Below are 72,089 nucleotides of genomic sequence, written 5' to 3' on the forward strand. Positions count from 1 at the left end.
CTGACAACAGGAGCAGTGTGTCTCTCCTCTGCCACCACCAGAGAGCAGGGTCAGCTGATACAGGCCTCTCTAGATCTAGACTTCCTGTTCAATTCTGTCGTGATGGACGGGGTGGTCTGTTGTTTGTGTGTTGCAGCTTGCAGTCCTCCACTGCAAACAGTTCCTCCAAGACTGTCTTGTATTGCTTTATGGGTGGGGTCTGACATTAAATGGACCAATGTGCCACAATCAAAAGGATTGTCAGTCAAATACCTCGTCTGCCACTGTGGTATTCACTGCTACTGCTGCTGCGCTCAACCTGTCCCAGATGGTATCAACCATAGATCTCGGGTCCGTGTGCGTGTGTGTGTGTGTGCGTGTGTGCGTGAGAGTGTGTAGGATATTTACGTAGGTAGTTGGTTGAAATAGATCACGAGCAAAGCTTCTGAGTTACAGACTATTTATTTAAGCAAAGTTACATACAGCAAACTAAAAGGCACTTAATGAGCGACATCTTCTTGGTTGTTGCTTCTTCAGGGACAGAGGTTACCAGCACGTGACCCCTGTTGGAGAACAGCCTTTACCGCTGTCTCAATTAGACTTAAACTTTTTAGCACAATCACATAACAAGCTAAAAGGCACTTAAATACCGACGTCTTCTTGGTTGTTGCTTCTTCAGGGACAGAGGTTACCAGCACGTGACCCCCGTTGGAGAACAGCCTTTACCGCTGTCTCAATTAGACTTAAACTTATTAGCACAATCACATAGCTAGTTAAAAGGCACTTAATGAGCGAGGTCTTCTTGGTTGTTGCTTCTTCAGGGACAGAGGTTACCAGCACGTGACCCCTGTTGGAGAACAGCCTTTACCGCTGTCTCAATTAGACATCAACTTTTTAGCACAATCACATAGCAAGCTAAAAGGCACTTAATGAGCGACGTCTTCTTGGTTGTTGCTTCTTCAGGGACAGAGGTTACCAGCACGTGACCTCCGTTGGAGAACAGCCTTTACCGCTGTCTCAATTACATAGAGGGTATAGAGCTAAAAGGCACGTAATGACCGACGTCTTTTTGGTTGTTGCTTCTTCAGGGACAGAGGTTACCAGCACGTGACCCCCGTTGGAGAACAGCCTTTACCGCGGTCTCAATTAGACTTAAACTTTTTAGCACAATCACATAGCACCTAAAGGACCGGCGTCTTCTTGGTTGTTGCTTCTTCAGGGACAGAGGTTACCAGCACGTGACCCCCGTTGGAGAACAGCCTTTACCGCGGTCTCAATTAGACTTAAACTTTTTAGCACAATCACATAACAAGCTAAAAGGCACTTAAATACCGACGTCGTCTTGGTTGTTGCTTCTTCAGGGACAGAGGTTACCAGCACGTGACCCCCGTTGGAGAACAGCCTTTACCGCTGTCTCAATTAGACTTAAACTTTTTAGCACAATCACATAGCACCTAAAGGACCCTTAATGAGCGATGTCTTCTTGGTTGTTGCTTCTTCAGGGACAGAGGTTACCAGCACGTGACCCCTGTTGGAGAACAGCCTTTACCGCTGTCTCAGTTAGATAGAGGGTATAGAGGTGAGAGATTAATGTAAACTTAAACTTTTTAGCACAATCACATAACAAGCTAAAGGGCACTTAATGAGCGACATCTTCTTGGTTGTTGCTTCTTCAGGGACAGAGGTTACCAGCACGTGACCTCCGTTGGAGAACAGCCTTTACCGCTGTCTCAATTACATAGAGGGTATGGAGCTAAAAGGCACGTAATGACCGACGTCTTCTTGGTTGTTGCTTCTTCAGGGACAGAGGTTACCAGCACGTGACCCCCGTTGGAGAACAGCCTTTACCGCTGTCTCAATTAGACTTAAACTTTTTAGCACATCCACATAGCACCTAAAGGACCCTTAATGACCGACGTCTTCTTGGTTGTTGCTTCTTCAGGGACAGAGGTTACCAGCACGTGACCCCCGTTGGAGAACAGCCTTTACCGCTGTCTCAATTAGACTTAAACTTATTAGCACAATCACATAGCTAGTTAAAAGGCACTTAATGAGCGAGGTCTTCTTGGTTGTTGCTTCTTCAGGGACAGAGGTTACCAGCACGTGACCCCCGTTGGAGAACAGCCTTTACCGCTGTCTCAATTAGACTTAAACTTATTAGCACAATCACATAGCTAGTTAAAAGGCACTTAATGAGCGAGGTCTTCTTGGTTGTTGCTTCTTCAGGGACAGAGGTTACCAGCACGTGACCCCCGTTGGAGAACAGCCTTTACCGCTGTCTCAATTAGACTTAAACTTTTTAGCACTATCACATAGCACCTAAAGGACCCTTAATGACCGACGTCTTCTTGGTTGTTGCTTCTTCAGGGACAAAGGTTACCAGCACGTGACCCCCGTTGGAGAACAGCCTTTACCGCTGTCTCAATTAGACTTAAACTTATTAGCACAATCACATAGCTAGTTAAAAGGCACTTAATGAGCGAGGTCTTCTTGGTTGTTGCTTCTTCAGGGACAGAGGTTACCAGCACGTGACCCCTGTTGGAGAACAGCCTTTACCGCTGGCTCAGTTAGATAGAGGGTATAGAGGTGAGAGATTAATGTAAACTTAAACTTTTTAGCACAATCACATAACAAGCTAAAAGGCACTTAATGACCGACGTCTTCTTGGTTGTTGCTTCTTCAGGGACAGAGGTTACCAGCACGTGACCCCCTGTTGGAGAACAGCCTTTACCGCTGTCTCAATTAGACATAAACTTTTTAGCACAATCACATAGCAAGCTAAAAGGCACTTAATGAGCGACGTCTTCTTGGTTGTTGCTTCTTCAGGGACAGAGGTTACCAGCACGTGACCCCCGTTGGAGAACAGCCTTTACCGCTGTCTCAATTACATAGAGGGTATAGAGTTAAAAGGCACGTAATGACCGACGTCTTCTTGGTTGTTGCTTCTTCAGGGACAGAGGTTACCAGCACGTGACCCCCGTTGGAGAACAGCCTTTACCGCTGTCTCAATTAGACTTAAACTTATTAGCACAATCACATAGCTAGTTAAAAGGCACTTAATGAGCGAGGTCTTCTTGGTTGTTGCTTCTTCAGGGACAGAGGTTACCAGCACGTGACCTCCGTTGGAGAACAGCCTTTACCGCTGTCTCAATTACATAGAGGGTATAGAGCTAAAAGGCACGTAATGACCGACGTCTTTTTGGTTGTTGCTTCTTCAGGGACAGAGGTTACCAGCACGTGACCCCCGTTGGAGAACAGCCTTTACCGCGGTCTCAATTAGACTTAAACTTTTTAGCACAATCACATAGCACCTAAAGGACCCTTAATGACCGGCGTCTTCTTGGTTGTTGCTTCTTCAGGGACAGAGGTTACCAGCACGTGACCCCCGTTGGAGAACAGCCTTTACCGCGGTCTCAATTAGACTTAAACTTTTTAGCACAATCACATAACAAGCTAAAAGGCACTTAAATACCGACGTCGTCTTGGTTGTTGCTTCTTCAGGGACAGAGGTTACCAGCACGTGACCCCCGTTGGAGAACAGCCTTTACCGCTGTCTCAATTAGACTTAAACTTTTTAGCACAATCACATAGCACCTAAAGGACCCTTAATGAGCGATGTCTTCTTGGTTGTTGCTTCTTCAGGGACAGAGGTTACCAGCACGTGACCCCTGTTGGAGAACAGCCTTTACCGCTGTCTCAGTTAGATAGAGGGTATAGAGGTGAGAGATTAATGTAAACTTAAACTTTTTAGCACAATCACATAACAAGCTAAAGGGCACTTAATGAGCGACATCTTCTTGGTTGTTGCTTCTTCAGGGACAGAGGTTACCAGCACGTGACCTCCGTTGGAGAACAGCCTTTACCGCTGTCTCAATTACATAGAGGGTATGGAGCTAAAAGGCACGTAATGACCGACGTCTTCTTGGTTGTTGCTTCTTCAGGGACAGAGGTTACCAGCACGTGACCCCCGTTGGAGAACAGCCTTTACCGCTGTCTCAATTAGACTTAAACTTTTTAGCACATCCACATAGCACCTAAAGGACCCTTAATGACCGACGTCTTCTTGGTTGTTGCTTCTTCAGGGACAGAGGTTACCAGCACGTGACCCCCGTTGGAGAACAGCCTTTACCGCTGTCTCAATTAGACTTAAACTTATTAGCACAATCACATAGCTAGTTAAAAGGCACTTAATGAGCGAGGTCTTCTTGGTTGTTGCTTCTTCAGGGACAGAGGTTACCAGCACGTGACCCCCGTTGGAGAACAGCCTTTACCGCTGTCTCAATTAGACTTAAACTTATTAGCACAATCACATAGCTAGTTAAAAGGCACTTAATGAGCGAGGTCTTCTTGGTTGTTGCTTCTTCAGGGACAGAGGTTACCAGCACGTGACCCCCGTTGGAGAACAGCCTTTACCGCTGTCTCAATTAGACTTAAACTTTTTAGCACTATCACATAGCACCTAAAGGACCCTTAATGACCGACGTCTTCTTGGTTGTTGCTTCTTCAGGGACAAAGGTTACCAGCACGTGACCCCCGTTGGAGAACAGCCTTTACCGCTGTCTCAATTAGACTTAAACTTATTAGCACAATCACATAGCTAGTTAAAAGGCACTTAATGAGCGAGGTCTTCTTGGTTGTTGCTTCTTCAGGGACAGAGGTTACCAGCACGTGACCCCTGTTGGAGAACAGCCTTTACCGCTGGCTCAGTTAGATAGAGGGTATAGAGGTGAGAGATTAATGTAAACTTAAACTTTTTAGCACAATCACATAACAAGCTAAAAGGCACTTAATGACCGACGTCTTCTTGGTTGTTGCTTCTTCAGGGACAGAGGTTACCAGCACGTGACCCCCTGTTGGAGAACAGCCTTTACCGCTGTCTCAATTAGACATAAACTTTTTAGCACAATCACATAGCAAGCTAAAAGGCACTTAATGAGCGACGTCTTCTTGGTTGTTGCTTCTTCAGGGACAGAGGTTACCAGCACGTGACCCCCGTTGGAGAACAGCCTTTACCGCTGTCTCAATTACATAGAGGGTATAGAGTTAAAAGGCACGTAATGACCGACGTCTTCTTGGTTGTTGCTTCTTCAGGGACAGAGGTTACCAGCACGTGACCCCCGTTGGAGAACAGCCTTTACCGCTGTCTCAATTAGACTTAAACTTTTTAGCACTATCACATAGCACCTAAAGGACCCTTAATGACCGACGTCTTCTTGGTTGTTGCTTCTTCAGGGACAAAGGTTACCAGCACGTGACCCCCGTTGGAGAACAGCCTTTACCGCTGTCTCAATTAGACTTAAACTTATTAGCACAATCACATAGCTAGTTAAAAGGCACTTAATGAGCGAGGTCTTCTTGGTTGTTGCTTCTTCAGGGACAGAGGTTACCAGCACGTGACCCCTGTTGGAGAACAGCCTTTACCGCTGGCTCAGTTAGATAGAGGGTATAGAGGTGAGAGATTAATGTAAACTTAAACTTTTTAGCACAATCACATAACAAGCTAAAAGGCACTTAATGACCGACGTCTTCTTGGTTGTTGCTTCTTCAGGGACAGAGGTTACCAGCACGTGACCCCCTGTTGGAGAACAGCCTTTACCGCTGTCTCAATTAGACATAAACTTTTTAGCACAATCACATAGCAAGCTAAAAGGCACTTAATGAGCGACGTCTTCTTGGTTGTTGCTTCTTCAGGGACAGAGGTTACCAGCACGTGACCCCCGTTGGAGAACAGCCTTTACCGCTGTCTCAATTACATAGAGGGTATAGAGTTAAAAGGCACGTAATGACCGACGTCTTCTTGGTTGTTGCTTCTTCAGGGACAGAGGTTACCAGCACGTGACCCCCGTTGGAGAACAGCCTTTACCGCTGTCTCAATTAGACTTAAACTTTTTAGCACTATCACATAGCACCTAAAGGACCCTTAATGACCGACGTCTTCTTGGTTGTTGCTTCTTCAGGGACAAAGGTTACCAGCACGTGACCCCCGTTGGAGAACAGCCTTTACCGCTGTCTCAATTAGACTTAAACTTATTAGCACAATCACATAGCTAGTTAAAAGGCACTTAATGAGCGAGGTCTTCTTGGTTGTTGCTTCTTCAGGGACAGAGGTTACCAGCACGTGACCCCTGTTGGAGAACAGCCTTTACCGCTGGCTCAGTTAGATAGAGGGTATAGAGGTGAGAGATTAATGTAAACTTAAACTTTTTAGCACAATCACATAACAAGCTAAAAGGCACTTAATGACCGACGTCTTCTTGGTTGTTGCTTCTTCAGGGACAGAGGTTACCAGCACGTGACCCCCTGTTGGAGAACAGCCTTTACCGCTGTCTCAATTAGACATAAACTTTTTAGCACAATCACATAGCAAGCTAAAAGGCACTTAATGAGCGACGTCTTCTTGGTTGTTGCTTCTTCAGGGACAGAGGTTACCAGCACGTGACCCCCGTTGGAGAACAGCCTTTACCGCTGTCTCAATTACATAGAGGGTATAGAGTTAAAAGGCACGTAATGACCGACGTCTTCTTGGTTGTTGCTTCTTCAGGGACAGAGGTTACCAGCACGTGACCCCCGTTGGAGAACAGCCTTTACCGCTGTCTCAATTAGACTTAAACTTATTAGCACAATCACATAGCTAGTTAAAAGGCACTTAATGAGCGAGGTCTTCTTGGTTGTTGCTTCTTCAGGGACAGAGGTTACCAGCACGTGACCCCCATTGGAGAACAGCCTTTACCGCTGTCTCAATTAGACATCAACTTTTTAGCACAATCACATAGCACCTAAAGGACCCTTAATGACCGGCGTCTTCTTGGTTGTTGCTTCTTCAGGGACAGAGGTTACCAGCACGTGACCCCTGTTGGAGAACAGCCTTTACCGCTGTCTCAATTAGACTTAAACTTTTTAGCACAATCACATAACAAGCTAAAAGGCACTTAAATACCGACGACTTCTTGGTTGTTGCTTCTTCAGGGACAGAGGTTACCAGCACGTGACCCCCGTTGGAGAACAGCCTTTACCGCTGTCTCAATTAGACATCAACTTTTTAGCACAATCACATAACAAGCTAAAAGGCACTTAAATACCGACGTCTTCTTGGTTGTTGCTTCTTCAGGGACAGAGGTTACCAGCACGTGACCCCCGTTGGAGAACAGCCTTTACCGCTGTCTCAATTAGACATCAACTTTTTAGCACAATCACATAGCACCTAAAGGACCCTTAATGACCGACTTCTTCTTGGTTGTTGCTTCTTCAGGGACAGAGGTTACCAGCACGTGACCCCCGTTGGAGAACAGCCTTTACCGCTGTCTCAATTAGACATCAACTTTTTAGCACAATCACATAGCAAGCTAAAAGGCACTTAATGAGCGACGTCTTCTTGGTTGTTGCTTCTTCAGGGACAGAGGTTACCAGCACGTGACCCCCGTTGGAGAACAGCCTTTACCGCTGTCTCAATTAGATAGAGGGTATCGAGGTGAGAGATAGACAGAGATGAGAGAATGTCAGTGGAGTGGGGAATGGTGTGTGTATGGGCCAAGGGGTGGTGTATACGGACATATACAGCTACATGGGACATTGACAGAGAGCTACATGGGACACTGATAGACAGACAGCTACATGGGACATTGACAGATAGACAGCTACATGGGACACTGACAGACAGCTATATGGGACATTGACAGACAGACAGCTACATGGGACATTGACAGACAGACAGCTACATGGTACATTGACAGACAGACAGCTACATGGGACACTGATAGACAGGCATCTACATGGGACATTGACAGACAGCTACATGGGACATTGACAGACAGCTACATGGGACATTGACAGGCAGCTACATGGGACATTGACAGACAGACAGCTACATGGGACACTGACAGACAGCTACATGGGACATTGACAGACAGACAGCTACAAGAGACACTGACAGACAGACAGCTACATGGGGCATTGACAGACAGACAGCTACATGGGGCATTGACAGACAGCTACATGGGACATTGACAGACAGCTACATGGGACACTGACAGACAGACAGCTACATGGGACACAGACAGACAGCTACATGGGACATTGACAGACAGCTACATGGGACATTGACAGATAGACAGCTACATGGGACATTGACAGACAGCTACATGGAACACTGACAGACAGCTACATGGGACACTGACAGACAGCTACATGGGACACTGACAGACAGATAGCTACATGGGACATTGACAGACAGCTACATGGGACACTGACAGACAGACAGCTACATGGGGCCGACAGACAGCTACATGGGACACTGACAGACAGCTGCGTGATGGGACACTGACAGACAGACAATTACATGGAACACTGACAGATAGACAGCTACATGTGATACTGACAGACAGACAGCTACAAGGAACACTGACAGACAGACAGCTACATGGGACACTGACAGACAGACAGCAACATGGGACACAGCCAGACAGACAGCTACATGGGACATTGACAGACAGCTACATGAGACACAGACAGACAGATAGCTACATGGGACGTGGACAGGCAGCTACATGGGACATTGACAGACAGACAGCTACATGGGACAGACAGACAGCTACATGGGACTCTGACAGACAGCTACATGGGACAGACAGACAACTACATGGGACAGACAGACAGATACATGGGACACTGACAGACAGCTACATGGGACAGACATACAGCTACATGGGACACTGACAGACAGCTACATGGAACACTGACAGACAGCTACATGGGACACTGACAGACAGACAGACAGCTACATGGGACATTGACAGACAGCTACATGGGACACTGACAGAGAGCTACATGGGACACTGACAGACAGACAGCTACATGGGACACTGACAGACAGCTACATGGGACACTGACAGACAGACAGCTATGTGGGATACTGACAGACAGCTACATGGAACACTGACAGACAGACAGCAACATGGGACACTGACAGACAGACAGCTACATGGGACACTGACAGACAGACAGCTACATGGGACATTGACAGACAGACAGCTACATGGGACACTGACAGACAGACAGCTACATGGGACACAGACAGACAGACAGCTACATGGGACATTGACAGACAGCTACATGAGACACAGACAGACAGATAGCCACATGGGACGTTGACAGGCAGCTACATGGGACATTGACAGACAGACAGCTACATGGGACAGACAGATCTCTTAGCAAATACACACATTTTCGTTTTTTACATTTTTTTTTTTTTTTTTAAATGCAACAAATCTGACCAGAGAAATACATGCTGCTTAGCAATACTTTTTTTGTTAATGTTAATTCACACCAAGACACAACTTGAATATCTGCTGTGCACAATACTGTACAAATTAGCAGGACATTACATTGCTTTTTTGATAACAATCATTGCTTTTTCAATGGAACATTTGGAACATGGTACAGAGGACTTACCAATGCGTAGTCTTCCTCCAACTGCCTGACTCCCAGAATGTTCACATCCCAAGACTCTATCCCTATGTATGGCATCATTGTGACATCACATCACTGTGACATCACATCACACTGCACTTGAGCCTGTGAAGATGCAGTTTGGACATTTTCTCTCTAGATACTGCAACTGTATTATTTGACAGACAGCTACATGGGACATTGACAGACAGCTACATGGGACAGACAGAGAGCTACATGGGACACTGACAGACAGCTACATGGGACACTGACAGACAGACAGCTACATGGGACACTGACAGACAGCTACATGGGACATTGACAGGCAGCTACATGGGACAGACAGACAGCTACATGGGACAGACAGACAGCTACATGGGACTCTGACAGACAGCTACATTGGACAGACAGACAACTACATGGGACAGACAGACAGATACATGGGACACTGACAGACAGCTACATGGGACAGACAGACAGCTACATGGGACACTGACAGACAGCTACATGGAACACTGACAGACAGCTACATGGGACACTGACAGACAGACAGACAGCTACATGGGACATTGACAGACAGCTACATGGGACACTGACAGAGAGCTACATGGGACACTGACAGACAGACAGCTACATGGGACACTGACAGACAGCTACATGGGACACTGACAGACAGACAGCTATGTGGGATACTGACAGACAGCTACATGGAACACTGACAGACAGACAGCAACATGGGACACTGACAGACAGACAGCTACATGGGACACTGACAGACAGACAGCTACATGGGACATTGACAGACAGACAGCTACATGGGACACTGACAGACAGACAGCTACATGGGACACAGACAGACAGACAGCTACATGGGACATTGACAGACAGCTACATGAGACACAGACAGACAGATAGCTACATGGGACGTTGACAGGCAGCTACATGGGACATTGACAGACAGACAGCTACATGGGACAGACAGATCTCTTAGCAAATACACACATTTTCGTTTTTTACATTTCGATTTTTTTTTTAAATGCAACAAATCTGACCAGAGAAATACATGCTGCTTAGCAATACTTTTTTTGTTAATGTTAATTCACACCAAGACAAAACTTGAATATCTGCTGTGCACAATACTGTACAAATTAGCAGGACATTACATTGCTTTTTTGATAACAATCATTGCTTTTTCAATGGAACATTTGGAACATGGTACAGAGGACTTACCAATGCGTAGTCTTCCTCCAACTGCCTGACTCCCAGAATGTTCACATCCCAAGACTCTATCCCTATGTATGGCATCATTGTGACATCACATCACTGTGACATCACATCACACTTGAGCCTGTGAAGATGCAGTTTGGACATTTTCTCTCTAGTTACTGCAACTGTATTAATTGACAGACAGCTACATGGGACACTGACAGATAGCTACATGGGACACTGACAGATAGCTACATGGGACACTGACAGACAGACAGCTACATGGGACACTGACAGGCAGCTACATGGGACATTGACAGGCAGCTACATGGGACAGACAGACAGCTACATGGGACAGACAGACAGCTACATGGGACTCTGACAGACAGCTACATGGAACAGACAGACAACTACATGGGACAGACAGACAGATACATGGGACACTGACAGACAGCTACATGGGACAGACAGACAGCTACATGGGACACTGACAGACAGCTACATGGAACACTGACAGACAGCTACATGGGACACTGACAGACAGACAGACAGCTACATGGGACATTGACAGACAGCTACATGGGACACTGACAGAGAGCTACATGGGACACTGACAGACAGACAGCTACATGGGACACTGACAGACAGCTACATGGAACATTGACAGACAGACAGCTATGTGGGATACTGACAGACAGCTACATGGAACACTGACAGACAGACAGCAACATGGGACACTGACAGACAGACAGCTACATGGGACACTGACAGACAGACAGCTACATGGGACATTGACAGACAGACAGCTACATGGGACACTGACAGACAGACAGCTACATGGGACATTGACAGACAGCTACATGGGACATTGACAGACAGACAAGGAACACTGACAGACAGCTACATGGGACATTGACAGACAGACAGCTACATGAGACACTGACAGACAGACAGCTACATGGGACATTGACAGACAGACTGCTACAAGGGACACTGACAGACAGCTATATGGGACATTGACAGACAGCTACATGGGACACTGACAGACAGACAGCTACATGGGACACTGACAGACAGACAGCTACATGGGACACTGACAGACAGCTACATGTGACACTGACAGACAGACAGCTACATGGGACACTGACAGACAGACAGCTACATGGGAAACTGACAGACAGCTACATGGTACACTGACAGACAGAGAACTACATGGGACACTGACAGACAGACAAGTACATGGGACACTGACAGACAGACAGCTACATGGGACACTGACAGGCTGGGCCTGCATAGTGCTAAAACCACCTACAATGCCCACCTACACAGCCCCCAAAAATATAAAAAATAAATAAATATATACGTATATATATACCGTGGTCTGATGTTTGAAGGGACTGTTTGCATGTAAGGATGACAGGTTAATTGGAATGCATGTGTGTTCGATACCATGCCTCATTCCATTTCATGCATTACAATGAGGCCTGATGGACAAGGGCGTTTGAACAACGTTATTCAGAAAAGACTCTCACCTCTATCTTAGAATTTGCCATTTAGCCCATGCTTTTAAAGTGATTTACAATTACATATTACAGGGACATTCCCCCTGGAGTAACTGAGTGCTAAGTGCCTTACTCAAGGGCACACTAGTGGTGGTGTTTCAGGCAGTGTTTTTTGAACTCACAACCTTCCGATTACAAGTCCAACTCACTATCCACTAGGCCACCACTACCACCCTAGACCACCACTACCACCCGTTATTCAGAAAAGACCCTCACCTCTATTTTTGGGTTTGGGCTTGGGGATAGCAATAAAAGAGATTGGAGTCAGAAGGAGAGGTTTTTGGAGAACATTGGGCACAGGGTTGAGTAGAAAGATGTGTATACGCTGTGTGTGAATTCTTGTGGAAACAATGTGGTTATGCTGATCATCAGGGAAGGCTGGTGGAGGTAGAAATCTGAGGATGGGCTCATTGTAAAGTATGGAACCAAATAAGGAATGGTATCAAACACGTACCTCTACCAGCCTTCCCTATACCACACATGTTTGAAATATTGTCTAAAAGCTTATAAGGCTATGTATTCTCATTGCTCTCACTTCTGGTTCCATTTCATCTCATATCATGAAACTAATGCATTGCTTCATTTGGATGAATTAAAGCATGTACTAATCCAATGTATCAGATATCCCTGCTAGTCGAGAGTTCCACATTCTTTCTTACTGATCAAACCTTTGTCCCCTTAGGTTTCGACGCAGACCAATGTTGGACGTCTGTGTTGGCCAAGAGAAGTTCAGTATCTGTACCAGAAGGGGGCGCTCTCTCTCTGTCGTGTGTAGTTCAGCATTGTGGAGATGACCATTGGACAGGAGGATGGGGGTTATTCACTGGGGGACAGTTCCTCCTTTTGGAGCCCACATTAAGACACCATCTCTCCAACTTAACTGTATCAACCAATCGAACACGCCTGTTCGTCGATATCCACAACGTTAACCAATCAGATTCGGGCAGGTACCAATGCCAGGTCGCATGGATGCACGGGGGCACCAGCATTGGTCACATGACATATGTGAATGTCACTGCAGGTGAATAAGAATCGGCTATCATCTTGTTATTGTTGAATTGTTTCACCAGACAACAATAGCTCATTTCAATACAAAATGTAATTTAACATTTTTATAGTCAATTAGCAGAAACTTTGGACAATCTTTTCGGCAGCAAGCCGCCTTCTTCAGGGATTCGCAAAGGTTCTTCACACAAAACCCAGAACAATGACCATTCTTGTGTCAATCACAAGACATCAAATGACTGATTGTATCTGAACATGTTACCATCAAATCTGGGGAGGCTGGTGGAGGTTGAAATCGGAGGACGGGCATGGAAGGGAATGACACGTGTTTGATAACATTCCTCATTTCCCTCCATGCATTACAATGAGCCTGTCCTCCAATCTTACCTCCACCAACCTCCACTGCATCAAATATGAGGCTAGAGATTGCAGGACTAATGCCCCATGGATTGTACATTGTCTTTCTACAGCCATCTCAGATCCGTTAAGAAGGAGTCTGTATCCCAGGGTTCTGGTGTGTGTGAGTGCTTGTCTGTGTGTCCTGCTCGTCCTGCTCGTCCTGGCTCTGGTTAGCTGCCTGAGTACGAAGGCCCCATCCCAAACCTGGCCCCGACCCTCTCCTCTTGCCTCTCCTCTTCCCCCTCCTCAGCCACCTCCACGTGGCATCCCTCGTAAGGACAACTATTACATGACTTTTTAGGAAGTGGATCTCTGTTGTAATCAATACTAATACTTACACCAGGGGAGGCTGGTGGAGGTAGACATCGGAGGATGAGCTCATTGTAACACATGGAATGGAATGAGGAATGGTTTCAAACACAATCAATACAATACAATTACAATAAGTAATTGGAGTCTTCTCCAATTTCTACCTCAACCAGCCTCTAATGACAATAAAGACCATTCATTCATTCATTCACTCTATTGGGCTACATTGTATTTCTCTTGTTGTAATTGATATTTCTATTACAGGGCATTACTTTTTATTTTATTATTACTATTATTCAGTCACACATGTACAGCAAGGAAGGCCGGTGACGATAGAAATCGGAGGACAGGCTCATTGTCATGTGTGTTCGATACCATTCCTTATTCGGTTCCATGCAACAATGAGCCCATCCTCCGATTTCTACCCCCACCGGCCTCCCTGATGATCAGCATAACCACATTGTTTCCACAAGAATTGACACACAGCGTATCGTATACACATCTTTCTACTCAATCCTGTGCCCAATGTTCTCCAAAAACCTCTCCTTCTGACTCCTTCAATCTCTGTTTTTTCACAGCTATCCCCAAGCCCAAACCCAAGATCGAGGTGAGAGTCTTTTCTGAATAACATTGTTCTCTCCTTTGTCGGCGACGTTTCCTCTGGAGCTAACTTGAGCCTGTGTGGTTGTGTTGCAGCTGGTGTACGCAGCCCTGTCACAGGCCAGCCTCGGACAGCAGAAGGCTGATGTCCATCCAGAGTCTGCACAGCCTACCATCTATTCCTCCCTCCGCTTCTCATGACCCCAGAGAGCCTGGTCAGAGAGCCTGGTCAGATAGAGAGCCTGGTCAGACAGACAGCCTGATCAGAGAGCCTGGTCAGACAGCCTGGTCAGATAGAAAGCCTGGTCAGAGAGGGGGTCAGACAGTGGGTCACACAGTACAGGACAGGCTACAGAGGAGGATGGTGGTCTCACACACACACACACACACACACACACACACACACACACACACACACTTCATTCCTAGCCTGCCGGCTTGTGTTCATGTCACACTCTTGCAGTAGGACAGTAGTCAGATCCAGCATCGGGGAGGCTGGAGACACTGTGGCGAATGTTATGCTGCCTGCAACATCATCCAGCATGACCGGTTTGGCTTTCGTTCATCGAGATCTGCGATGTGTGATTTAAGTGTTCCCTTAATTTCTTTGAGCAGTGTATAATATAACAGAGTAGAAATATTGCAGTGTAAGCATAAATTATCAAATGGTGTATGCATCAGCAAAATCTCCACTAGGGACAGGGGGGACATTCCCCCCCCACTTTTCAAAATGTAGATTCTGTGCCCCCCCCACTTTTTAAACGAAGAAAATTGTGCATAAAAGAATCATGCTTAATATGCTATTGTTTGGCCAGCCAACATATTCTGGCTGAGAATGTGAATTGAGTTGCTGATTTTTTAAGACCCTGATATGTTATACTCTGCAAAGGATTGCCACGGACGAGTAGCGACAGCTTCTATCATCCCTGGTTCTATGCTATGCCTATGGCATCTTTGGACACAGGCATCAGGCACGCCCACTTGAAAAAAATTACCCACATGTGTGCATTATGATACTGTACCATCAAAGAGAGGGCCACCAACAAAAACTTAAACAATGGAGCAAATGCAACATAGTACAGTAACCTGCCTCTCTTATTTGACAATACCCTGGTTCTGACATGTTTTTTTCTGTCTTACAGAGCATAATAGCATTTGAGCAGCATGCATTTCAACATCCACTGGAGCACTAAGGACATCACTACAATTTACTTTCTTGACAATATATTTTTAATAACAATTGCTCATACTCTGATGCAAAATGTATAAATTACATTATAAACGTGTTGAATAATCATCTGAGTGGTCTTAAATTAGAGAACTTAAAAACGGTTTCAGTCTGAGTGATCCATTTCAGAGAATAGAGTCTCTCTTATATTCTCCGTCTGGGCTTAGCTGTGGTGGTCTTCTTCTTCTTCTCTGCTGGTTTGACCTCAGGGATGGATGCAGCCTATAAGCATAATACAATTAATTAGATATCCATATATACCACTTATACTGTTCATTTTATACGATGGAGAAGAAGCCATTTCTAAACTAACCTTTGTCATTTTATGTCTGATCAGGTTGGCTGTTGTGTTCATTGACTTGTCTTCCATGTCCATCTTAGGCTGTTCTGGTAGTTGTGGTCCGATAAGGGGTTCACTTTTGCCCATGATGCCAAACAGTGGGTCATTACTAGTTTCTAGCATTTTATGTTTCCTGTTCTCCAAGTGTGTGGTCCTAGGTAGGAATCTGATTACAGGGGTTAGATTCTTGCTAAGTCTGCTCACTGTCCCTTTGTCTCCATTAGAAGAGGATGGACCAGAGCTTGAACTGAGTGGATGCTGCTGTTTCGTGTCAACAGAATAATGCAATGACCCCATCTTGTCCTCTGTTGGTCCAGAGCTTGAACTGAGTGGATGCTGCTGTTTCGTGTCAACAGAATAATGCAATGACCCCATCTTGTCCTCTGTTGGTCTCATCCTGCTTTGATTTGCCTGATTCTCAAACGGCTGATTGTAAGATGGGACATGTCTGTAGTGAGAATGTTCTTGTGGGGGTAAAGGCAATAAAGGAAATCCTAAGGAATAGCTTGTGGTTGAGCTCCCTTGATTATCGCTGGTCTCACTCTGTCTTTGATCATTTCTTGATGAAGTCGTCACTGATGTGGCAACTGCGTTGGAAGGCGTAGACTTTCTGCTCTCTTCATCCACCTGCTCCTGTTCTTTTGCTTCACAACAGAAAGGAAGGAATACAAACAGAAAAAAATACAAAAATATCAAATGCATTTACTGATCATGGTTAATGCTTGTGTTTTAAAAGATATCCCAGAAGCACAGCTTTCGTTGGTAACGTACCTTTATTTTGAGTTATCCTCCTGACCACACATCGCCTGTATTGCAGCTTCTGTCTGGTGTCCTCCACCGTCTCATATTCAGGGGCGTAGCAAACATGTAGTATACCACCGAAGAAACTCTTCTCATCCATTCGCCGTTTGGCCGCTCTGAAACAGAAATATCACAGTATACTTGGCTGAGTGAGGTTTATCCGCTTGCAGAATTGAGAGCATTGGCCATACTATTCTATTACGGCCTCCACACTATTCTATGACGGCCTCCACACTGACCTTGCACTGCTGAGTTTATTGAATTTGATGAGGTAGACTTCTGTGAATTCTTCTGCAGGATACTCGTCCAGTGGCCTGTACTCCTCCACCACCCCATACAGAGCACAGAGCTGGACAAGTTCTGTCATCACGCCAATAGCTGGGACTCCTTGCACCATCAGGAAACGAGACTCCAAGTTGATGGTGTACACCTGGGGAAATAAATAAACACTAGTGTACATTAAAGCGGAATTTGACAGCAACCCACCATTGACATGGTGGCAAAATATCAGTATTTTGCACAATGGAGCCTCATAGATACAAAAGTACATACATCAACTGCAGTGCTAAGATGGTAAACTAACTCCTCAAGTTGAAATATTCCTCATCTGTGCCATCGAATTGCAAGCTTGTCTGTGTAGTTGACACAAAACGCATCACTAGAACTGCACAACACAGTTAGCCAAAGGGATTCAGTGTCGTTTCACTTTATTCCTCATAATGTTTTGGGAGAAATATGTATACTATGCCTTACCTTAACTGCTTTGGGTCTTCTCCCTTCCCTGTACTTCGGTCTCGAGGCACACACTCTTCCCTGCTCGTGATGTTTGTAAACCTCAGGAGTGCTCCAACATGAACTGTTGTTGGGCGCCGCCATGTTTGCTGATGGCAACAAAACCCATACAGGAAGTTGTGGATCAGGCAAAAGTAATCGGATTGTAAACTCATCAGTCGCAACATTGCGATTAAAAAAATAATAATAATCGACAAATATAGATTCGAGTTTTTGTTCATATATGTAGTAATAATAATATGATAATTATATATTTTTTTATAATTTTGAAATGTACAACCGGTGATTTAAACGCGACAACGCGGCTCTCATCCCAGGACCAGAGGGTACGATCAGCAGCAACTACTTTGGTCTTTCTGAATTCGCTTTGGAATAGGCTTCCTTCGATCAAAAGGGGCATGCTCATGTGTTTAGGTGGTGGATGTTCTGATCGGTCACTTCTAGCTGCTACTACTACCTCGAAAGGGCAGTTTTAGTCCTAAAGCTTAACCTAGCAAGTTAGCTAGTGATGTTGGGTAATCACGGCATTCAACCTGTCACCCTGGTTTTTAACAACACGAAAAACTGCTTTCTTCACCTTCCCTCAAACTTGGTATCACAGCTTTCTCTCCAGGAGGTAAACGTCAGCTCGTTGTTGTTGTTGTTGTTGTTGTTGTTGTTGTTGTTGTTGTTGTTGTCTTGATTCGCTCACACATTTATTGTCACCTAAACTAGATGTCAATACCAACAACTCCCAACTGTCAGTTAGCTAACTACTTGCTTTGCAGCCTGTTCTGATTGATATGATCTACAGTAATACATGTGATCGCAAATCCAGAATCAGGCTTTGGAGCTGTCCTGGGGCCACGGTGCCCCTGTGTTCCTCAGCTGGACAAGATGCAGAAACTCTGCAAACCTGGAAGACCATACAGTGGAGCTGAATAGGCAACTGGGAGTGAAGCTTGGACTGAAAGATGGGGAGCAGGTACAACTCTGTCTGTTCAGTAGAGTTGCCTATTTGATATGAGAAATCACCATCAGATAACTTTATTTTACTTTGGAGTCCACTAAAACATACTCCTTATTATAACGTCTTCCCTTACTAACCAAGTGATGTCCACATGTCATGTTGGATGGGTTTCAGGGCTTTGTGCGACCTTGTCAGCAGGTCCTATCTGTACAGCAAGTGTTTGTGGAGCCGCTATCTTCTGATGACTGGGAGATCCTGGTGAGTTATTATGTAGTCTTGTAATCATGCTATAACATTGGCAACTTGAAGTTGCTGACCATTTGTTTAATCTGAATTGGCATTGGCACGAATCAGAAATGAATTAATAATGATGATGATGATACCTATGGTATCGATAACCCCTCAACAAGTCTTGTCATGTCATGCCAGATAGTTGCAAAAACAGACTGCTAAAGCTGCTGTTGCAGCACATATTCAAACCTGTTTTTCTGTTCCTGTCCTCAGGAGCTCCACAGTGCTGCTCTTGAACAGCACCTCCTGGACCAGATCAGAGTGGTCTTCCACGATGCAGTGTTTCCGGTGTGGGTGGACCAACGGACAGTCATATACATACGAATCGGTCCGCAGCACTTATCTTCTCCCTTTCACTTGAATTACCTTGCGATGAACTCCACAGCTCTCATGCTGAGTTGAAGATGCAGTAGTAGAATAACCTCCGCTCTCTCTCTGTCCTCTGCAGCGTCTCTCTCGCCAACTGTACCATATGGTCGATTGGAGCAATTCACAGAGCTGGTTGTCTCTCCTAAAATCCGTGCCGGATGTGAGGATCTCACCGGCCTTCCCCTCAGAACAGCTGTACCCAATGAGAATCACAGGCAGTCCAACTTTGAGACGAACTCAGGAGACGACGTGTCCTCTGCAGAGTGCCCCAGTGCGGGCCGCCAGTGGGGCGGGATCGCTGACCTTAAGAGCCTGGTGAGGTACATGCTAACAGGAAACCTGGAACCGGTCAGAGAGGTCCCCCCTATCCCCACCGTGCCTGCCCTGCTCAGTGACTCAGTCTTCAGAGTGTGCAGAGCACCGCCTGCGTCCTCTGGCCCTCTCAGTGCCACCCCCGGCGCTATCCACCTCCTGCCCTGGGCCCAGCATACAGAGGGCAACATGAACAGAGGCCGGCCCGCCATGACTTACGGCCTGCTGTCCAAAGTTCACTCTCCCAAGGAGATGAGAGAGCGATCCAAGCAGGCCATGGAGAAGAAGAGGAGGAGTAAAGGGGCTTCACAGCCCACTGGTGGTGCAGGGGACAGGGAGAAAGAAGAGGAGGAGGAGAAGGAGGAGGAGGCCACTGTGGTCAGGGTGTTGTGTCACCATTTAGATAGTCTGGAAGACAAGCAGAGATCTTCCAGGGGAGGAGAGCTCCACTGTGGAAGGGTGTGGGTGAGTATTGTCAAGGCATGGTCTAAGATCAGGTTATGCCCAAACAGTCAGTTTAGTTTACTACTAAATTCTCACTGCACTATACTTCTGTACACTACACATATTTGGTTGTTGTTTCCTAACCAGTGGAAGATTCCAATACACCAGCCAGCCAGTTTTGCTTGCTGGCATTTCTTTTAAAAATCATTCACAGAGCTGTTTGGGAAGGTAACACCTGATATCGCTAGGAGACATTCTCAATAAAATGTCTTTGTAATAAAAGGTTTGTTTGACAGACATTTAAGTCCTGCCTATTCACGCCTCCCACTGTCATTCTTGTATATGTCAGATCCCACAACTCTTGGTTACCAGGCTCAATATCAACCCACACTCGACAGTGAGAATCAAGCCTGTAACGTCAACCCCTAAAGTAGCCTCCCGTATCCACCTGCAGCCTTTAAAGACACTGGTAAGTGATTTTCCTTGATTCCATTAAATTATCTTTGGACCTCTCTGCCCATACTGGACAATTCTATTGAACTTCAGTAACTAACAGTAAATTCGTATTCATCATATGCTTTCCATGTCAGAAGACTGATATAGTGCCTGACCTGTGTTTGCGTAAAGTGAAAGCCTTTGGCGGCTGGTTTTTGAAAGAAGCATTGTTGCTGTTTGACCTGTGATGTCATCCTAGCCTTCAGCTGAGAGCGAGGAGGAGGTTCAGACCGCCTTCCTGGGCTGGCTGCACACCCAGAGCCATGAACCACTAGCCTGTCTAACCGGACGCTCCGGTGTCATCCTCCTACCTGCTACTGAAGGTATACTTGAACTTTACCCCTCTGAGGTAGTAAAAAACACTTTTATCTTCCCCCAAAAAGAATTCCAAGGACACCGTCATACATTATTCTCTCTTCTCAGGAAAGTTGGAGTTTGCTTTGACTGTGTTGAAGCCAGAGCCTGGGAGAGAGCTACCGGACCAACTGTTTATGCTGGCTCCAAGTATGATACAGAAGAAAGACATAGAGGTACTGGTCATAAGCTTTGTTGCATTTTTGATGCATCTCATGCCCTTTGAGTGCCTTTTAATGTGCAGTTCTGACCCTTTTATTGTGATTTTCAGGTTGTTAGGGAGCCTGTAACCATGCCAACTGTGAAAGTTAGGAGTGAGACCCCTAATCTAGATCTTCCCTCTCTCACTGGTCTTGGGTAAGCCTCCATTACTTATTTACAAACAGCTGCAACACCTTTGTCAGCACAGGCATTTGAAGTGGACTTGGCTTACTTCCGAAGAATTATAGCGCTCATTTGTAGACACTTCATTCTTGTTTAATGGTCACTATCTCTGTTGGAGCCTGACCGCATGACTTTGTCTGGCACCAGCACTCCATGAAAAGAGATGATTTTCACAAAGTGTTGTATGTGCGATTGTATGTCTGCCAGGATATGACATATACTGCCCTCTCGCTTTCCCCAGTGGTGTGGAGGACCTCAGCAGGACTGCCTTCGAGTTCATCTCCCACAGCCTGCAGGGGGGAGCCCTCTCCCGGGAGCTGGTGTCCATGGGACTGGGCCTCAGGGGTGGAGCTCTGCTCATCACAGGGGCCAAGGTAACCACCTGACCTCACGATTTCGATCAGTCAAACCTTGGGGGGGCCTTAGATCAGTAGGACTAAAACTAAAGATCTACATCTAAGTTCATGTGGACCGAAAGAGCCAGAGTGTGTTGGTTAGGACCGATGTGGCTGGAGTGTTTTCACTGAGGGCTGTGCACCATAGGTGACTGCTTTGTGAGGGTTGTGTATGCATTTCCTCACAGGGAAGTGGAAAGACTGCCCTGGCCAGAGCTTTGTGCCGAAAAGCCAGGGAAGACTTGGATGCCCACGTGGAGGTAGTGGACTGCAAAAAGCTGAAAGGTGGGAACGAGAACGCCACGTGTCGTGTCTTGTGTGGTGGTGTTGTTTCATTCTTGACCGTGATGCATGTATTCTGTTCTCCAGGGAAGCGAGCAGAAACTGTGAGGCAGATGCTTGAGGAGGTTTTTGAGCAGGCGGTGTGGAGACAGCCCTCAGTGGTCCTACTAGACGACCTGGATCATGTGACGGGGGCGCCAACCTCGCCGGAACACGAACACGGCCCCGAGGCTCTCCTACGTCAGCACATAGCCCAGAGTATGACACACCATAACTATACAGCCTTTTTGCTCAACTATACCTGTAGTTCTGTCCTTTAGGTCTAAGGTTCATCTAGGGTCTTAGAGGCAGAGTGTGTGCCCGTGTGTGTGCCCGTGTGTGCATGTGCATGTGCTGTCTCATGGTGACTGTGTGTTATAGGTCATAGGTCTGTGTTAGGTCTGTGTGTTATAGGTCTGTGTGTTATAGGTCTGACTGTGTGTGTTTTAGGTCTGAGAGATGTGGTGGATGATGTGGTGGCACGCTCCAGCCTGGTGTCTCTGGTCATCACCAGTCAGAGTGACCACTCCCTCCATCCCTCCCTGAGAGAGGTGCAAGGCTCCCACTTTCTCCAGGGCTTCACACACATCCAGCCCCCCGACCAGGTGACTACTGACTTCTAATGATTATTGAACTTTTGACACGTTTACGTCAGGGCCTGTACCCATAGAAATTGAATTCGTGTCAAAGTGTTCACACTTGCAAAGTTCATATACATCGGTTCAACATATTGCTATCTTTTTGATTTCCTGTGCTTCTTTTCATTCTAATGAAATTCCCTTTTCGAGCTGGTGATGAAGCCAAACAATTATGTTAGATGGCCTCATCTGCAAATTAGCCTTACATCTAAGGCCAGGCCTTGGTTCTTAGGAACTATGTTGACCCTGTGTAATCCTGTAAGGTATTTGAGGCCTGAACTTTGTGAACGTGACCCTGTTGTCTCTCAGGCCCAGAGAGGAGAAATCCTCCGCTGTCTGATCTCCAGTAAGAGCACTGTGTCTGAGGAGAGTCTTCACATGCTCGACCTAGGGCATGTCGCCAAGAAGACGGAGGGCTACCTGCCCCGTGACCTTGCCCTGCTGCTGGAGAGGGCAATCCATGCCAACGCCCAACACAGGGGGCGCAGCGATCAGGGTAAGTACCCAATACGGTTCTACTTAAGCTTTCTCACCCTCTTAAACTGTGTACATTGTATTGTTATACTGCCTAGACTTTGACACATGGAAACAGTTCAACCATTCTAAAAATGTATACTTTATACTGGTCAATGACTGTAAAATGACTGTCCTATTGTCTCTCTCTCAGTGGTTTCTACATGTTCTTAACTGTGGATTTTCGGGTGGTTCTGTGGTCTCTCAGAGGTGTGTCTGGTGTGGAGGGACTTTGTGCAGGCTCTGAAGGGCTTCACGCCTCCCTCCCTGTGGGGGGCTCAGCTACAGACCCCCGGCGGGGCAGGCTTGGAGAGGGTGGGGGGGCTGCACACCGTACGCCAGGTGCTTATGGACACTATCCTACTGCCAGCTAAGGTGAGTGTCTGGCTCCCCAGCAGCCAATCAGAATGGCCAGACCGTGATGGGAAGGATGAAGATCGTTAGTTGTTTTTAAATACTCACTTGGCTTAGTAACAGATTGAATGATATACAGTCAGGTTGGAATCCTAATTTGCTCACTTAAGCACTGCCTTAATTCAGTCTCAGTAAGACAATGTAATGTCCTAACCATGAATAAGCAACCATGTGTCTCAGTTTATGGGAGGAATGAGTAAAACCTGTAGTTTGCCCCCATTCTTTAGATGGCCAACACAAATTATGTCACAGGATTTGCCCTCTATTTTTTGCCCTTTAATGCACACACACCTTTAATTAAGAGTACTAAAATGTAGTGTATCCAATGCCGTAATTGAAAAATAATAATTCCAGCTCTGTGTGAAGGCTTATAAGTTTGTGTAGGTAAATAGGCAAATAAGACCCAACTAGATTCTTGCATTCATTCCATTTGGTGATATAGTGGCCTCACAAATATTATTATTATATTTATTTATCCCAGCGAGTGAGGTGTTTACACAGTAGTGGAGGGTGTCTTGGACAGTCTCCTCATGTCACTGACTCTCTGTTTTAGTATCCGGTCCTCTTCGCCAGTCTTCCCATCCGGCACCGTTCTGGAATCCTGCTGTACGGCGCTCCGGGCACAGGGAAGACGCTGCTGGCTGGTGCTGTGGCCAAGGAGAGCGGCATGAACTTCATCAGCATCAAGGTCCGGTCATCCTGTGTGTCAATAAACAAGAGATTGGCGATCTACAAATTGTGTGCATGAGTACATAGTTTAGACTTGTTGTTGTTGTGGCCTGGGGTGGTCCAGTGGTCTAGCACCGCGGTCTACAGTGCACACATATGCCCATGTCGGCATGGGTTTGAATCCGGCCCATGCCCTGCTGACATGCTCTCTCTCCCTTCTTCTCCTTACTTTCCTGTCTGTCTTCACTATGCCTGTCCAATAAAATGAAAAATATGAGTGGGACTGCCCCACTCAGAAAAAGTAACGTAAAAAAAGACTTATTGTTGCCTGGTCCCATTAAATGGGGTGTGTTTTCAGGGTCCTGAACTGCTCAGCAAGTATATCGGTGCCAGTGAGCAGGCTGTACGAGATGTCTTCCAGAGGTCTGTGTAGAATTCTACTATTCAACACATTCCATTCCCATCACTCCATCCCCATGATTAGCACTGCTAGTACACACGCACTGTAACCAATACGAAGTAGAAGTGTGATGCATAGAGTCAAACGGTTCCTCCTTATTTTTGAATTGGTTCCCCTTCACTGTGTACAACAGTGTAGCCGTTCAACTGTTGCCTGGAGGTGTTGTGTCGACCTTTGTCCTGTTCCTCCACCCAGGGCCCAGGCCGCCAAGCCTTGCATCCTGTTCTTTGATGAGTTTGACTCCCTGGCCCCCAGGAGGGGCCACGACAACACTGGGGTCACCGACCGCGTGGTCAACCAGCTCCTCACTCAGCTGGATGGGGTGGAGGGCTTACAGGGTATGGAGGAGAGATCCCCCCCCCCCCCTACTGTGTTCTGGAATTGTGTATCAACAATATTTGACCTTGTTTTTCTTTTTAACCAGATCAGATTGTACTGAATTTGTGTGTGTGTGTGTGTGTGTGTGTGTGTGTGTGTGTGTGTCTGTGTGTCTGTGTGTCTGTGTGTGTGTGTGCGCGCGCGCGCGCCTGTGTGTCCCACTCTGTGTGCCCAGGTGTGTATGTCCTGGCCGCTACCAGTCGTCCTGACCTGATAGACCCTGCCCTTTTGAGGCCTGGCAGACTGGACAAGTCCCTCTACTGCCCCCCGCCTGACCAGGTCTGTTGAACAACAACAACTCATTAAACACACTGTGAGCCAGCATCCTCTGTGAAGACATGGCTCAGGAAAACGTCTAGTGCACTATAATACTAAATCAAATGTCATGTGAGACATTCTGACTAGTAGTGTATTAAGCCATGGTGTCCCGTGTGTCCCCCCCTCCCAGGAGGCGCGCTTGGAGATCCTACGGGCTCTGAGCCACTCCCTCCTCCTGGCTCCTGACACGGACCTGGAGCAGATAGCCGCGGCCACGGAGATGTTCACTGGAGCCGACCTGAAGGCCCTCCTGTACAACTCTCAGCTGGAGGCCATTCACTCCAGCCAGGGGCCCAGCCTACAGCACGTGAGTGTCCCAACATCACCACCGGGGGGTAGATGAGGTGTCTTGGTAGAGCTACTATATGAGGCACAAAGTAGAGTGGTGATTGTAGAGTGGTTTTCGTGAACTCCTTTTCGCTGACTCTCGGCCTCTCACCAGGACCTCGCCTCGGGCTCGGACAGCGACATGAGCCTGTCCTCCATGATCTTCCTGAACCACAGCAGCGGGTCGGACGACTCTGCGGGGGAGGGGGAGGCCGGCCTGGACCAGTCCATGGTGCTGTTGGACCCCAGCGAGCCGCCCCCCGAGGAGAGCGGAAGCAACATCTGGAGACTGTACTTTGGCAGCTCGTACGAGTCTGAGCTGGGCCAGCTGGACCTCACCTCAGGACTGGTGAGACAGAGCAGAGGGCAGGCTTTTGGACATGTTGTCATGTTTACCCACTAAACAAATATTTCTCTGTATATTTTTGATAGGAAATATCCACACACACACACACACACATTCTCAGTGGAGGTTTTATTGTTACGTCGCAATTACACAAGTGGAGAGTAAAGAGAGTAAAATTCTTAGGCTTCGGTTCCTTGACATTGTAGCACAAAGTCAAATAAGGCAATAAGGCAACAAGACGAGATAATAAGGCAAAGTTTGATCTAAGGGTTGGGATTTCACTGGTATGCTTGAAGTTACATTAAAGCCTCCTGTCTTGACATCTTACATTTTTCTATACAGTATGTTGATTGATTGGTATGAACCAGTGATTAAAGGACTCTCAGACAGAGCCTACAGTAAGTGGTTTGTGAGTGTGCTTGTCCCCTCCCCAACCTCCTCTCTGTCCCCTTGGCCTCAGAACTCCCAGTGTGTTTCGGGGCCCAACTCGATGACCCATGACCTGACGGGGACGTCAGTGAGGGACCCCGGCGGCTCCCAGCTCCCCGTCTACATGGCCTCTCTCCAGGACGGCTACGAGGAGCTCGGCCAGGAGCAGCTGGAGCGCCTGCGGCAGGACATCAGCACCATTAAGAGCAACTACAGAAGAACCACCGTAAGTAGATCATCCATCTAGGGCTGCAACTAACGATTATTTTTCCGATTAGTCGTGTGGCTTTTCGCTGCGCGTAAATGGCGACGCAGAAGCATAAATCCGGCTTAACTAGCTATCTAACCTAACGTTACGCCAAGCTACAGCTGCTCACAGAGCTAGTTGATTGGCTAGCTAGCATTGCTGGCTAGACTACAGACAGCTCACGTTAGTAGGCTACGCTTGGCAATGTTTATCTTACAGACAGCTCGCTGGTGGACTCAACATAATTGAAATAGCATTCACTTATCAAGCATCATTCATGATCATCCACCATGACTACCTGGTATTTTAATAGCGACCACCCCTCACTTCATTTCATCTCGCGTTCTCCTGGCTTCAACATGGAAAACCCCTGCTACGTAACGTTACATACAAGCGCCTCTGTCTGTCACACGCGTGCCACAGGGCAAATAAATTAATAGCACAAACGCTCATAGCATGTACAGCCCTGTCCATGAGACGTTGTTTTCCAACATGTAACAGTAAAGCTAACATAAACATTACGACCCTAACAATATAACGTTAGCCAGTTGGCTAACAACGTTAGCTAAAACTTACCCAGCTGATTCTTGCATGGCTCCCGTTTAAAAAAATAATAATAATAAAAATAAAAATAAACGCTTTTTTCTTTTAAAAAGAAAATACGATTAGTCGACACTAAAATTCCACGTCGACGAGTTTTTATGATCGACGTCGTCGATTATGTCGACTAATCGTTGCAGCCCTACATCCATCCTACATAGCTAGCTACTGATATAGGAACAGTGTAGTGACTTAATAGTGACAGTAACCAACTGGTTATCACAGAACAGTAAGCTTAAGGTACAGTAATGTCATTATAACAGCCTAGGCAGGTACTTGACAATTGTCACAAATTTGTGCGTGTGTGCGTGTGCGTGCGCGTGTGTGTGTGTGTGTGTGTGTGTGTGTGTGTGTGTGTGTGCGTGTGTGCGTGTGTGTGTGTGTGTGTGTGATGTACAGGAGGATTCAGGCCCAGTTCAGTCTGGGTCCAGTCAGCCTGGCCTGCTGGTGTGCCAGGCCCATCTCAGCTCGGCCCTGGCCAATACCAGAGCCTCCGTCAGCAAGGCAGACTGGAGGAGGTACACTGATCTGTAAGTACTTCACTATACTACTACTTAACTAGGGTTATTTAGAATGCCATATGTTGTTCTCATATTCATAGATTCGATTATTTTTGTCACTTATTTCTGTGTGTTATTTTTAGATATGCATGCCAAATACTTGTGTACAATGTTCCTTAAGGGATATTTTTGGAAAGTGTGGCTCTACCATCATCGATACTGTTGATTTTTCAAGGTGATTTTAGAGTAATGACTAATGACTAACTATTGAGTTCAGTTTTTTTATGGTTGTTTTAACACTTGTGTATTGTTTTTCTATTTACTTTATTATTCACGAAGAGATTTTAAAAGACAAAGATAAGAGAGCTAAGAAAAACTTACACCAAGGTTGAAAGAGAATAAATCAGTTGATGCCGTCTTCAAGAGCATGGTTTGATATTTCTTTCATGTTGTATGTCTTTTCAGCTATGAGTCTTTTGGAGCCTTAGGTGAAGGCAAACCTCAGAGTACAGCCACTTTCAAACCGGGCCAAAGAGTAACCCTGGCTTAGTGAAACTGAACTTGTCTGTTGTCTTAATTTGTTCTAACGTCATCTCTAACATGTTTGCTAATGTTTGTTAATTGTCTGTAATATAGCCATCGTTAATTTATATCTTTGTAATTGGCATTTTACACAATCTGAACTGCTGAAAGATGTTAATATGAACATATAATGTATAGTATAATATGGATGTACTATTTGTACAGTTAGATGAATAGTATTAATGATACTTAATGACACAATGATGGGAGAATGCAATGTAAATATGTACAATGTAACATAATGATTTAATATTGATATAAAATGTCTTTTTTATATAATAAAATGACATTATTGCGAAATATATTTCCTCTTGGACTTTCACTTATGATGTGTTTTCTATTCTGAATGTTAGAGAATGTAATACTGTGGTATAGGTGGCCCTGCTAGCAACCACTAGATGGCAACAATGTAATAATACTATAATAGATTGCCCTTTTCTAGACACTCAGACACTTTACAAACTGAAAAGATCGAGTAGTAATAATAAAAAGAAACAAAAAATAAATAAAATAAAGTATCGGGGCCTAATTAAGGTAGTGCTGGGGACACATGGGAAGGGGAGGGGGAGAGGGTTAACTGGTGATGGCAAGCTTGAAGAGGTGGAGGGAGACGAGGTCGGCAAGGTAGGAGTGGGCCAGATTGTTGATGGCTTTGTAAGTGGTGAGTAGGATTTTGAATGGGATCCTATTGAATTGAATTGGCATATATATTATGTAAAATGTCTTAAGTGAATGACAAAAAAATGCCGTAGCCCACAAACACCAGAAATTAATGAATGGAAAGAAAGTTTATGAGGTATACCAAATGGAATTAATAACAAGTGTAGTGACCCTTCTGTCTAAAGTTACATAATGGCCTAACAGAATAGAGAGAGTGCAGAATGTAGGTGCGTTGCAACACAAAATGCCAAGAACCAGAACTAAAATACAAGAATATTTATTACACGTGTATACTATACCTATTAGTACACTTCTGGCTCTTCTGTCTTCTCCCGGCGCACGGCAGCCTCCGTCATGACCGGTGTTCTTTCGAAGTCTCACTCCCCTACGCCGAGCATTCCGTGAGCAAGTGTGTACTGTATACCTATTTCAAGTATACAAGTGTACAAATGCGGCCCTTCTGAAGAAAAACAATACATGCTCAGCGTAGGGGAGTGAGACTTTGAAAGAACACCGGTCATCAGGCCCGGATTAACCCCCTAGGGTGACCAGACTTGATGTGTGCCTACCCCCCAACACACATACCCTCCTACTTTGCAAGTGAAAATGTGATATTTTCATGAGAGATTTACAAGAGCATAACTACAGTACAGGCTCATCACAGTTGGGCCTAATGCCGTAGTATAGCCTTTACACTGATGGGGACTTTTATTCTGAAATCATTTGGGGGGGTCTTTTATTCTGAAATAATTTTGGGGAGACTTTTACTCTGAAATAATTGTTTTCAGACTTTTATTCTGAAATAATTTGGGGGGACTTTTATTCTGAAATAATTTTGGGGGGACTTTTATTCTGAAATATTTTTTTAAGACTTTTATTCTGAAACATTTTCTTTCAGACTTTTATTAGGAAATAAAGAAAATTCTGACTTTTATTCAGAAATATTTTTGGGGGGACTTTTATTCTGAAATAAAACAAATTCAGACTTTTATTCTGAAACATTTTTCCTCGATCTGCGCAGTAAAGCCAGCATGTTGTGCCTATGGTTTGCACTCTTCTCGTGGTCCGAAATTCAGGATGTCTCCAGTCACAGAACCCAGACGTTAAAGCATTATGCTGTGACTCAGATAGCAGTTTACAGGCAAAGCAGTAAACCATACCTGCTGATGGTGAGTAAATTAACCACTCTAGGCTTTATCTCCTTGTTTGGGAGGCAACAATGCAAAAAATCATTGGTGAGTGATGTAAGGCGATCAACTTCTCCAGAATTGATTTAATTGAGTCGTCACTTACAAGCGAGTCCGTTTAATCTCAACGAGACGTCCTTGATATAACTTCTAAGATAAAATGATCCAATCAAATATTCGGCACCACTACTGAACTGTTCTTTAAGAGAATATTTATTCGAGCACATCGGCAAACAATAACATCAGCATACAATAGCATTTCATTCCATGGAAAGGGGTCCTATCTAGCTTCACCTCCGCAGACCAGGATCAGCTGGTTAACTGTAGAAGTTTCACCGGACAAGAGCCACGTTTCGCCTTGGTCCACAGTTTTTATATATTTTTCTTAACAGTTAGGGATGGGCTGTCCCTCTGGTAGGTTTTATGGTAAGCGTCTGTTTTATATCGGAATGTGGCTTTCGACTTCTTTCGGTGTCCGTGCGAGTGTGTTATCCTCTTCTTCTGACCCCCCGGTCGTTTGTCATGGTGAGAGTGTTCGGACACTCTGTCTGCAACGGTATCCTGAGCAGACTAGCGCGACGTTAGACACACACACATTCTAATGTTTTTTAAGGAACCAGTAAGCATATGCACACAGTTATGTTTTTAGGATGCATAGATATTTTGATAGTTATTTTGGGTGTATTCTACATACGTTCTAAAGCACTAATTGGCCAGTTATTTAATCTTCAAACACATTCCTTCCTGACCAGGTCTGTAAGTTCTATGTCCTTATCAGGATCGCTTGTGTAAACATCACTGTTGCCAGGCCCACAGACTCCCATGACTTGGGATTCGATTAACAAGTTAAAATACAATATTGAAGAATAGACTTATCATTAATCATTAGTTATGATAGTATAAAATGAGTATAGGAAAATAGAATATCATAACAGCAGGTACAAAATGGTTGTTAGTACATAGGTAAAAATAAGCAATCTACAGGCGGTTTGAACCACAACACTTTCTCCCAGTCAGGAGCCCCTTCCCCCCATGTCGCTCAAAAGCAGAACCTCTCTTTTATGGTTCTGTGAGACTTCAACTGATCTCAGTCACATATTATTTAAATGAACACACAGTATTTAATACAAATCCCTAACAAATCCCCCCTTGGTCATAAACAAAATTATGACCATCACAGAGAATTTGTAGCCGGACTTGGTGAGATGGGTCTAAGACAGACCGCAAATGCCTTTATTTACCACTTTGTTCCTTCAGACCTCCCCTCTTCCCAGGGCGCAGTCTCAGGCTGGAACCCTTTCCGATGGAGGTTTACTGCCCTCCAACCCCTTCTTGGGTCAGAGTCAGTCTACCTCCACCCCTTCCGCTTCCCAGACGTCTCCTTTTCAGAGCTCTGATCACGGAAAGCACTGCTCGCTTACTAACGCATTCGGTTTCAGCTTACAGTGGCCTGACTGTACATTGAGCTGAGCGCAGCCACCATTTTCCTATGGGTTAAGGCTTTTGCGACCCAACCGGCCGGTGACCCAGTCGATAGCGATCCCCAGTCAGTGTCTAAACACCAACCCTGTAGCGGTGATTGGCCGCCCAGTTGGGAACCGACGGTCTGATCCCTAGCCCACTTCGCTATGGGTCTAGAAACTTTGACCGTTTACACCAGCCTTGCCTGTTCACGGGTGTGACTTCCCCTCACATCCCGCTAGGTGTGGGCTGTCGCCCACGTACCACGCACTGCCCACACACCTAGATGCGACAGCTGCGCCGACTAGACGGTACCACGGTAGTATGTTCATTCATACTTCATCAGACACAGGGGCCTTCAGTCCTCTCCCCAGCACTATATGAAGTCTTTAACGTGCCCTCGGAACTTTGCAATTCCACCGCCGCCTGTTAATGGCTAGGTTCGGGGTGCCTAATCCCCTGCCTAACCATTCCATCACAAACCTCCATAATCACAACATCTCTTCAACCCCTACGTCACGATACACCTCTTGTAAACATCCTCATCACCATCTACCCAAATTTCTCATTATCAGCGCCCAAGTGTCTCGCACCGACCCATGAGTGGGACCATGTGCCTCAGCACCAATAACATTCATGCGCTCTCCACAACCCGTAGCCCTTTTCAGAGGACCAGCTTTGCGTCACCCCCCTTGTTACCCACACTGACCTTTCTTGGGGGGAGGCGGCCCCCTGTATGTCATCTATAGTCTGTACAGAGCATTTAGGTTTGTCTAGCTGGATTGAAACCAACTGATGTTCTCTGGGGACATATTAATGGACTGCACTTACATAGCGCCCTTATCCAAAGCGCTTTACAATGGCTTCTCATCCACCCATTTACACACCCATTCACACACCAATGGTGGCAAGCTGCCATACAAGGCGCCGGCCCTGGGAGCAATTCGGGGTTCAGTGTCTTGCCCAAGGACACTCTGACATGTGGCCTGCCGGGGCTCGAACCGCCGATCTGCCAACCTTGCGATCATTAGATGGCGGCTCTACCTCCTGCATCACAGCCACCCCCTCCTGATTTAGCGGCTGCATCTGCAGCATCATTTCCTTTATCTTCGTCTGTGTCGGCTTTCGAGTGTCCCTTCAGCGGTGCCTCCAATCTAAAGGCAGATATCTATACAACTGTGATCCCCCACCTTTCCAAAACATGTCTGCTACAGGTTGTGTCTGATTCCCTGTCCTCTGATGTCAGAGTCAAATACGCAGAATACTAAACATAACTGTCCCAGAGTGAGAAGGAACAGCACTTCTTCTCCTCCGAAGCCCTCTGCTTATCAGTAGTCGTAAAACCTTTGTTTATCACATGAGAGTATCCTGCTCTGCATTCTTGTCATTCACACAGTTTTCAGTAAACATTGTCACATTGTTGTTGTTTTAAAGACATATTTTTTTTTCCACACCTGAAAAGTCGGAATGCCGTAACCATTAAAAGTACAAGTAGTGCTGTTATCGCACTGGCACAGAGTCCTATATAGCGCGTAGCATTAAGACGTCACACGTCGCCCCCCTTGCCCGTCCTGTTAAGGCAGTCATAGCCTTTTTCTAAATGTGAGGGGTAAACATCTGACTTTTAGTTCTATTCATACCGGGACAGTTTTTCCTATAGAGAGAGTGGTTGACAGGTAGGCCCATCAACAAAATGCAGTCGTACATACAGTACATACCCTCACTACCACCATTAATTGAAAATACCCCAAAACCAGCTATTTGTTTCCCCCCTTGTTTGCAGACTAAACATGTCACCTTAGAGATGGTGTACATCTCCATTTATCTCGAACATTTCAACCACAAAAGTCAAAAACACACACATCTGCAACAACAAAAAACAACAAAAGCAAACCCCAAAAAATAAATACAAATACAAATAAAATACAAATAAAATAAGATATAAATTGAAATCAAATATATCTTCCTCGACATGGAAGCAACAGTCGGCAATGGCCCTGTTCGAGAAAAGACAGAAAGAAACAAAGCCCATCTGGTCCTGCCCCTTCCCCACAATATCATACCATTACGCAATAGATTATCTATCAATATCAATAATAATATGGCTATCCACTATAGCAAAAGACACCCAAATATCCACAAAAATACCAGTTAACGTCATTCTCAAGCCCCTCCAACCTATATCCCTCCAAACCTCCTTCTTACATATTCTCATAATACTAATTAGTTTGTTTTTGTATTTCTTTTAACCCCTGCCTCCTTTGTTTTATGCTTTATAAATACCCTGTATAGAGTATTATTTTTCTTGTATGCATTTTGAATGTCCTTGGACATCCACAGATTTTCAGAATATTCATTCTTATTGCTACATTGTTTTAGTGGGCAGCTTTTGTCATATAGAACTTTAAATGTTTCTAGGAATAACCCATACGCTTTGTCCACATCTGATTCTTCATATATACTCTTCTAATTCCATTTTAATAACTCATTTCTAAAAGCAGATATGGATTCCTCAGTTCTACTGTCTTGTATGTCATTTCCTTTAACTCCCTCTTCTTTCTATAATTACATTCATAAAATGAAAAGACAGGCAGGTGATCGCTAATATCATGGATTAATAGTCCACTTGTTGTGTTACTTTCCACATTATTTGAGCCTGAGGCTGTTGTGTCCTGGTTATACCGCCAGTGGGCGCTAGTATGCTAGTGATGTATGCAGTGACGGAAGTGATGTATGCACTTACGGATGTTAAGAAGAAGGAGAAGAAGAAGTTGAATAAACGTGCGAAGTGAACAGCAGCTGCGTGTCTCCCGGTCTCATTCTTTCCTAACTACTTTCTTACTACAGAATACCACATTTTTGGCGACGAGGATAGCTATTTCCGTACCCTTACCTACACCGTTCATGCCTGTGCCAGGCGAACCTGCTATTTCTTTTCCTACTTGGTTGAGAATGTTTGAAAATTACATGCTCGTAATTGATGCTACCGGAGAAAAATGGCCGGAGGAAAGAAAGCGCGCGGTTCTTCTCCATGCACTTGGGACCGAAGGACAAAGACTGTTCTACACTCTAAAGGATACGGGAGTTACCTACACTTCTGCCGTGGATGGACTGAAAAAGTACTTTGTTCCTAAGGCGAATGTGATTGCTGAACGTCACAAATTTCGACAGAGAGCTCAGGGTCCTGACGAGACGGTTAATCAGTTCCTTGCTTCATTACGCGAGCTAGCTGCAGCTTGTGAATTTGGTGCCATGGAGGAACAAATGATTCGTGATCAACTGATTGAGCGTGTTGCTAATACACGCATACGAGACAGACTTTTGCTTGAATCGGACTTGTCTCTGGACAAAGCTACTTCAATGGCCTTACAAATCGAGGCTGGACTACGGAACTCCAACGTTCTCTCTGGAGCTACAGCTTCGGTGAGAGCCATCGAGAAACAGCCGACGAGGAGGAGGTTCGACAAGGGCAAGAAGAAAGCTCCGACGACGACTGCACCTGCCACGGTCTACAGCCAGCCAGCTACAACTGGGAATCAGCGCGCCTGCTTCCGATGCGAATCCACAGGACACTTAGCTAACAAGCCTACATGCCCGGCGGTTAAGGTGACTTGCAATACATGCGGAAAAGTTGGACATTTTTCCAAGGTGTGTAGATCGGCTCAAAAAGAGGTGCGTGAGGTAGTGGTGAATGACGTTACTGTGCTTTACATGCAGGGGGCCGTCGTGAATGATAAAATTATGTGTACTGTACGAGTTGATGCAAATTATCATTCCCATGATGTTGAGCTGATAGTGGATACAGGCTCATCTGTTTCTATTATTCCAGAGAGTACTTACCAGACACTTTTCCATACATGTGTCCTTGCTGAGCCTACAGTGAATCTGCTTACTTACTCCAGAGAAAAAATTCCTGTTAAAGGTTGCATGCATGCTACAGTTGTTCATAATGGACATTCAGTTACAGGTTCATTGATAGTGGTTGAATCAGGAAATGCATTGCTGGGACTAGATTTATTTGTAGCATTGCAGATGTGCATTGAGGGTAACAAAATTATTACTGTTAGCTCTGCTAGCTCTCCTACCGTGCTCCGAGCACCTACTGTACAGAGTACCACTCCACAGACCGAACCAGAGGTTCTAGTACAGGAGTTAGGGTGTGCAAAAGGTTTTATGCACAAAATACAGGTTAAACCAGATGCTGTGCCAGTACAGCAGAAACTGAGGAGGCTTCCGTTCTCAGTGAGGCAGGCTGTGACCGATGAGCTCGCAGATCTACAGGAAAAAGGCGTTATAGAACGTATAGACGCATCTCCATGGGTTTCCCCTATAGTTGTGACCCAGAGAAAGGGGGGAGGAAAGCCTCGCCTGTGTGTTGACCTCAGAGAACCTAATAAGGCAATCATCAGTGACTGTCATCCCTTACCGCACATGGATGAACTGTTCGCTGAGCTCCGTGGAGCCACAGTCTTTTCTACCATAGACTTAGCCTCTGCTTATCACCAGTTGCCATTGCATCCAGATAGCCGTGATTTAACTGCGTTTATCACGCATGAGGGTCTCTTTCGTTTCTGCCGAGTGCCATTTGGCCTCGCTTCTGCTCCTTCAGCTTTTCAGAAAATGATGTCGACTGTACTGACAGGCCTGCCAGGCGTACAGGCCTACCTGGATGATGTGATTTGCTACGGCATCACACAGCAGGATCACGATGTCAGCCTACGGAGAGTGCTACATGCTCTAAATGAAGTGGGACTTAAACTGAACATGCACAAGTGTAAGTTCAACCAGAAAGCTCTGCGCTTCCTGGGCCACACTGTGTCCAAAGATGGTCTTCATCCTGACCAAGACGGGGTCAGTGCTGTGGCGAACGCGCCTGCCCCGCACGACACATCCTCCCTGCGGTCCTTCCTAGGACTTGCATCGTGGTATAGTAAATTCATACCTGACTTCTCTACTGTGGTGGAACCGCTACGTGCTACACTCAGGGAATCTACTGACACTAAGTTTGAATGGACAGCGGATGCAGAGTCCAGTTTTACTGAGGTTAAGAGACTGATTACTGAGAGTCCTACATTAGCATTATATGATCCTGAGTTACCTACTTATGTCACTACCGATGCTTCGAACTATGGATTGGGGGCTGTAATGAGCCAGATTCACCCAGACAATACAGAGAGAACCATAGCTTTTGCGTCCAGGACACTTTCTCCTGCAGAGAGAAAGTACTCTACCGTCGAGCGTGAGGCGCTGGCATGCGTTTGGGCGGTGGAAAGGTGGAGAACCTACCTGTGGGGACATCGTTTTGTCCTACGCACAGACCACCAAGCGTTGACAACCCTACTCACTTCCAGGGGTACGGGTCGCGCAGGTCTGAGAATAGCGAGATGGTCTGCACGTCTACTATGCTTTACTTATGATGTCACTTACCATCCAGGGAAACGTAATGTGACTGCTGACTGCTTGTCCAGACTCCCTCTGCCTTCGACAGGAGAGGTGGAGGAGGAGCCAGACATGGTGGCTACTGTGTTCACAGGTTCCTCACATGCCATATCTGTGACCGAGTTCACTGCTGCCTGTGAGGCCTGTCCTGAACTGACTCAACTGAGACAGCAGATACAGAAAGGTTGGCCAAAATGCAGTAAGAATGTGACAAAGGAACTTGCTCCATATTTTAGAGTGAGTGATGAACTGGCTGTGGATGAACTACTTGTCATGAGAGGCCCCGACCGTGTGGTGGTTCCTACTACACTACGGTCTAAAGTTGTAAATTTAGCTCATGAAGCGCATCAGGGAATAGTGCGTACTAAACAGAGACTACGAGAGCTATATTGGTGGCCACAAATGGACAGATGTGTCCAGACATTAGTAGGCTCATGTGTACCCTGTCAATACAATGACAAAACAGCCAAAACTGCGCCTGCACCACTTACCCCAGTGGAACTGCCAGGTGGACCATGGGAGAAGGTGGCCATTGACATTGTTGGTCCCTTTGACTGTGCGACATGGGACTGCCGTTACGCTATTACACTCACAGACTATTACAGTAAGTGGCCAGAGGTGGCGTTTGTCTCTACGGTAACTACAGAGGCGGTTATTAGCTTCTTGACTACAGTGTTTAGTCGTGAAGGTAACCCTTCCTTCCTGGTCTCTGACAACGGATGTCAGTTTACCTCCCATGCTTTTGCAAGCTTTCTGGGAGAGAGAGAGATAAAGCACCTGCGTTCCAGTGTTTATTATCCAAGAGCCAACGGGGCTATGGAGAGATTTAATCGAGTTCTCAAAGAGTGTATTCAGACGGCTGAGAGAATGCACAAGCCATGGAAACATGCAGTAACAGAGTTCTTACTGAACTATCGCGCTACGCCGCATGCTACTACAGGAGCTACTCCCTTTGAGTTGCTGAGGAACAGAAAGATGCGTACAAAACTAAATGTCCTCCCTGTCTCACACCAAATGAAGTCACATGAGAAAGTGCAGGAGACAGTGAGACGCAAGCAACAGGAGAGTAAGGAGTACACAGACAGAATGAGGGGAGCGAAAGTGCCCATGTTCCAAGTGAATGACACCGTACGTGTCCGCAGACCGGAGCATGTAAAAAAGGGATCATCAAGATTCACAGAACCGCTGACAGTAGTTAGTAAAGCAGGACAGAATACATACCTGCTCAGTGATGGTCGATAATGGAATGCATCCAAGCTTACACGCTTCTCCAAGGATGCTCTGTCTGGCACCAGTGGTGAAAAGGAGATTGAGCTAGAGGAGTTCATGGTGCCCGAGTCAGAGAATGTGTTTAATGAACCAGGTCCAAGAAGGAACCTTAGAGTCAGAAACCCACCTAGGTGGCTGGTAGACTTTGTGCCGTAGAGAACGTACTAAAAGGGTAGGATAGAACACGGTTCTAACTTAGTACAAAAAGGTCCTACAATGCAATGACAAAAGTGAATGTTCATTTCATGTTTCACTGTCATAAACTGTTTATTGTTGTTATTCATTCTGCTGATTCATTCATTTTCATTTCCTTAGTTTTCATTTTATTTCAATTGTACTGACCCCAGTCTACAGAATATTGCATTCTTTGAGTACTGTAATTCCTTTAAGAAAGGGGGAAATGTTGTGTCCTGGTTATACCGCCAGTGGGCGCTAGTATGCTAGTGATGTATGCAGTGACGGAAGTGATGTATGCACTTACGGATGTTAAGAAGAAGGAGAAGAAGAAGTTGAATAAACGTGCGAAGTGAACAGCAGCTGCGTGTCTCCCGGTCTCATTCTTTCCTAACTACTTTCTTACTACAGAATACCACAGAGGCTAAGTCATGAAATGCTTCTTGGAACCCAAACCCCCCCCTGGGACCCCAGTAAACGTCACCATTGAGGTGCATGCTGAGCCGCCAGGAATTTGAAAATGGTATACATGTGGTGGGTCTGCTTTGGTACAGTGTGACAGGAGAGGCCACTCTGCACCCGGTTTACCTTCGACTGTGACAGCGTGTGAGGTGGTCAATACCACCTCCCACGGTCTTGTCCACCACTCGCCTGGGTCTAAAATAGGAGTCTGTTTTGCGCCGTTGTCTGCTTTCTCCGCAGCATTCAGTTCCTGTGAAGAGAAAACTCGATTGAGATTAGTTAGAGTTTTGACATATATTCATTTTCATGGAGAGGAGGTCTAAGCCACCTCCCTCTGTCTCTGTATCATGTCGGCAAGCTTTCTTTTAATAGATTAGGGAAACTAAACCGTGGTATGAATTCCTTTAAGAGGCACTTTATTACAGATGCAGCATCCTCCCGTTTACACGGATATGCTTCAGGCCACCTTGAAAATCTATCAATCTCTCCCATGTCCGTGAAGTCAATACCTCTCTCGAAATTGACAGGGAGGCACTGGATATGTGCCCATTGGGCATTTTAGTACTGTTTTCGGGTTGTGCTTGTTGCACACATCTCAGTCTGAGATGCAATTCTTAACCATCTCCAAACCATAAGGGGTCCACCAATCTTATTATTGCCCCCAAAATACTACTATTACATACGGCGAGACACAAATCACTGTGCGTCAATAGAGACACTCCTTCTAGCGGAGCCACTTCTCCTTCTCTTGTCCGCGCTCAAATGGTGTGACACACTCGCTCCACAACACTTCTTTAAACACCTTGAACGAGGCATAACATATTTTACAACGTTTGCAAGTGATATTTGAGTCATACCAAGCCAGGGCGCACTCAGTCTAGACCAGGGGGGCACCCCATCAACGCCACCAAAGGAAAAGCCCGGCCCGCCTCCGACAACTCCCGCGAGACCCAGAATATGCCTGGATATTTTTAGGAACTCTCGCGAGACCCGTCAGACCAAACCCGGACTCTCCCCCAGCGACGCCGATGGAACACCCCCCAGTTGCTCCAGGGCGCCTCACTCAACTATCCCTTTTAATAGTCATAATTACAATAATAATAACAATTCCAACTATGATTTACATACAATATTACGTAATACCTTTGCATGAGTTTAGAATTATAAGGTTCTATCTCCGCTTAGGGTAGTTCAGAGATATTGAGCGTCAAAGTTTTTACATTCCACTATGTTCCGTGAGATGGAACCCTTGTATTTTATGAATTACCCACTCAAAATGTCAACATTTTAAAAATAACACCACACATTAATAAACACCTAATGGATCAGATTATGCAAAAACTCAATTTTGACTAAAATGATGATAGAACCTTATAATCCTAACGTCACAATTGTTTTAGCGCCCGCTGTGAGAGGAGGCACGCTAATATAGGACCTCTACCGGACTGCAGTCCTGCCGTAGACGCTACCCTATTCGCAATGTCCTACAATTCTCACTTGGTTGCAAGGCATTTCAACCTCCGGGGCCTGGGCCTGATTACCCCTGGGGCCTGGGCCTGCATGATTACCCCTGGTTACCCCTAGGGCCTGGGCCTGCATGGTTACCCCTGGTTACCCCTTAATATCCAGAACTATAGTGTCCTTACCTGGGGCCTGGGCCTGGCTACCCCTGGTTACCCCTTAATATCCAGGACTTAGCTACTGTCCCTTCTTTAGACCTCGGCGGGTCTATTACACGTTAATACAAGATGTGCTTATATCAGACAGTGGTGTTCAATAATGTATAGAATGTCAATTTAATTAATGATTATCCTTACTTTGACGGATCTTCATAGACACAGATCAGAATGGGTTTGACGATTCAGACCCAGCACTTCCACCTAAAGCACTATTGTCTACCTAAGCAGATTTAATTAAATGGCTCTGCTCACCTCCTTTGTCTTGGTACCGTGGAAGTGCTCAGTCCGAACCCAGCCTCGCCCACTCCTCCTTGCATCCCGTTGAAAATCACGCCGGGGTCACCAATTTTGTAAGGCGATCAACTTCTCCAGAATTGATTTAATTGAGTCGTCACTTACAAGCGAGTCCGTTTAATCTCAACGAGACGTCCTTGATATAACTTCTAAGATAAAATGATCCAATCAAATATTCGGCACCACTACTGAACTGTTCTTTAAGAGAATATTTATTCGAGCACATCGGCAAACAATAACATCAGCATACAATAGCATTTCATTCCATGGAAAGGGGTCCTATCTAGCTTCACCTCCGCAGACCAGGATCAGCTGGTTAACTGCAGAAGTTTCACCGGACAAGAGCCACGTTTCGCCTTGGTCCACAGTTTTTATATATTTTTCTTAACAGTTAGGGATGGGCTGTCCCTCTGGTAGGTTTTATGGTAAGCGTCTGTTTTATATCGGAATGTGGCTTTCGACTTCTTTCGGTGTCCGTGCGAGTGTGTTATCCTCTTCTTCTGACCCCCCGGTCGTTTGTCATGGTGAGAGTGTTCGGACTGCAACGGTATCCTGAGCAGCCTAGCGCGACGTTAGACACACACACATTCTAATGTTTTTTAAGGAACCAGTAAGCATATGCACACAGTTATATTTTTAGGATGCATAGATATTTTGATAGTTATTTTGGGTGTATTCTACATACGTTCTAAAGCACTAATTGGCCAGTTATTTAATCTTCAAACACATTCCTTCCTGACCAGGTCTGTAAGTTCTATGTCCTTATCAGGATCGCTTGTGTAAACATCACTGTTGCCAGGCCCACAGACTCCCATGACTTGGGATTCGATTAACAAGTTAAAATACAATATTGAAGAATAGACTTATCATTAATCATTAGTTATGATAGTATAAAATGAGTATAGGAAAATAGAATATCATAACAGCAGGTACAAAATGGTTGTTAGTACATAGGTAAAAATAAGCAATCTACAGGCGGTTTGAACCACAACACTTTCTCCCAGTCAGGAGCCCCTTCCCCCCACGTCGCTCAAAAGCAGAACCTCTCTTTTATGGTTCTGTGAGACTTCAACTGATCTCAGTCACATATTATTTAAATGAACACACAGTATTTAATACAAATCCCTAACAGTGACCGCGTTTGACCTCCAAGACCAATGTCCCGCACAGATGCTGGGTATTTGCGGGCCCTATTCTGAATACATTAGTCAAAAGTAAGTGAATCAACTATACATCAGTCATAACGTAAAAAGTAGTAAAACATTCCATAATAATAAGTGCCAAAAGCAGTCACAACGCTAGAATAAGGGAAGAGAGGTTCAGGTACTGTACAAGAGGATATGTAGGAGGAGAAGCCCAGGTGTAGTCTAAAGAGATGGGTCTTTAGTCTACGGCAGAAGATGGGCAGTGAAGCTCTGTCTACCAAGTCTCAGGGGGGTTCCCTGCCAAAAGCAGATGTGTGTAAACATTTCTGATTAGCTGTTACTTTCTCTGCCCCTCTAGCTCTTTAATTCTCTTGCTAGCTTCTGCAGTTCTTGCAGTGCCGTAGGCCCTTAAGCTTATCTGGGCTATGGCTGTGAGCTGACTATATAGTATTGCTGCGAGATGCTCATCATCGTCATCATCCTACACACTGGCACAGTACGCTCTGCAGTGTTAAATATAGACGGCTGCTCCCTGCCTCCAGCCTTGTGCCAGTGGACACGTGGGCTACAGTACAGTATCTCACAGGGCTGCTGCAGAAGAAGAGACTGCACTCTCAGCCCTGGGGGGAGACAAGCATGCCACTGCCGAGATATCCAGCTTTGTTCAGAAAATATATATTTCTGCGGGAAAAAGAATATGCTAAATAAAACATATTTGAGTGCCTGTGTGTGACACTGGAATGAATAAGCCACGGCTGTACTGTGAAAGTGGAGCATTGTGGGTCGAGTGGGAACAGAAAAATAGATCTAGTCAGAGGGTGTCAGAATCAATCTGTTCTTTTCGGGGGGGGGGGGGTGTTCATCAGAGTGTGTGTGTGGAGGGTGGGGGGTGTTCATCAGAGTGTGTGTGTGTGGAGGGTGGGGGTTGTTTATCAGAGTGACAGCTGTGAAAGAAAGAAGCTGTTCTGGAGGAACCTGAGGATCCTATACTTCTCTTAGATGGTAGAGGATCAAACAGACCGTGGTTGGGGTGTGAGGTATCCTTGATAATGCTTGCCGCTCTCTGCCAACACCGGTCTGCCTGGAGGGACTCGAAGGTAGGGAGTTTTGTGCAGTTGGTTAGGATGCTCTCAATGGTGCGGTAGAAGTTGGCCAGAATCCTGAATATGTTTTGGTGAACAGCTAAAATAACAAAAAATATTTCAGTCAAAATATATATGGACCTAGCTGTATGGTCAGGGAAAGAAGCAATTTAATTGATGTAAGTATGAGATAAATGTAGCCATAGTGAAATGTGGCTTAGTTCTTGTTCAGTTTCAGATTAAGTCCTTATTTCCTTTCTCCAACATGACAATTCTGTCAGATAAAAGTGAACAAATACAAAGGCAGCTCTAAGGCAAGTTAGCATTTAGCAAAGTAAACCCTGTGAGCCAAAAGATAGTTCACGAGGCAATGTTGTTAGTTTGTTGTCACACTAAACCTTGTTCCTCTTCCTCCTCCTCAGTGCCGTGCCTGCTCTTCAATGTACCTAATCCCAAACACAGGCTTTGATTTATAACAAAGTGCCGGTCGATTTCCCGACATCGACAAGTTGCAGAGGAATACAGTTTCAGAGGAATACAAAACTACAGAAAAACTACAAAGCCAAAGCCCAGTGATATGGCTGCTGGGGAGAGAGAGGCGCGGGCTGCTCTCCAGGATACAACAAAAGCAGAGAGATTTTGAAGTTTGTAACACAGCTTTATTTTTGCACACTAAACTAATGTTATGTACATGACAGCACTCCTCGCCTTCTCATAAAACAAAACAGATCAATAAAACCAAAATCATGAACAAATGAGTGCAGACAACAAACTCTCCTCCAGCTGTGTGAGAGAGATGACTCACGGAGACAAGAGACTCATTTTGCACTGACAGGTGTAGCAGCAAACTGTCTAGCAGGCAGATAAACATAAAACAATGTTACACAACTGACTATGTTAACCAATGTCTTGATAAGTGCAGTGCAAATGTGTACTGTATATGGTATATTTTCAGATTTTGAAAATGTAAAAAAAATAATCTTATATCCACTTATTTCTGCCTTTTTAAATATACAACTGTCTACTAAATCAGCGTGAAGTTCATCTCATATAATGAAATTGTTTCCCCCTGTTAAGCCTGCCCTATAGCCTGGGGCACTCTAGTTGTATGACAGGATCTCCTCCTGAGAAGCTTCTTACCGGCTCAACTGTTATTCTTGTTTTATTTGACTGCTTTGACCGCCCTTTGTTCATCCTTCAAACATGTACTGTACATCAGTGCATGTAACTTTTAATTTTTTTAATGGCGCAGGGCCATAAACTGTTGTTTTATGTAAATCATTAAAGTAAGGCAGTTTGTCAATATCACCCATGGGATAGCTGAGTAGCATTAAATGCACTAGCCCATTAAATAAAAGGTGGGTTTTCCGAGTTTAATCTTGATTGGTCAACACTGCCTGTCAGAGGAAGTGTAGAAGAGGGGCTGGTGTGAGTGTGCAGTAAAGACAACTGTACCCAATTCCATCGGTGCCACCCGTAATCTGACTTGACTAGTGTGTCCTGCTCTAAGGGGGTAGTAGCTGCACTCCACTGCGCCGAGCCCTCTAGCTGCTGTCACACACGCAGCATGATGTCTCTCCAAAACTTTTGGCAAGAGTGCACTCACACGATCCCCCTTGAGAGGCTAGCTGGCGTGACTGAAGTGTGCTGATGTAGGCTAGCTACTGGTTAGGCCTATCATAGCATTCTATCCCTCACTTTCATAACTGTATACATCCAATACTTATCATTTCAGATTTTAGTTCATTTTCAGGTCCTTTTTCTTTGTATTTGCACTATATCACTATTTGCACTTCTGGTTAGATGCTAAACATGCATTTCGTTGTCTGGTACTCTGCAATGACAATAAAGTTGAATCTAATCTAATCTAAACCTCGTCTCTTGCTGGCAATAATCCAGTCATCAGCCACCTCACAATTGGTCCAATGTGAGAAACACTAGTACACAGTATAAACCCCTGTGCTTCTGTCTGAGCACAGCTTAGTAGGTCCATGTTACGCCTGGCCTCCATAGGCAAGGAGTTAAAGGAGGGAATGTGCCAATGGAGGAGTAGGGAAGAGGGCATTTTCGATGTGCTAATGACTGTGTAATAGAGCTTCATCCGAGCCATCAGCCACAGTGAGTAATCCACTTAGGAGCCCAGGCCTGCCCCAGCTAGCACAAAGGAGCTAGCTAGACTACAGGGAGAAATTGAGTGTACTCAGGCGTGCCCTGCTCACATAACAACAGTGTGTGTGTGTGTGTGTGTGTGTGTGTGTGTGTAGTGTGTGTAGTGTGTGTGAGGGCACACGTACAGAAGCTGTTGAATGCTAACATTAATACTAAATTATTTCAAATGGGGAATCATATGCAGTCTTTCCTTAGAAGACTTGCCTATTGAGCCGTGAGTCATCTATGAATCCCCCTGCATGTACTGTAAGCATGGGGAGGGGATAGCTGTCACCTATGTACAGAGAAACAATCTCTCTGCTTCTCCTGTGAGGAGTCTGTTCCAAAGGGCTGACACTCACACCGTGAACTGCTTGTATGTCATTGTACGTATGTAGGACAATCCCTCCCGGATTATTTTAAGTGTGAATATCTAAATGCTGAGGAGACGAATTCTTGACAGGAGAATTGGTGGCATTGAAAGAAGCTTATGAAAGACAGAAAGATTTAGAGAGGTGGGAATTTCCTTAAATCTTTAATGTAAACAGCAGTTTGAGGGGCTTTCAAACGTTAAGACAAACATCTGAAGGTATTAAATAGGAGGGGAAAAAAAATCATACTAGAAATAACAACTATGATCCGTTTTAAATTAAATTTACATGAACCTCTAATTTTGTGGCCATATAGTTCTGAAAATATAAAAAAAATGGAAATAATAAAAAAAAAAACATCTTCCCTTTTCTAAAACACAAACATCCTCATAATACTGACTACTTGGCAGCATCACAAATATCACTAAATTACACCAGCTTACAAAGAAAAACAAAAGCTCAATATTGCTTTGGAATGTTACAGCAGTCATAATCGAGCCTGATTGGTATCAAGTGGAGGAGAGATAGGTGTGTCTTCGCAAGCATGTGTGTTACAGTTGTGTTGGTTAAAGCCAGTGTGTGAGTATACAGTATGCTCAAAGCAGCGGAGTAAGAAGAGTTTCCTGTATTACAGTGCCAGATTTGGAGTTAGGACACACTTATTATAACAGTCTACAGTACGTGAAGCATGGAGGAGAAACATGGGTACAACTGTTAATACATACGTCATCATCATAAATACACTTGATCCTTCCATCCTCTATGACACCATAGCTGCCACATAAGTGTGAATGTGAGACAGACTGTTGGAGAGTCAACATCACCCCCAACTATACAGCTGCTATTTAGAAAAGGCCCAGCCACTTTGCCCAACAGCCTGAAGAAAAGAAACAAAAACAAAAACAAATAGGACAACCAAATCTTTATCGAAGAACATTTCTACAACAAACCCCAAGCAGTGACAGATGCTTCAGTGAAGGAGTGCGCAGGTTTGAGTTGACAACACTGGATATCAGGAGAGTGAAGAGGATCAAATGTTACAACCTGGAGGGTGCTTCCTGCTTTTTTTCCACTCGTCTCCAAGGAGACACGATGACTCAGAGGGCCGTGACGGCCGGGTTTGTTCAGGTGCTGCAAACCTATTAAAAAGCACCCTTTTAAAAAGGAAGTTTTAGCGAGTACTATAGCAAGAGGAAAGTAGTTCAACAGGTCCTTTTTTGTTCAATTTTCATCGTCGTTTGTTTGTTTTCCAGTTGGCGTCTGAGAAAGTAAGTTGGTCCAGTACAGTAGGCGGTTGGTTGGTTGGTTAGTTGCAGTCATAAACAAAGTCATAGTTGCTAGGCTCTTTGGGAATGGGGGGCGGAGCCTCTGGGATCTGGATGTTCTCCAGGTCCAGGAGGCGGAGCTTCATCTCCATGGACAGCAGGGTGTCCATGTCTGACTTGGTGAAGTCACTGGTCATCTCTTTCCCCAGGAGAGCGTTTAGACCGTCTGTCCACACACAGTACTGCATAAAGATAGACAGCAGAGTTTACACACACGCACGCATGCGCACACGCACACACATAAACAGCAGCAGCAGTGAAAGTTGGAATGAGAGGGCATCTATACAATTTGAGAGAAATCCCCCTAACAGTTGTACTTGAGAACAATTACATTTTAGTTACAAGCCATTGTGGTTGACAAAGATATCTCTGCAGGCTGTGGTTGCTATGTGAGAACACCCCCAAAAAACAGAGCACCAAAAATAACAATAACAATAATAATAATAATGATTTAAATGTTGCCTATCAAGCTGGTGGGGGTTTCAGTGGTTTAGTGATATGTGACATTGAGGGTGACTGCACCATCTGCTCGCTGTTTACCTCGTGCTTGTCTGGAGCGATGAAGTTTAAATACTCGTCCGACTCATAGAGGACGGAGAAGGCCAGCTCCAACACTTCCTGCAGAGAGAAAGAGAGAGAATGATTGAGATTCAACGCGGTTGCTAGCATGCTAATGAGCCCCTCTCCTCTGTTAGCGTCCCTCCTGCTGTTGCGTCTTGCGTGTGTTTTCCTCTCCAGCCACTCCCAACACCAGATGGCTGGGGCTGTCATGTGTGCGCTGGCACCACCCGCAGGGTGCCAGGGGAGGGTGCCATCAGTAGGACGCCTCCTGAAGGGACGGTACGGGGACAAACTGAGACCAACTGTCGCGCTCTGAGACGTACAGACTAGAATATGGTTTGCCCTTGGCCTCCCACCCGACTGATTGTTAAGGTTACCCCTAAAACAGACTGCAAGCGTCAACCTCAGTGGTGCGTGTGTGTGTGTGGCGGAACTGCTGCGGCTCTCACTGTTGCGGCTTCCACAGTGGCTGCTGTGTGTCTTCTGTGGCTCTAACTGTGGAGCTGATACCGCCAGCCCTATCTTTGTACATTACGTTTTGCCTGCAACGCGTGCGGCATGTGGAAATAAAAATAGGCTAGAGTCCTAATCACTAGATGGCGTGCCGCGGTGTATGGCTGCTCTAACCCGTTAACGTGGGCGCCGGAATGAAACGCACACGCGCTGCTGAGGTTGACGCTCGTGTGGTGTTTTCCGCTGTTAGGATTGGAGAAGTAAGCTGATTCTAGATCTGTGGACATGAAGGACCTGAACACATCACACGCCATTCCAACCTATAGCTGCCCAGAACTGAACAGGGCAGTGGAGGAAAAGTCTTGGATACCTGAGAGGGTATAGACTGTATAGAGATCCACAGACACAGAGGGAGGTAGCTGATGTCACATTCAGTCAAATCTGATATGGCTTCATTCAAATCAGATGCCGTTCCCGTCATTGACAGCGACCCGACTGATTTGAGTAAGTCGGCAAACAACCACATAGTCAATCGAAGAGTATCGATTCAGACCATACATATATTATCCAGGGCTATAATAATGAACTGCCCTACTATAATGAACGTATTTACATTTTTAAAACACCAGATAAATTCAATAGCCCCCCCGACTGAAGGGATGGTTGCTGATGTCCAATCTGAAGGGATGGTTGCTGGCCAATCCCTCCCACCCGATGTACTGCGAGCTGGCAGGGATGAGGAGCAAGTTCAGCCACAGATTTGTTCTCCCCCGTCAAAGTACAAAAAGATTTGGACAGTCCTTTATTCCAGCTGCACTCCGACTCTACAACCAGGCCCTGCAGGGTGGGGGAGACCTGGAGATGGAACTTTTGGAACTTTTTACTTATTGAGCCTTCACTGTTTTATGTATTTTATTGAATGTTTTTCTGTTTTCTGTACTGAATGTTTTCTGCCCTAACTGAGCTGTTTGACAACAAAATTTCCCCATTGGGGACAATAAAGGTTTTCAATCAATCAATCAATCAATGTCATGGGGTGTAGAGTCTCTGAACCCTGCCACTCTGTCTCCCAGCCACAGTGGCGTTGGGGGGCGCTGCCCCCCGGCCCAGAGAGTTGACTTTGCCCGTCCTCTACGCTGTGAGTAATGGAAGCTGCTTGTGTCCCCGTTTACACAGAGCACAACAAGGTGCTAGGATACAGCCAGCCCAGCCCACAGACCTGTAGGCCATCCTTCCAGACAAAGTAAGAGAGGTCCAAAGTATTACACAGACAAAGTAAGAGAGGTCCAAGCTAGCGGGCAGCTCTCGTTTGTCTTCAAGGCTATATTTATATTTACAGAGGGTTTTCTTTTTCTTCTCACAGGCAGAACACAGACATTTCTCCTTGGTTAAGATGTATTTGGAGACATTTGTCTGTTGGCACTTTTCCACTGTCACTTTTGGCACCAGGACCTTTTGGCCAAAACCTCAAACCACCAAGATCTGGTCACCCTCAATGATCTAGAGTCCAAAGCATGTCAGTGCAATCAGGTTCTTGCTTGGCACTCAAGGACAGAGAAACCTATCCTTATTGGTGAGGGAGAGAACATCTGTACTGCATTAACTTAATAACACATTTGTATAGTAAAAGAGCATTCAGGTTTTTTTTCTTCTCAGTCATATCAACAGCCATCTACTGTTGCTTTTACCTATCTATATGATCTTGATAGCCATATGATTACTTAAGTCACGCACGCACGCACGCACGCACGCACGCACGCACGCACGCACGCACGCACGCACGCACGCACGCACGCACGCACGCACGCACGCACGCACGCACGCACGCACGCACGCACGCACGCACGCACACACACACACACACACACACACACACACACACACACACACACACACACACACACACACAGACCTTATTCTGCTTCAGGGCCCCCTTCTCCTTCATGTGGGGACAGTCCTTTCCAGTGACGACTGCTTTGATATCGGCCACGGGTACTATGGGGAGAGGAGGGAAATATCAACAACATCACCCAATCAGAATCATGTCTCTGGTAATGGTACTGGTGGTGTTCTATGACATTGCTCATGGACAGTAATCTAAGATCAGTGATGTTGGAGAGAAACAGAGTGTCAACAATACAGAGAACATCTCTCATCAGCAGAGAGAGGAAGGGTCAACTGTCATTCTGTGGCTTGGCAGAACCTACACACCATGATTAATTACAACCCTCAAGTTCTCTGGTTGGAATGCTATCGCTTTTTGGTCACTGTTTCGTTTGAGAAACTCTGGTGGATAGAAACATGTATATTGTAGAATAGTTATTCAGATTATTGTTTTTCCTACTTCGTTGCCGTTCTAATGAGATTTAAAAAAATAAAATAATGCACAACCTGGATTTGTCCAAACACAGAACACAGATTTCTGCTTTCCATTGCAAAGCATTTCGCTACTTTATGCCTACTGAACACAACACTGATCTATGAAGGGGATTGAACAACAGCAGATCAGAGGGAATAGCTTTCTGGAACAGCTCTCTATGATGCAGAACAGGATTAGGAACTGCTGGGGTTTCTACTGCTGGGGTTCCTACTGCTGGGGTTTCTACTGCTGGGGTTCCTACTGCTGGGGTTCCTACTGCTGGGGTTTCTACTGCTGGGGTTCCTACTGCTGGGGTCTCTACTGCTGGGGTCTCTACTGCTGGGGTTCTACTGCTGGGGTCTCTACTGCTGGGGTCTCTACTGCTGGGTTTCTACTGCTGGGGTTCCTACTGCTGGGGTTCCTACTCACATTTGTCCTGTAGAGAGTCGTGGGTCACCTCCGCCTGAGGGCTCTCCTCCAGATCCCCGTAGTGCAGGACTTTATGATTGGGAGACAGGCGACAGTACCAGAACTTGTCTACACAGAGAGGAGGGGGGGGAGAGGGGGGACGGACGGACGGACAGAAAGACAACGCATTAACGTCATTTCGTAAGGGAAAATACACACACACACACACAAAACATGATTACATGATAAAGATGTACAGAAAAAAACTAAAATGGTGCCAGCGTAACCTGTTTCAGGTATTGTTGTTGCTGTTGTTTATGTGTCTGTGAGGTGTGTGAGGTGTGTGTGAGGTGTGTGAGGTGTGTGAGGTGTGTGAGGTGTGTGAGGTGTGTGTGAGGTGTGTGTGAGGTGTGTGAGGTGTGTGAGGTGTGTGAGGTGTGTGAGGTGTGTGAGGTGTCAAGCTCTAGTCATTGAGGTGCTATCGCCCGCTGCTGCTGCCAAGACACACTGGCATGACAGGCCAGCCACCTTCAGAGCCAGGTCTGGCCCTCTGACAGCCATGCCAAGGGAGGGGGGGGGGGGCGCGAACCTCCGTAAAAAACTGGCACGGCCCCCGGCTGAGCAAATAGATATGGTAGGCTTGGGAAAGCTGTCTGGCGAGCACACGGACAGCAGGGTCCAAATCCTAATTGCTGAAAGTTGGCGTTGCTGGCTGTGGCGTGGGTCTGCTGTGAGCACGGAGTGGCGTGCGGAGTGGCGTGCGGAGTGGCGTGCGGAGTGGCGTGCGGAGTGGTGCTGAGGAGTGGCACTGAGGAGGCTGCTTGCGGTCTCAGGGAAACAGAAGAAGGCGGACTGAAGATCTATCAGTCCCTCAGATCAGCTCATCTTATCCTCTGTGTTCCCTTGGCTGCAGGATACACACTAAGCATTCAGCAGGAGCTGCATCTGGGCTTTGAGGAGACAAGTCCTTAGTAATGGATGGACTCCCAAATCAACGGGCAAATAACTCCCAAATCACAAATATAACCAAAACTACATGGAGGAAATTCTAAAGTAGGCCACATCACGCTCACAGGCAGTTTAAGAAACCAAACCACGCCGATTAGGCCAGAACTGAGTTAGATTAGTTGTTGCCCTCTCCTCTTGCTCAGAGCATCATATGATAGATCTGATTTGATGTGGAAATTAGATTTTGAGAGGAGACCGTTAAGCACTTTGAGAGTGGTGGTAGAGGGAGGGTATGGGGAGAGGTGGGGGGGGGGGTAAGACAGACTATAATACTTGGGTTGTCTTTGTGCTGCGATGTGGCAAACAGCCAGGAGCCTATTAGTTCTCTGGGATGAGAGGATGTATTTTAAGTGCTGTGCCAGCTTCCTGTGCACCTCACTACATAACAAAAGATGATAGACACCTTGTGCACTTTTCCATCTGTGTTTGTGTTTGTGTGTGTGTGTGTAACCTGAGCTGACCCTGTCATTATGTCAATACAGCTGTGTGTTCTGATTTGCTACATGCATAGGGCCGAATCCCTGGGTCAAGGTCGACGTTATATGTAATAGTGACCGAGATATAACAGGATGGGGAAGTAAACTAAATGAGATGAAGGGGGCATAGTGAGTGCAGTCTCTCATCCTTTTTGAATGTGCCTCAGGATAACAGGGCAAGTGCTCTTCACAGGCATCTATGTAAGCACTCACACAGGGAACCCAGGCATACAAACCTCAGCTCTAAGCTGTGGTGAGGGGGGTGAGAGAAGGGGGAGGGAGGCAGAGACAAAAGGTGAGTGATAGAGCGAGAGAGAGAGAGAGAGAGAGAGAGAGAGAGAGAGAGAGAGAGAGAGAGAAATAGAGGAAGTTGAATGTTTCTTGTGTCCTCTAACAGGGTAAGATAAACCTAGATACTGTTCTTCTAGCATTGGGACTGCCAATGGCCCCTGGTCGTAGCATAGACTTCCTTTTCTTATGATGACTGACGGATAGTTGACTCACTTACTTAGACAAAGTGTATTTGTTGTAAGTGGCTTTGGATAAAGACGTCTGCTAAATGCCAAAAAATGAACAAATGTAAATGTAGATGAGATGTAGAGCTTTCAGGTCTTCTGCTGGTTTTCTCTGTGTACCACATGTACAAAAGAAGAGATTTGGTGAGGCTGCATTCTCATTTTATGCACCCAAATTGTGGAATGCACTGCCAGTTTACATTAGGGATGCAACCTCAGCAAATATGTTCAAGTCAAGACTAAAAAACCCATCTTTTTAATATTGCCTTTAAATGACTAAATAATTCAATTATGATTATATGATGATTGGAGCACTTTGAGCTGCAATGCTTGCAGGAAAAGTGCTATACAAATAAAAGTTATTCTTATTTCTATTACTATTATTATTATTATTAAACTCAGTCTAATCCTTGTCTATCAGTGTGGGTTCTAAACCCTTCGTTCTGGTACAATCAGTGATACATGTTATAGTAACATGTGGACTAACGTGTGGACTGAATAATATAAACTCACAACATGCCACTGTATAACGGCCACACGAAGAAAGAGAAAATCCAAAGACCAGTAAACAGCCCAGATTATAATATTAAAAATAAACCCCAGAACAAAGTGTACAGAAATACTTGAAGAAGAAGAACTGCTATAAAAGAACACACTGAGAGATAGTCCCAGTAGAGGCTCGTCCATCTGTGTGTGGGAGTGTGAAGGTGTGTGTGTGTGTATGTGTGTGAGAGAGAGGGGGGGGGGGGGGGAGACAGAGACAGAGACAGTGTCTGGTCTCGGGGAGATTTAATCCCCTCCGACTGTGAAAAGCGTCACATTATACAAGCTGAGCGATAAGGCCTCTTCCTTGCTCTAACTCGGCCGACGACAGCCAGTGTGAAAAAGGATATTAGGACTGAACGCTCCCTGAACACTCCAATCTGGAGTGGAAAAGCTTTATCACTCTCCCCCACTCCCCCCTGTCATTTACCCACGGAGGGGCGGGAGACTTCCACATTTACTGTTACATCAAGGACAGGGAAAAGAACGGACCGCTGAGGGGACTACTAAAAGTCGCGTGGAAAAATGTTGCTGCGGGATGTTCCGTTGAAAAAGGGCTCGAACTCTTCTTTAACAGCCTTTCACCCCTGAGGTGTGAGCATGCAAAGCCAATCTTGTCTGGAGGACAACTTAATGCCCTCCGCTAAAGAGGAGCCCCCTTGACAGATAAAAAAAAAAAAACTACCGTCATTTCTCTGAAACGTCTGGACCTGCCTGATCTGAGGTTGATCTGGACACGGCGGAGGACGAGGCTAGTGCTAACCTCCCGTCGAGCAGCGTGACTCGGAGATGACTGTCGAGTGCTTTAGAGGCCAGGGAATTGAATTAAAGCCCTTCCTCCATTATTGAGATTGATTCACGCACCTCAGAACAGTGTGGATCAGTGGTAGAGTGGTCTGAGAACAGTGTGGATCAGTGGTAGAGTGGTCTGAGAACAGTGTGGATCAGTGGTAGAGTGGGTTGCCTGCCGAAAGGAAAACATTCAGTGCGAAAAAGACACAACTGAGCATCACGCAACTTGCAACTGCAGTGTGTCAATTATTTACTCTCACAAACCATTTAGAGCTACTCCTTTCGGGAGTGTGTGTGTGTGTGTGTGTGTGTGTGTGTGTGTGTGTGTGTGTGTGTGTGTGTGTGTGTGTGTGTGCGTGTGTGTGTGCGTGTGTGTGTGTGTGTGTGTGTGTTTGTTCAACAGAGCCAGGAGTGTCGCTTTAATGGGTCTGGTATGTGTGTGTGTGGGTCTGGTATGTGTGTGTGTGTGTGTGTGTGTGTGTGTGTGTGTGTGTGTGTGTGTGTGTGCGTGCCTGCTTGTGATTCTTCTGGCTAAACAGAGCCAGACCATTAATGACCCGATCACAATGGCAAATAAGAGACTGTGGAAGCCATCCAAGCAATTAGAGTCACAGCCACACAGCAGCACGATGCTGTCCAACAGCTGCCAGGGTTACCAGAGTGGCTCCAACAAAGCCAAAGGAGACTGCCCACTTAGAGAGGGAAACCGCTTCTGCTTCTGATAACAGTGTGTGTGTGTGTGTGTGTGTGTGTGTGTGTGTGTGTGTGTGTGTGTGTGTGTGTGTGTGTGTGTGCATGTGTGTGTGTGTGTGCATGTGTGTGTGTGTGTGCGTGTGTGTGCATGTGCGTGACAAAGGAGTCTCTACACTTAAAGAGTGTGACTACTGCTGAGGACAGCGGGGACTGGGGTGAGTGGGGGAGGAGAGAGAGAGAGAGAGAGAGAGAGAACTGTACAGAGGAAAGTGACAGTGTGGGAGGGAGGGGGGGGGCATGGGTGGGGGGAGAGGTGGAGTATAAGGGAGAGCTGTGTGATTAATGCTGTGCTGGGCTGAGAATGTGTGTGTGTGTGTGTGTGTGTGTGTGTGTGTGTGTGTGTCTCCCACCTTGCCTCCTGCGGCTGCTGATCTTCCTGAAGCAGGTGCCGTCACACAGCCGGTTGAGCCTCTGCTGTTTGATCAGCTCCATGATCTCCGGCTGGATCTTCTCCCTAAGCTCCCTGGACAAGAACAGACACAGAACAGCCCGTCAATCACACATAAACACAGCATATACACAACAAGGTTTGGTTGATGTCAGCGTGGGTTTTATTGATGAACAAGCATCATCATACTGCACTGTTAAACCTGGGAACCCATACTGCACGAATGGCACTCTCTAGGTGAAATGCATTAATGGTTACTAGGACATGAGGTGCTGTCAGACACACACGCACACACACACACACACACACACACACACACACACTCCCCCTGTTCAACAATAAACCCAGACTCATTACTGAGGAGTGTACAGCACAACCACCCTGCTGTGATCTCTATGATGTATCCACGTGTGTGCGTTTTCATGTGTGGGGGCTGCTGCATACGAATGCTACGCACACAGACCCCCAGTCACAATGAATTATGCATAGTAACTCCTCTGACTGGGGAGCACGCAGGGCCAGAGGCCCACGGATCCTCAGCCAATCATGGGCCCGCGTTAAGAGCTGATTGTCCAATCACATCACCCCATCATCCGTCAGGGCTCTCGGTGCTGCCTCTACGCCTCTATTTCTCTCTGTCTCTTTTCTCGCTCTCTCCCTGCCAGAGTGCTTTAGTAACATTGAGTGGACTGACTCATTACATTGATATGTGGTTGGACATTGCACCCGACGTGTTGTAGCTGATCACTCACGGGGGGAGGGGAGAGGGAAAAAGAAATCGGCAAAAAAAAAAAATGCATTCAGTAACGCCAGGGCGGCATCTGTACTGGTATGGGGATTGACTCCAGTGTTTGTGTTCCAGGCGTTCTGCCACCGGCATTTTTTTTCAAACAGTCTTTTATCAGAGCACATTCTCTCCTGACTGCTGACCATCTCTGCCAATCGAGTTAACGGCTAAAATATGGAGGAGTCTGTGGAGGCTCGTATCAAAGGCTGCTGTTGAGTGGTGCAGAAGGGTGCTCTGGAGCAGGAGTGGAAAATGTTTTAAAAATACATTGACAATTTCCGTGCAAATGGACATTAAAGTAGTTCCTTTGTGACATATTGCCTACGGATTCGATTTGAGAACCAATTCTAAATGACTCTCGCACCTCCGTATGCTGTAGATTGCATTAAGCAAAACTGCACATTAACACCTTCTCATAAATGTTTCCTCAGCACTAAGTGCTTAAGTACTATGAATTGTTGATCGTGATTATATAAGATATCTTCATTCGAATGCGATGCATGCTTGTACAACCCTGCACCGCGCCATTACAAACACTTAGTTTCCAAACAGTAAAGAGTTTAGCGTTCCGGTATCTAATCAATAATGCAACTGTCCGGTTGTGATGGTACTCAGTGGACCCAGTGAAATGATTTTCAATACTGCTGTTAAAATACAGCGGAACAAACAATGTTCTCCATTACAAGACCTTCAGCCATAAAGCAGTCAATGAATGTTCTAATGGAACCCCCACCCAGACTCTCTCCAGCCTAATGAGCTAGCAGCGGGTAATGAAGTATTTGCACTCAATACCACCAACAGGAAATTTGATTTGAATGCAGATTTTCAATCATGAGCCGAACGCAGGTGCACTGTGCGTATGCCAATAACGGACACGAGTCGAAGACACGGCGAAAGGGAAAGAAAAGGGAGGGGGAGCTTGATTAAATTCATATGAGCAATTGTGTGTCCTTTCTTTCTCAGTCCTAGTCTTTCATTGTCTTGTTATGTCGTTTGTTGGACTGACTAGAAGGGACATCAGGGGAATGTGCGTTGATTATTAAGCTGCCATCTCCCCGGTCTTTTCATTTTCAATGTTTGTCTCCTTGTTCCATAAAGGATGGGACATAATCTGCCTAATGAATCTACAACTGGGCTGACCCCTCTCCCCTGGCCTCATATGCCACATGCCTGTTCCCATTAGTCAATGTCTGAGCAAGGCTTTTCACTGACACTTTTTTTTCCCTTCATGCATTTGCCATGTCTTGTGACTGAAAGCCTAGCACAATAAAGAGAAATTATGCATTGATCCTAAGTGTGGAAAAGACAGTCCTTCCTGGAACACTTCATTTCCCCAGAACATTATTACATTACAACATCATCGTTATGTTGATATAAACATGCCATTTACAAGTCATTACATTTGACATACAACATCTTATGCTATATATACAGTATATATATATGCTATACATCACCTAATGACAACAAGACAGCATCATTTTGCATGTATTGGAAACAGATTTGTCATCCGTTTACAGGGACTTACAGGATGGGGCGGGACTGGAAGTCTTCTTGGTTCATCCTCTCAGACTGGCGAATCTTTAGGATCTCTGTGTAACTCAGGCTCTGCAGACGACTTTTGAACTGGTCCAGGGAATTAGGCTTGAGTGTCAGTGCTCGCATGATCTGCTCTCTCACCACCTGCATTACCTACAAACAGAGAGAGATAGAGAGAGAGAGAGGATTTACATGACTGTGTATGTATGTGTGTGCGTCACACTGGGAACTAACAGAGGAGGAGTCTGAGGGAAACTAATGGTGAATAAATCCGTTGCTCCATTATGAGGTCAGAAGAGCATATAATGTAGCGCTGGTGTGCTCATTCCCAATGGATAAATCATGTCATTCTTTTTTTATTTTAGCAAAGCTCAGCTTGTAATACAGTCCAGTGAGTGAATCTTCCCTCAGGGGGAATAAGGGCAGAGCACAGTGGCTAATTTGCCACTGCCTAGTCTATCCTGTAATAACCAGTACGCGTCAGTGGAGACCGTTCACTCGACGCACACCTAACATGTAGCTCTGTTTAGCTGAAGGCTGGCGAGAAGGCCAAACAAGTGGAGATGGAAAAGGGGTCCAGGTGACCCGGAGGCCCAGATAAGCAGCATGCCTCTAAATATAGCTAAACAATCTCTACATTTGAAATACCAGTAGGTAAAAAGAATATAGCCTACATGCATAATGGTCTTGACTTACTGGATTATATCTTCTAACCTATGTATGATAATGAATGGCATATGTTAATGTTGCTATAATGATGCCATAATACCATTGAATGAAGGTTTAAAAATCACCTACAAATGCGCATGACTCCACAGTAAATCAGGCAAAGATCTCTCACACCAAGCCAGAAGGACGCCGTGGCCCTCAGCTCCTGCAGTAGTCATCTGCATGCAGGTCAGAACAGCTCAGTTGAGCTGTCCACACCAAAAGGTAGGACTAAAACTCTGCATATCGACCTTCTTGACAAACTGCCAAGCTTGACTTACTACATCCTTGTTTATGAAACGTGTTCTCGTACTTAATTATTGACTGACTCCATTTATGACCTGGCAGATAACCCAGTTTTGAACACACAAAGGCAACACAAACTCCGGTGGAAGTATTTAAGATCATTATAGCGGCCATATTGGAATCACAAAAAGTTCAATTGTAGCATACTAGTATGTATGGACACATATCTAACAACTCAGACATTTTTATTTGATCATATATGTTTTACATTGATGATTAAACCTTCAATTAATGGTATGATCATAGCCATATTTTAGCAGCTACATTTGCATCTGAGGCAGAATCCAGTATGGCCCAAAGGCTTCATTGCAAGAGTAGGGGCTAGATATTCATAATCCGAAATTCAAGTATTTCTGTGGCTGGGCCCTGTCTATAGCCTCACAGTATTTCTGTCTATAGCCTCACAGTATTTCTGTCTATAGCCTCACAGTATTTCTGTCTATAGCCTCACAGTATTTCTGTCTATAGCCTCATAGTATTTCTGTCTATAGCCTCATAGTATTTCTGTCTATAGCCTCACAGTATTTCTGTCTATAGCCTCACAGTATTTCTGTCTATAGCCTCATAGTATTTCTGTCTATAGCCTCACAGTATTTCTGTCTATAGCCTCATAGTATTTCTGTCTATAGCCTCATAGTATTTCTGTCTATAGCCTCAAGTCCCATAACCAGCCTCTGTCTGCTCTACTTGATGTATCCAACAACCACCTAAATAATGCACTGGATGGCACCAACATGCAAATGTCAAGTTTGTGTGCAGAATTGTAGTGCAATTAACTGGGCAGAGATAATCAGAAATTGGGCACAGACGGCCTATTATCTGACTATTTTTTTATTATCTTGAACTCCTCCAAATTAAATGCATATTAATTAGAGATAAGACCAGCGGAGGAGGATCATTTCCCTCCACCGATCATTTTCCTCATCTACAGTAGGCAAGTGTTTGGCGGGGAGAATGTGACTGCCTGCAGGGTAAACTCAGACTCTTACAGTATCAAAGGACCTGTCAGTATGGAGCAACGAGTGCGTGTGTGTGTGTGTGTGTGTGTATATGCGTGTGTGTGTGTGTGTGTTTGTATGTGTGTGTGTCTGTTCCAGTCACATTCACAAGGCCCTGTCTATGCGTGAACCTACAGCATGATTCGTGTTTAAATATTTAGAGCTTAAACCCTTACAGACAGGGCTGCTCTTTGAACACACACATACGAACATCACACGACAAAATGCCCCTTTAATTTCTCCCGGAGTAGTAGGCATAGTTACTACCATCATGGGCACATAATGAGCTACCAATCAGACCCCCATACTGCATTAAAGTGATGCGAAACACACCTGTCTGTTGAAGTCGTCTGGTGTTCTCTTCTATTCTCTATCAGATTCTCTATTCTAGTCTGTTTTATTCCAGAGTTTCTCCTCCTCTCTCTCTCTTGCTTGCAGGCTGAGCTCAAATCTTTGTGCATCCACTGTAATCTCCCACCTCCTTCTGGTAGTAAGGATCATCAATATCCTGCAAACAAGTTCGCCCACCACGTGTCAACACTACTGTAATGAAGAATGATGCACAGAGTGAGGGGAGGCTCTGTGTGTGTGTGTGTGTGTGTGTGTGTGTGTGTATGTGTGTCCAGGAGATTGAATACCTTTCTGAGATCCCTCTGTTCTTTTTCGCAATTACATTTCTTCAAAACGGCGAGACCTAACAGAACTTGATAGCGTGAACAACCTTCTCTAACCTCAAATAGATAAGATGTCAAAGATATTGTTCTACAATGTGCCGTTGTTGTTGTTGTTGTTGGGAAATTAAAAGGATTACAGAGCACTGTTCTGATCCCAAGAGCTTATGGAAATCTTACCAGAGGACTGAGCAGATCATGTGCCAGGGGGTGAGGTATTAAAAATGAATGGGAAGACTTCGCCAAATGAAAAGATGAAACCCTAAACAACAACAACAACAGAACCAAAATCAATTGCTACAATATTGCTGCTGTGGAATAATCCCGTCTAAAATGCAGCTCGCAGCGAGGAAACAGGGTAGAGGAAGAGGTGGCCCAGGCTCAAATCCACTATTTGGAAGTCAACGCTGCCAGCACCACAAAAAAGGAATTAACCCATTTAGATAGAATTAGATCCGATAGAATTAGATCCGATAAGCCGAGTGGCTTCACTGAACCGACCAAACAAATAACATTTTTCCAACAGATGACACAGTCCGGTCCAGACTTATCTTTGGGGATGCAAATATGTTCTGTGGCATTAAATCACAGCATGCTTCTAAAAAATGCCATCGAATTGACCTTGGCAAACAAACAAACAGAAAGAGAGAGAGAAAAAAAAGAAAAGAAAAAAAGACAACTGTGTTTGTCATGCTTGAAATACACTCCAACTGGGTAGCTATTTAGAGCTGTGAACACCTGAACCTCCCACTGATTCCATTGCTGTGACCACACACCGGAGGTCTTCTTCATCTGAACACACACAGCCTTCTTCAATAATCTCCTGCTGTGTCCGATTTGTCTGGTTCCTCCCAGGCCCCATTATGGCCCATATAGTCATATAGTACTATGGGCTAGTCATATCAAGGGCTAGGTACTGGATGCTTGTGCCCATTTGTGAATGGTGTGGTATGGTTGATCCTGGCTCTCTGTATAAAACCCCGGGGTGTGACACTCCCTTGACACTCCCTGTCCCCAGGGTGGGTGAGACGGCTCTCCTGTCATCACTAATCTTGGTGAATGCACTTCCTCCTCTCTCCCCTCTCTCCTCTCTCTTTTCCTCTTCCTTGGACTCTCCAACCCTGGACATTATTCAAAGCTGCCCTTAAAACCCACCTACTCACCATTGCATTCAACCTGTAGTCTGCATGTCAGCTTATTAGTTCGTTCTTCCGGTCTTACCCTTCTAGCTGTTTTACTGTTTCTTGTTTTGTGTGTTTGTCTCTCTGGCTCTGTTCTGTTTGTCCCATTCCCTTGTAAAGCGACCTTGGGTTTGTGAAAGGCGGTATATAAATTTAAGTTATGGTTATTATTATTATTATTCCTTCCTTCCTTCCTTCCCTCCCTCGCTCCCGCCACGCCCCTCAACCACTCCCTTCGCCCCTCCTCTCCCTCTCCCCTTCAGAGGGACACACAAAGACACCTGTCCCGCTGATGTCCGTGTTTAACCTGAAGGGAAAATGTATGTCATGTCTTTATGTTCCCCTTCAAAGAGGTAGACATGAACCCAGATTTATATCCCTCACTGTGTGGGCTCTGCCATCTCAGCATTTCACTCAGGTCTCGTCCAGCCCTCTCTGGCGAGGTGTGGAGGGCTGAGCGACCACAATCAGGATGTGTGAGATTTATTGCTCCTGTCCCCCAATTTTAATTACAATCTCACAAGGTTATCGATCATAAAGTCGCACACGCACGCACGCGCGCACACACACACACACACACACACACACACACACACACACACACACACACACACACACACACACACACACACACACACACACACAATTAAGTCTTATATTCATTCTCTGCTTGAGATTAGAAATGGTCTGTCATTCTGTCAGACCAGAAAACCCGTGAAGCAGACAGGGGTGACATTGCTGGACTTTCACAAAGTAATTGGTCATAACACAGGCCTAGCTTTCATCTTCTCAAGGAAAAAGGAAAGATAACACTGTTCTTGTCCATAGCCAAACTGTCATCGTTTGCTTCTACACCTAGACTAAAAGGCATGAACAATCCCTCCCTTGGTGCGGCCATTTTCATTTGAAACATGTCTTGAGCAGGAAAACAATTCTGTTGAGTCCATGTGGCCCCACTCAGGCTAATTAACGTTTAGAATATTCATCACATTTAATAGGAGCACATGGTCCCTACACAACACAGGCCTCATTATGAATAATTTATTTGTCATTGCTGAAAGCCCAGGACAGCCAGCGAAGCTCACCAAGCACCTTGAACGAAGTGAGCTGACGTCAGCACACAGGACGTTGTGCCCTATTGACGTTACCCCTTGGGAAAAAAATCTAGGATCAGCTTACCCTCCCACATATCCTCAACTTGACCATTATAGAGGATACAAAACTGAGCCAAGGTCAGTGTCTAAAAGAAACTTCATTCTACTCAGTATACTTATCCAGAAACAATGTCTAGCCACTACAAGTATCTAGCACGTAGGGGCTAGGGGCTGTTTCTGAACTTTGTTTGACTCAATGTGAAGTGTGACTAATACATCCCTCTCAGGCGTTCTACACATCTTTCGGAGAGACGAACAAAGGACACTTCCTCTCCAAAACCCAATCCCTCATTACCATCACTGCTGCCATGTCAGCCGTGAGGAATTATAGTCCCCGTCACTGGCCATTCGGCCATCGGCGCTGCTCAATTTACCTAAGCGGACGCTAACGACATCATTTACGATCTGTCAATCCTCCATCCCGGCACTCAAGTCTGAGGGAAAAATATGGGATCATCACTGTAACGCACCCCCCCCCCCCCCCCGCATCTGTCAGACAGTCTGAATCACACTGCCTTCTTCTGAGTGTCCCGCTGTTCAACATGGAGCCCACAGAGATGAGAGGGAATACATTGATTGTACTAATCCACCCCCACATTCAATGTTCAATTAATAATGATCCCCTTCTGACTGATATCAAACTAAAGTTAACATATACATAAGCCAACATCTCCACCTTCTCCATCTCCATCCTAAAAAACAGTGAGTTGGTGCAATCTTGGGGGTGGCAGTGCTCACCTTTTCCCTCGCCTCTGACGGTCTGCGTGAGCCGTGATGGACTGTCAGGAGGGGATAAGCAGCGAAGAAGCGTGGGCAACGCCGTGACAACACCGTGACACAAAAGTCTCGCTGTTGTCAAAACGGACGTCTTCAAATAGTCACCGTGGCAGTGAAGTGTCTCAAGAAAAACTAAACAAAACCGTCACGGACGCAGTGGCGACACGCGGACGTCACAGAGAGTTCGAGTCTTTTTTCGAAAGCAAATACATCCACTTTGAGTATAAAGAAGAGTCAAGGAACCATTTCCACTTCCCTCAGTAGCTCTTACTAGCATTTCCCCCCCCAAATCCAGCACAATGCCACTGGCATGATACAGAACAGCCAGGTTCTTTTCTGAGTCCTAGCAGTGCTTTGTTGACAGGCTGTGCATGTTGCTTTGTGAAGCGCTACAGGGCAGCTCGTTCTCTGCATGTGTCCTCAGGGACCTGTTAAGAGAGTTCCTGAGCTGCGGAGAGAGCGATGCGCGGTGAGATCTCAACGCGCGGCATCTGCCTGGCTCTCCCCGGAGAGCTCCACGCGCCTGAGCAGCGCTGGGTCCACTGCTGTCTCTGCTGCTGCGGTTGTTGTTGCCTTTTTTTTTTTGAGAGGCAGTCCTCCATGCAGGGGGAAAACTGTCAGAAGGCATTTTTTTTTTTTTAAGAATCAGCTGAATGTGAAAATAAATGTACTTTCAGTTGTGATGAGCTAACTGTATGGGTATGTATACATAGAGACATATTCCACCAGGTAGTCATCCCGTGTGATGAGGTGGAATGTACCCAGATGTGAAAGAAGGCAAATGCAGTATGTCAACTATGTGGGGGTAAGACCCACTCACATATCAAAACACTGTCTTTACCAACATTTCACTGATGTCTGCTTGAAGCCTAGTCATGCCTATGGATGTTTCCTATACGTCATCCCCTTGTTACGCAAACTAAGTAAAATAAGGATAAACATCATGACCTCCGGAGGCATGACTATACAGAAAAGAGGAGAGTTTGTCTAGCAGAGCATGCACACGCACACACACACACACACACACACACACACACACACACACACACACACACACACACACACACACACAGTTATAGAATGTATAGGTCTCAGGGCAGTAGTATTGCGGTCCTAAACACCACAAGAGCAGAGATGGTTTGCAGACATTGACAGACCTGAGGGCCAATTACGGTAAGACACACAAACACACACACACACACACACACTCCTCAGATATAACCCATCCTTGTCCAATCCTGGCGGTATACTCACTGTAACACCTTTACTGTAATACCTTGCATCATCTACATTATCATTTCTTTTGCACTCTGTCACTATTTAGTTAGACACCAAACTACATTTCGTCGTCTCAGTACTTGTACTCTGTGCAATGACAATAAAGTTGAATCTAATCTAATCTACATAAGAAAAAGAGACCGAGACATCTTCATTCTAATTACAACATCTATGGATTTCCCTCAAACTTATTCCTGTGTGCCAGACACAACATCCAAACACTACCGCGTGACATTTAAATGTCTATCTCTCTGCTCCTACGGCTCTGATTGCCTGATGTAAATGGCCGTTGATTTCCCCAGTGGAAAGGTATTTGTGTGCATAGCTTTGGCATTCTCAGCGTTAGTGAGGCTGCACTGACTTGGATGAAAGAAGGCCCCTAGGGCCACAGTCTACAGCAATGCTTCAGCGATGCTCCAGCGCACGCACACCCGTGTGCCCACACACACACACACACACACACACACACACACACACACACACACACACACACACACACACACACAGCAAGAAGGGGGAGTGCGATCCCACATCAATGCCAGCTCCTCCAGAGACAAAAACAATAAGGAAAACCTTGTTAGGGTGGAGAAGGCAAGGCAGAGGGATATAAATAGCTTGTCTGATTTCACAAAAAAAGGTGGGAAAGGGAAATGGGTGGCAAGATAAGGAACGAGCGAAAGGACGAGAGCAAGACAGGGGAGTAGAGTAGAGTAGAGCTCGTGAGCGGACAAGAGTGAGAGAATGTCTGGTCCCCCTGCCTGCTTTCTCCAGAGGAGAGGAGAGAGTGGAGGAGAGTGGAGGAGAGAGTAAAGGAGAGTGGAGGAGAGAGGAGGAGAGAGTAAAGGAGAGTGGAGGAGAGAGGGGAGAGGAGAAGAGTGGAGGAGAGTGGAGGAGAGCCATCACCAACAACTACAGACATCCAATACTTACACATCCACACTACCATCACCAACCCTGTGACTATACCTTCCCCTCCACTGACGATGGAGCACACTGCAACACTACACATGACCGTCTAATCCATGTTCCAGCCCAAGCACACTTGGATCAATGTTGATCCTGACAAAATAGACATGGTTAGACACACAGCAGGTGCACATTGAGGTCTGTCAGCTGCACTAATATTGGGGATGTTTTCCTATTTGAGTAATCGAACAAAGCCAAACGATTCCTTCGATATGTCTGAACAAAGCACAGTCTCCTGGGTGGGTTCAGTCATGGCTTTGGTTTACCTTCATATAGCTTCAGTCCAGTGCCCATCAGAATGCTAAATGTACATTGTGACTTGCATTCCGCGAGTGTCCAGATGACACCATGAAACACACTTAGTCTACAGGAACAGCTGTGGCACGTATGTATGGTGGGTATGAGGAGTGTAGTAGTAGTGTAGCCTGCATTCCTCTGTTCAGAGTACACAATTGGTGTGGGTCGCTTTAAACCCCCCCCCAAAAAAACAATAAAAAAACAAAATCCCCCATTCACAACATTGAGCCGTCACCCTACTCAGCAAACGAGTGAGATGAGTGTTCTGTAGCGGTGTGCAGATTGGCAGGGTATTAATCAGGGGGCTGAGCTCCACTCCTCTAACCTGCTTAGGCCTCCCAGAGCCACACAAAGACTGGCTGCACTCCCCCCATCTGTCTGGCCCTGCTAGCAACACTCTGCTCTGCTCCGCAGCCAGGCAACAACACAAACAACCCTCCCCCTCCTCCTCCTCCTCCTCCTCTTCCCTTGCTCCCCCTCTCCTTCTCTCTCCTCCATCCCTCCATTCGAATCAGTAAAAGAGTCCACAATTAATAATAAAAAAAAAAAGAAATCAGCCCTGGTGTTTCTGTCTGATACTCACATGTCATGTTCACCTCCATGGTTGGCGGCCGCCGCGCGTCTCGCTCCACAACCACGCGAGAAGAGAGGAGGAGAGGAGAGGAGAGGAGAGGAGGAGAGGACGGAGCGGCGAACGGAGCGAAGGGCAGCGACGGAGCGTAACAGGGAGATACGGAGAAGAGGGGTGGCGGGGGGGGGGAGGTGGCGGGGGAGAGTTGGGGGAGAGAGAGGCAGATGGTTTCCCTGGTTCGAGCTGCGCTGAACAGACAAGAGACGGAGGAGCAGGAGCAGGAGCTTTAGCCACGGGCGCCGGGAGCGTCTTGGTCATGAGCGCTCATCCCTCCTGCCTGCCTGATCTCTCTCCTCTACAGAGTATGAGGGGGGGGAACCGCCAGGCTGCTCCGCTTGTGTTGATCTCAGCGTTTAAGCCCTGATTGGGCGCGCGTCACTGTGCCAGTGGCCAATGGCACGGCAGAAAGCGGATCACATGGAAGGGGGGGGTGGGGGGGAGATGTGTGTGTGTGTCTGTGTGTGTAGGGGATTGAGCCTTCCCTCTCTAAAGGGGGAGGGGGAGGGAAAGGAGGAGGGCTGGAGTGAGAGCCGCTACATCAGTACCACTCTGCCTGGGTGCACAGAGCTGGCGTTTCTCTAGTCAGGAGGCGAAGCAGCCTCTCATCAGGAGGCAGTTGGATAAAGAGATGCGGGGCAGTCGTACATGACCGTGCTCAGAAATAAGCGTGCGCACACACCCACCCACCCACTCACACACACACACACACACACATCTTACCAGAGCAAGCCAGTGCAGTGCAGCGGCGGTAATTGGACTGGGGTTGCTATGGAAACAAGGGAAACGGTTGCCCGTCGGTCGAAACTGTGCCCTGGGAGCATCAAACCTGCCTCCATTACCCAAACTCCCTCTCTCTCCCTCTCTGCTGCTCTCTCTCCTCCTCTCTGCTCCTCCCTGTTTCTCTCCCTCCCCCTCTTCCCCCTCTCTCTCTCCTCCCACCTCTCTCTCCTTTCTCCATCCTCCACTCTCTCCCTCTCCCTTTGCTTAGCACAACTTACACCATCTGACATGCGAGGCAGAAAGCACGATGTGTTCCTGTATCTATAATTCACATTTGTGTGTTCAGGTGTGTCAATGATTGTATGCACAAAAGCCTGTGTGTGTGTGTGAGTGTGTGACTGTGAGTATGCATACTGCACGTGCCTGTGTGTGTGTGTGTGTGTGTGTGTGTGTGTGTGTGTGTGCATGCATGGAGGATGGGGGATGCTGCTACGATGCGAACACAAAGCCGTCAGCCACGTTCTCACGACTGGGGGGTGAGTGTGTGTGTGTGTGTATGTGTGTGGGGGGAGGAGGGGGGGGGTTATTGGAGGGACAAGGAATGAAGGTGAAGGTGGGACTAGTGGCCTCATCATAAAAGAGTGGGAAAAGGAGGAGACAAAGACGAGTCAGCTGGACACACTGAACAGAGCTGAGGACGCTGGGAAGAACAGGACCATGGTGCCTTTTTTAAACCAACATTGAGGTTCGGTTTGGTTTAGTAACCTTGATAAATATATTTCCAAAAGCAATATTATGTGTGTATTTTGACATGAGAGAAAACACAACAAAGGATAGCATCATAAACCTGTCTATGCAAGTGGGCGACCCTCATATTCATGCTAGACACAACTAATTAATTACCTACCCACACATCCAGTCGATGACATTTGTGCCTGTGCTGCTACAGCATGTGAACACAGCAGTCACTGGGATTAGCCCGTTAGCGCTGGCTGCTCTCTACACAGCAGGAAATAGCTTGCGACTGGAGGTCTGTCTGTTTATTGAGGAGAATGTCATACAACAGCTTTGAAATTCATTTCTGAGAACAGACGGACATTCTTATGAGACAGCGGATCCATGATATGCGACTGTATGCCCAGAGAGGTATTTTCACGTGACGATAGACTGATGACATCCATACAAATGAATGATTTAAATTGGTAAATCATAATAACAACAAAAGGCAATTAGCAGTCCACATCGTTGCATCACGTTTGTACCATTTTCGGAACATTTCATTCAGATCCAATTGATCCTGCACCATCTTAGATGATGTTCATTCTGAGAAACGGAAAGGCCAGTGTTGGGGAATAGTTCCACGGCATAAAGCTCAAATAGTTTAATTCGATTTTGTGGGAGCTTGGTGGTAGCTAAATTCAAATCTTACTAGTGGTTTCAGTAGTGAACTACTTTTATGCAATATAGCAGGGTAGAGAGGTACATAGAGCAGGGTAGTGAAGTACATAGAGCAGGGTAGAGAGGTACATAGAGCAGGGTAGAGAGGTACATAGAGCAGGGTAGAGAGGTACATACAGCAGGGTAGTGAGGTACATAGAGCAGGGTAGAGAGGTACATAGAGCAGGGTAGAGAGGTACATACAGCAGGGTAGTGAGGTACATAGAGCAGGGTAGAGAGGTACATAGAGCAGGGTAGAGAGGTACATACAGCAGGGTAGTGAGGTACATAGAGCAGGGTAGAGAGGTACATACAGCAGGGTAGTGAGGTACATAGAGCAGGGTAGAGAGGTACATAGAGCAGGGTAGAGAGGTACATAGAGCAGGGTAGAGAGGTACATACAGCAGGGTAGTGAGGTACATAGAGCAGGGTAGAGAGGTACATAGAGCAGGGTAGAGAGGTACATACAGCAGGGTAGTGAGGTACATAGAGCAGGGTAGAGAGGTACATAGAGCAGGGTAGAGAGGTACATAGAGCAGGGTAGAGAGGTACATACAGCAGGGTAGAGAGGTACATAGAGCAGGGTAGAGAGGTACATACAGCAGGGTAGAGAGGTACATACAGCAGGGTAGAGAGGTACATACAGCAGGGTAGAGAGGTACATATAGCAGGGTAGAGAGGTACATATAGCAGGGTAGAGAGGTACATATAGCAGGGTAGTGAGGTACATAGAGCAGGGTAGAGAGGTACATATAGCAGGGTAGAGAGGTACATATAGCAGGGTAGTGAGGTACATATAGCAGGGTAGAGAGGTACATAGAGCAGGGTAGAGAGGTACATACAGCAGGGTAGAGAGGTACATAGAGCAGGGTAGAGAGGTACATAGAGCAGGGTAGAGAGGTACATATAGCAGGGTAGAGAGGTACATATAGCAGGGTAGAGAGGTACATATAGCAGGGTAGAGAGGTACATAGAGCAGGGTAGAGAGGTACATATAGCAGGGTAGAGAGGTACATATAGCAGGGTAGAGAGGTACATATAGCAGGGTAGAGAGGTACATACAGCAGGGTAGAGAGGTACATATAGCAGGGTAGAGAGGTACATATAGCAGGGTAGAGAGGTACATATAGCAGGGTAGAGAGGTACATATAGCAGGGTAGAGAGGTACATAGAGCAGGGTAGAGAGGTACATATAGCAGGGTAGAGAGGTACATACAGCAGGGTAGAGAGGTACATATAGCAGGGTAGAGAGGTACATACAGCAGGGTAGAGAGGTACATACAGCAGGGTAGAGAGGTACATATAGCAGGGTAGAGAGGTACATATAGCAGGGTAGAGAGGTACATAGAGCAGGGTAGAGAGGTACATAGAGCAGGGTAGAGAGGTACATAGAGCAGGGTAGAGAGGTACATAGAGCAGGGTAGAGAGGTACATAGAGCAGGGTAGAGAGGTACATATAGCAGGGTAGAGAGGTACATAGAGCAGGGTAGAGAGGTACATAGAGCAGGGTAGAGAGGTACATAGAGCAGGGTAGAGAGGTACATAGAGCAGGGTAGAGAGGTACATATAGCAGGGTAGAGAGGTACATAGAGCAGGGTAGAGAGGTACATATAGCAGGGTAGAGAGGTACATATAGCAGGGTAGAGAGGTACATACAGCAGGGTAGAGAGGTACATATAGCAGGGTAGAGAGGTACATATAGCAGGGTAGAGAGGTACATAGAGCAGGGTAGAGAGGTACATAGAGCAGGGTAGAGAGGTACATAGAGCAGGGTAGAGAGGTACATATAGCAGGGTAGAGAGGTACATATAGCAGGGTAGAGAGGTACATAGAGCAGGGTAGAGAGGTACATAGAGCAGGGTAGAGAGGTACATAGAGCAGGGTAGAGAGGTACATAGAGCAGGGTAGAGAGGTACATATAGCAGGGTAGAGAGGTACATAGAGCAGGGTAGAGAGGTACATACAGCAGGGTAGTGAGGTACATACAGCAGGGTAGAGAGGTACATATAGCAGGGTAGAGAGGTACATATAGCAGGGTAGAGAGGTACATACAGCAGGGTAGTGAGGTACATACAGCAGGGTAGAGAGGTACATATAGCAGGGTAGAGAGGTACATACAGCAGGGTAGAGAGGTACATATAGCAGGGTAGAGAGGTACATAGAGCAGGGTAGAGAGGTACATAGAGCAGGGTAGAGAGGTACATACAGCAGGGTAGAGAGGTACATACAGCAGGGTAGAGAGGTACATAGAGCAGGGTAGAGAGGTACATAGAGCAGGGTAGAGAGGTACCTTGCTACTCACTTCACCCTGCCTCCCTACCCCCAAACCAAAAAAAGACTAACTATTATTCCAGATTTAACTTCAAATATCCCTTGTATTTGTGACAGGGTCTGGTGAAAAAGTAATCAAGTGGGGCAAGGTCATTTTGCCTGTCAACTGTCGTATGTTGGACGAAGCAGTTTTGATGTAGTGATTTTTGTTTGACAAACTATTCCTCTTAAGGGTACCTTAAGTGTACCATAACCTCTTCCTTGGTAAAGTAAATGGTCATCTAGTCAAATTGATTTTCGGAGTTGCTTCCCAACACTGTGGAAGTATCCTGTGTCAATATTTCAGTCAAATGACACTGGATCATTGGTACTTTATATTTGCTGTACAGTAAAGGATGACTTTGAATTATGGATATTCACATATTCAGTCTGTACTTGCTACACTGAATGAAAGGACAGGTCAAATCTGAAAGGGGTAACACAACACAACACCGTTGATCTGCAGTTGATGTTCTCGGAGATCAGTACCAGTGACAAAAATGCTGAATGATTCGACAATGCCCGAGGGTGAGGGTGCTGCATGTGCATCCAGCAGCCGTGAGAGACATGTGTTCTGCCTGTATGCCTGTATGACTGTATGCCTGACTGTTACACAACGTTGACACATCATGCAGCACCACGGAGACCATGAGAGAGACGTTCTGAGCACCAGGGAGTGACACATGCTGATCTGTTCTATGAGTGACTGTGGGCCCATGTGCCATGATGAAGTCACATGACTGAGCCAGCCTGTCCCTTCAGTAACCAAGCCGGCGCTGGGCTCTAATTGAATCACTGAGCAGTCTTGAGTCTCCGCCCACACAAACAACAGGAGCGCGAAAGGGTGAGGATTTACTAGAGAGACAATGAGCAACGGAATTAGATATTAACATATTAACATCCCTGGCCCAGAGGTGTGTTGTTGTTGTTGTGTGTGTGTGTGTGTGTGTGTGTGTATGTGTGAGTGTGTGTGTGTG

General features: G+C 45.9%; 3 protein-coding genes across 4 annotated transcripts in view; 1 reads left to right on the forward strand and 2 right to left on the reverse strand.

The window, feature by feature from the left end:
- Positions 1-15,791: 15,791 nt before the first annotated feature.
- On the reverse strand, positions 15,792-17,749 carry rbm48 (RNA binding motif protein 48; the record flags this gene model as incomplete). Its single annotated transcript, XM_080533098.1, has 5 exons — positions 15,792-15,954; positions 16,046-16,716; positions 16,844-16,989; positions 17,113-17,303; positions 17,627-17,749. The coding sequence occupies 5 exons, from the start codon at positions 17,747-17,749 to the stop codon at positions 15,877-15,879; spliced, it is 1,209 nt and encodes a 402-aa protein (XP_080389224.1). The 3' UTR covers positions 15,792-15,876.
- A 424-nt stretch (positions 17,750-18,173) lies between these two features.
- Positions 18,174-28,528, forward strand: pex1 (peroxisomal biogenesis factor 1; the record flags this gene model as incomplete). Its single annotated transcript, XM_080532765.1, has 24 exons — positions 18,174-18,281; positions 18,483-18,629; positions 18,789-18,872; positions 19,119-19,233; positions 19,354-20,051; positions 20,380-20,499; positions 20,725-20,848; positions 20,949-21,055; positions 21,151-21,236; positions 21,505-21,637; positions 21,847-21,943; positions 22,028-22,198; positions 22,430-22,584; positions 22,927-23,113; positions 23,339-23,505; positions 24,098-24,232; positions 24,572-24,636; positions 24,869-25,011; positions 25,227-25,330; positions 25,500-25,676; positions 25,812-26,045; positions 26,503-26,697; positions 27,718-27,848; positions 28,284-28,528. 24 exons carry the CDS (start codon positions 18,174-18,176, stop codon positions 28,366-28,368), a joined length of 3,768 nt encoding a protein of 1,255 aa, XP_080388891.1. The 3' UTR covers positions 28,369-28,528.
- Positions 28,529-46,138: 17,610 nt separating this feature from the next.
- The window catches only part of elmo1 (engulfment and cell motility 1 (ced-12 homolog, C. elegans)), a gene marked incomplete at its 5' end in the record, with an annotated part of 58,718 nt that continues 32,767 nt past the window's right edge, over positions 46,139-72,089 (reverse strand). For both annotated transcript variants that reach the window (XM_080531187.1, XM_080531186.1), the window contains 6 exons: positions 46,139-47,278; positions 47,637-47,714; positions 50,023-50,105; positions 50,899-51,006; positions 55,315-55,427; positions 57,668-57,831. In XM_080531187.1, coding sequence (XP_080387313.1) covers positions 47,078-47,278; positions 47,637-47,714; positions 50,023-50,105; positions 50,899-51,006; positions 55,315-55,427; positions 57,668-57,831 — 747 coding nt within the window. In that variant the 3' untranslated portion in view covers positions 46,139-47,077. The remainder of the gene's footprint in view (positions 47,279-47,636; positions 47,715-50,022; positions 50,106-50,898; positions 51,007-55,314; positions 55,428-57,667; positions 57,832-72,089) is intronic.

This window comes from Nansenia antarctica (assembly GCF_963989245.1).
Source record: "Nansenia antarctica genome assembly, chromosome: 5".
NCBI classification, from domain to species: Eukaryota; Metazoa; Chordata; class Actinopteri; order Argentiniformes; family Microstomatidae; genus Nansenia; species Nansenia antarctica.